Below are 61,639 nucleotides of genomic sequence, written 5' to 3' on the forward strand. Positions count from 1 at the left end.
TCTAGACGTCGCAAGGAAAGAAAGTAAAATAGAAGTGGGGGAGGAATAGAGTTGAAAACCCTACGAACCACTAGTGTCTAACGTCTCTAGCAAGACATTGGGCTTTTTTAGCCCAGATAAAAAATCTTGTTATGCATTCCCTCCTTGGCGGGGTGAATGGAATTTTGAATCCCACCCAACAAATTGTTCCCTAGAGAACTTGTTGGATTTGATTCAAAAGGAATTGACTGTCTTTGATCAAAGAAATTCTTGTGCTTCCATACCCTTACAAACTTAATTTGAAAACATTTTTCCTTGAAGTCTTTTTGGAAAGCAAACATTGGAATGTTCAACATCAAGCAAAGATTCAAATTTTTCAAATTCATTTTCAATACATTTTTCAACAACACAAACCTCTTCATGTTTGTCTAAAGAATTAGGGGTTGGATTAAATATGTTCAACTTCACCTTCCTATGCCTAAATGAAATTTTCATTATCCCCGTCCTACAATTTATGTTGGCATTAGCGGTTGCCAAGAAGGGACGGCTAAGGATAACCGGAATTTGGCTCTTAGGATTTGCAACTGGTTATTTGTCTATAACTGCGACCGGTTCTTTGTTTATGACTATTAAATCGACCGGAAAGAAGAATTTATCAATTTTGATCAACACATCCTCAATGATACCCTGGGGCTTTTTAATGGATCGGTCGGCTAGTTGCAAAACTACCGACGTCGGTTTTAAGTCCCCTAAGCCGAATTGAATATACACCGAGTATGGAAGAAGGTTCACACTTGCTCCCAAATCAAGAAGAGCCCGGTTAATGACATGGTCACCAATGATGCAAGAAGTAGTAGGTGAATCATGGTCCTTAAATTTTGGAAGAGTGTTGTGTTGCAAAATGGAGTTTACTTGCTCGGTCAAAATAACTTTCTTTGGTGCTTGGCTCTTGTTCTTCCTCTTTGGGTGCAAAGATCTTTCAAAAATTTGGCATACGCCGGAATTTGTCTAATTGCATCCAAGAGAGAAAGATTAATCTTCACTTTCCTAAACACTTCAATGATCTTATTCACTTTGTCTTGTTGTTTTTCAAGAGAATTGGATCCTTTTAAGGCATCAGCCTTTGGCTCAAAAACGTTTTCAAAATCTTTTCTTAACACATTGTCAACACAAGAATTTTTCAAATCATTTCTTAAATCTTTCTCAATAAAAGGTTCTTTCACATGCAATGAAGGAGGAATAGGATGTGAAACGGGACGGGTGTCAACTTTTGGTTGCACCAGTTCACTTTCTTCATTTTACATACCAACTTGATTATCTACAATTCTTCCACTTCTCAAGGTTATCACCGCATTGACATGCTTGATTGTGTGACCCTCTAATGAGGAATTGGTCTCCATAACAAATTGTTGCTTGGGTGGTGGATTCAATGGCATCTTCTCCTTTTCCCTAGCATTCAAGGTACTAGTTATTTGCCCAATTTGGGTTTCTAGCTTCGCAATGGATTTGGAATCGGAATGAAGTAATTGTGTGTTTGCTTCCAAAGTACCCAAAGCAGCCAACACTTTTTCCTCAAAAGCGGGACTCCTAGAATTTCCTTGAGAATAAGATTGATTTAGAAAGTAAGTATTTGCAAATTGGTTTATATGTGATGATTGATATGATGATCTATAACCTTGGGAACCTTGGCTTTGCATTGGGGGTGAAACATACTTGCCTTGAAAACCACTTTGGGGAAGGTTTGACCCTTCCCCTTGGCTTTTCCAAGAGAAGTTTGGATGGTTCCTCCACCTGGGATTGTAATGTGTGCCATAGGGATTATTCCCTTGGTTGACAAATGCGGCATTCACTTGTTCATGGTTCTCACTTTGCACATGTCCATGTGGACAATTAGAAGTAGAATGTAAGACACTAGAACAAATCATGCAAGTTTCATTAGAATTATGATGAGAATGGTTAGGGGAGGAAGACACTTGATTCACCGAATTTTGGTTGATCAAACCTTTGAGACAAAGACTTGACTTCAGCGGCTATGTCATTGGAATTGTCAACTTGATACAAGCTGACATTCTTCTGTCCACATATGTTTCTACCATTTTTGGAAGACAATGATCGATGCATTGAATTCTCGTTCATGCTCTCACAAAGATGACCTACATCGTCCTCGTGCCTATCAAGATATGAACCACCCGTGGAAGCATCTACCATTCCTTTAAAATTGTTTGACAAACTTTTAAAGAAAAATTGTACCAATTGCCATTTAGGAAAGTCGTGATGTAGACACTTCCTAAACAAATCATTAAGGCGCTCCCATGCCTCATGAAACAATTCCCCTTCCCCTTGAGAAAACTCTCTAATTGAGGTTCTCATTGCATTGGTCTTTGAAACCGGATAATACTTTTTCAAAAATTATTGTTACATTTTTGCCCAAGAAGTTATTGAAAAAGGTCTTAGATTATTGAACCAATATTTTGCCTTATCTTTAAGGGTGAAAGGGAAGAGTTTTAATCTCAAAACCTCTTCTGGCATGTCCGTGTATTTCACGATGGAACACACCTCAAGAAACTCATCAAGATGCTTGTAAGGCTCTTCACTTGGAAGTCCATGATAATTGGGAAGCATTTGAATAGTTTACGGTTTAATTTTATAGTGACGTGCTCTAAATGGGGGCAATTGAATACATGTAGGTGCATTGTACTCATTTGGCACATAATGATCACGCAAAGCAAGAGGAGGATTCATAACCGGTGGTGCTACACGAGCACCTTGATTGCCTTGAATAATGGGAGGTTGTGGTGGAACAAAATTTGGCCGAGGCATTCTCAATGGAACATGGCCTTGTTGTTGTTATAGAATGAAGGGCCTTGGCATGCCTAATAGTACTTGAATATGGTCATGATGGTGCACATTAGGGTGGAGGATACCGCGTTGGTCAATGTGACCAAGGTCCTCCACATGGTCCTCTTTAATGTTCTCATTAATGTTCTCCATTGATGAAATGGACTGATGAGAGCTATCCCTTACTCTAGGATTGCGAACAATGGATTCAAGATTCAAATTAAGTGGAATAAAAGTAGGATTTAATGACCTACGACTATGCATGCACTATCAAAGTAAACAAACAAACAACAACAAGCATATAACAAGCACTTCTCCTTCTCAACAAATCAATCAACAAACCTCCACAAAGATTTACCCCATACTCCCATGCTTTGAACAATATGCAAGAAAAGTAATTTGCCTCCATGCTTTTGCTTAGCTTAGCTTGCCTCTTTGCTTTTGAATTTCCCTTTGCTTCACTTCCCTTGGCTCAATGTACCTAGCCAATCAAGAACAAACACAATAAGTAACCAAAATAAAATAAAAAATAAAGACAAGATCAAAAAAGTATTAATTCCTAATTGATTTCCAAAATACGATGGTGCTAAATCCCCGGCAACGGCGCCAAAACTTGGTGTCGTTCTAAGCACTAGTTGCAAAAAGAGTGTAGTATGGCCAAGTTTAAATTTAGAGATTGCCACTACCACTTCTAACTATAAATATAGCTAAGGTGAGTAGGGATCGTCCCAAGGGAAACAGAGTGTATTTAGCTTGGAAATCAACGTTGGATTAGTAAGTCGACTGATCAAAGATGTTTTGATTAGTTAATTAAACTACAATGTAAACTAAATGGATGCAAGGTAAAACAATTGAAGTAGAATGGAATATAGAGAATATATGAGAAGGATCTTAGGATTTAGAGGTCACCACTAAGCACCACCTTCCTAGACACTCAATGTTTAATGGATAAGGGGGATTATATGTTGCAATACAAATGTGTGTCATTAATTGATTCAACAAGAATGGATGACTAAATAAGTATACATTGTCTTGCCAAACTAGTGAATAGCACAACATATCGAATTAAGTCATTATTCCTTCTTTTAAGTCCACAATCAATGCACATCATTAAATCAGAGAAATATACTACTTGTATTCATAAGTATGGAACATCAAACAACAAGTATAGATTGTCCACCTACCTAAGAAAGTAAGGCAACTACACTACAACTAAGCTAGTGACATGAAGATTAAACTAATTAAACTAAGGGTATGGTACAATCCATCAAAAAATAAGTATAAACCATCAAATAAACATCAAGAGTATTCTATTTAAGCACCATGCGTTGACCATCACTAGATTCATGATATCAACACACATAGACATGCATCAATGTCACAAAACCTAGAGATAAACACATGAACATCTATTCTAGCATACATAGACATATGAATAGAATGAAATAATCAATTGGAAGTATTAAACTACACAAATCATTGTAGAAACAAGATTCATATATATATATATATATATATATATATATATATATATATATCAAATGTCAAGACAAGAAATACAACACAAATCTCCACTAATTACAAAACATCAAAGTCTAGGAGACATGCTTAGGGCTATCTTTAGCCCCAAGATAATGGTTTAGCCACTCATTGATGTAGTCATCCAACCCTCAAGGGCTATCTCCATGGTAAGAATGATCTTATTCTCTTTGATGGAAACCCTAGATGAGTGGAAAAACTCTCTCAAATGGTGTGTATCTTTCTCTAATCTCTAGACTCCTCCAACCTCTGTTGTATATGGTTCCTCTCTAAAGTCTCTATGTTGTAAAATGACCCAAAATCTTTATATAGGTAGCTCAAATGTCACACCCAATAGTCAGACTTATGCACTAGGAGCTCTAAATGATTGCATCACGAGCACACCTTTTAATTGGTTGGAACTTTGTTTTTCTCACACTTGAGGAGGTTCGATCGATCACAAGGATGGTTCGATCGATCGAATTATGGCAGCGCCTTTTTGGAATAATGACAAAGCCGAGATATTTTTGGGATATTTTGGGAAAAGGACAAAAGTAGTAAGTGCGGATAAAATCAAAAATGTCCCATCGATCGAAGGAATGTTAGATCGATCAAAGAGGGAAATTTCCTGAGAATAAGGATAAGATACTCAATCCATCTTGGCATGGTTGGAACGATCACTGTGAGATCATTCGAAGCTTGGTTTGATCGATTGAAGAATGCTGTTTTCTACCAATTTGCTTCCACTTTGCTCCTTTCTTCCACTAAGCTTGAGATTGCATCTTTTATGTTCTAATTCAGCTGAATTGACTTATTTTAGGGATAAGTGCCTGAAAAGGGAAATAACATGAAATTAGACTAAAACGGAAAAATAAGATAGAATAAGGTTCTAAAACGTTCAAGCTTAAGGGGTTTAAATGCGCACTTTTCAGCGCTTATCATAAACTTTATAGCTCATCACTTTGTATCCATTGCTTGGAATAGACCTTATAGCTCATCATTGAGGTTTGAATATTGATCATCTATACATCGCTCAATGAAAATATTAGTACTTAAATATCATTAATGGTTTGTAATCATCAAAACATTAGATTGACCTTTAAATAAAATATTTAGGGCCAACAACATTAATATGATTTAAATGATACTTTTAATAGTGTTATCACTTGAATGGTAGCTTTTTTATATATATATTATTCTTTATTGTAGGCCCAATATAATGGACCCATCATTTTAGACAACAATAGATTGCAACAGATTTTATTTTTTAATGTAAGGAAAGAAAAAAAAAAAAAAAGAGGTAAACTGGCTTTAGACAATAATAGATTACAGGAAACAACTTTTGTTTTTTGGTGTTTCCTATTTTTTGGGTTTTGTTGAAATGTTTAGACATATCTTTACACATGTTTGGTGTAAGGACTTGTTGAACTTGGTTGCTGGTTGGTGAATGTGGATATTATGTTGTTGTTGAAGGGTTATAATGGTTATGGTGTAATGGCAGTTTATGTTTTGATGAAGTGACAGTTGGTATATAACTATTTATGTTGCTGTTGAAGGGTTATAATGATTGTAGTGTAATGGTAGTTTATGTTTTTGATGATGTGACTTGGTATATGAAAATTTATGTTGTTATTTAAGGCTTATAATGGTTATGGTAGTTATAATGCTATGCTATTAGGTTTTTAGTGCATTGTTTTTACTTACAATCCAAATTTGTTTCATGTATGAATACACAATCTTATGATAGCTAAGAAATAGGTAATTCCATTACATTAATTTACCATTACATTGGTTTAAATAACCACACAATCAACATTGCAACAACACATGAAAAAAAAATCCAACATGAATACAACAATGTAACTTGTTCCACCATTCATAGTCCTCATAGTTGCTACAGGTTATGCGCTAACATAGTCATCATTGTGCAAAAGTTCCAACTCTGCATTTCTTATAGTAACTTGAGCTCTCAAAGTTGAAATGGTCTGCATTGCCATCTCTCTCTCCATATGGTTCTAATGAAGTTCTCTTTGAACTTCATTGTGTTGGGGATCAATCTGTCTAAAAAATCCATAACATCCTATAGGATAACTTCCACATTCATAAAATTTGGGCCTTAGATTTTCATGTGTTGTTGTTGTTCTCAAAGGCAATTTCAATTCATAATAGCAATGCAAATTATTGTATAATCTACCATGATGTGATACATCAATAGAGTTTCTTGATGTCATTGAGGGCTCCATATTCCTACAACAACAATAGAGAGAGAGAAAAAATAGATATATGATAATAGTATGCACATGTCACACACTATATAAAATACTAATATGCCATAGTATGCACATGTCACACACTATATAAACATAGCAATATATATATATATATATATAAATAGCAATACAAATATATATACTGACCTGAGAGAGCGAGAGCAAAGAGAGAGAGAGAGTAGAGGGAAGAAATGGGCTTGATTTGGTATGGGGAGAGGCCAAGGTTTATATATAACATTAAAGGGCATAGTGGTCATCATGGAGGGCAGTTTTGGCATTTCTATAAAGTAATCAATCACGTGCATAACTTGCTCACTAGAAAGAGTAATACGGCGTCTGCTGGGTGGCAATATGCTCATGAGTATTTTGCTCATTTGTGTAAACCTCATGGTATTTTGCACTTTTGCCTAATAGGTATTATGATGTATAGGAATTTTCTTTATTTATTTAATATTATTATTTTTGTTTTTATTAAAGCACTAGTCAAGCTCGAACAAGAAGTTGAAAACGGGGCAAGTGAATCGGGTAAGATTTGACCCGTTTCAAGCAGGGTATGGATTCACTAAGATTCGACAACGTATGAGACAGGAGTGTTAAACAATGTGACCGACCTCAAAAACAGCAAAATCCATCTCAGATTAGAGTGTAGAGCTTCTTCTCATACGATCTCCATCTCCGGTGAACTTGAAGGTAATACGTATACATATATGTATATGAACACGTCTATACTATGTATAATTCTTGTTTTATCTGCCTTTGTTTCATGTCTTCCTCCAATCTCTATTAATATATACGGGACGATTGGGGCTTGTTTGTGTTAGAAAATTGGCGTATTGGAAAGGATTTTAGGTTTTTATTTTGGAGATTTATTCTAATTCATAAATCTGTGATCACCGCTACTTCTAATTACTTGTTTATATATATATATATGTATATATATATGTATTGATATATATGTGTGTGTATGTGTGTTCGCATATAAACATGTATACATCAATTACGTGTTATATCGTTTCTCCCTCTGCAACTTCTAGTTCCAGTGACAACCATTAGTCTATGCAAATCCATGGAACTCCCTTTTATTTTTTGGTAAACCAAAACCAGGAAACTCTCAACACTGCTTTCTTGAATTTCTCTCCCTTCTGGATAAAGCCCTAAAATCTGACCTATTTTTCTCTTGCGTGAAGAATCTCGTCACCAGATTCTTCTTGCCGGATGCCGGTATTCACAGCTTAGTGAATTAGTATTCGTTTGGAACACTTTAGGGATTAGTTTTGTGCTATATAGTTCTTTATAGGTTCAATATCTTTTAGAATAGGTTATTTTATGAACACTTTAAAGTTCCCCTCATAATCCATTGCATTTGGGAATTTGAATTGAACATTTGACTCATCATCGATGGTGTTCTCTTATTCCCCAAGGGGTTGGCCTAGTTGGCCCTTGTAATCCATTGCATTTGGGAATTTGAATTGAACATTTGGCTCATCATCGATGGTATTCTTTCATTCCCCAAGGGGTTGGCCTAGTTGGAAAAGTCTTGGGCCCTGGTGCCTCATGAAGCATTAGGTCTCAGGATCTATTCTTGTTAGGAAAAAAAAATTCTCTTATTGATTTAACTCTGATTGTTTGGTTCTGTGAATTAGTTACCATTTTTTGTAGTTAAGTGTTTTTATGAAAAATTCAATACAGGATGATGGCTTTTAATGAATTCACTTAACATTAATTTTTAGTCTTCATTACCATCAGATTTTTGCGTAAATTGCACAAGCAGAAGTTATGGCAGGTGGTGATTCAAGTGCATCTGAGAAGAAATCAAGTGAGGCCTCGGATGATGTACCGGCCTTCAATGCTGAGAATATGATAAACAACATGAAAATTGTCAATTACAGGTGCGTTTTTATTCCTCATTGGAGTTGGCCACTGTTCAGGCCAAACAATATCAAATGAATGAAGAAACTAAGCAGTGTTGCTAGCATTCTGTAAACAGATTAAAAAATTATTTTTATATTTAACACATTCAAATTGATTGATGTCATCTAGAGTCTAGATAACTCGCTATAAGCATTTCTTGATAGATATCTTTTAAAGGTCCTTTTAAGAATTTATAAATGTACATAATTTAATCCAGCTTCCCGTTTACTAGTATTTTTTGTGATATTCTTTTAGTCTTGTTTTATCAATGTGCTTGAATTGCTCTGCACTGTATTGTATACATTTTTTTGCATGCAATAATTTGATTACCAAATTTTATTAATTGCTATTGTTATGCAGGTAGTTTTTTTTTTTTTTTTTTTTTTTTTTTTTTTTTAGGCAAGCATGGTTATTATTATTATATTAAGATATGAGCATCCACTATGAGGCTCTCATTTGCAGTATCACAACAGTGGATGTATTATGGTATAACATGACGTGCCCACTTTTTGTCGAATTCTTGCCTTTCTACAGGCTAATGTGGTCTTGGCTGTTTGACAAGGCTGCTTCCTAGCAATATTTGTTGTGATAATGTCATGTATCTAATGACTGGATGAATATAGAGGTTTTCTGGTGTATGTACCCATTGCCCAATATTTATACTGCATGTTGATTGTACATGCTGCGCCAATGTATGTGTGATAATTTTGTATGCTAGATTAGTTGCTTCAAGATGTGGCAGATGAAAGTTAAATTATTAAAGATTGCAATTTGAATCTCCATGAGATGAGATTATTGCTACTTAACACGATTGGATATGGCTCATGTGGATTAAATTTCTATTAGAGATATGATTAAGGAACCTACATGGTAGTCTCTGAAGGATGAGGACCATAACCCTAGGCTCTGATAGAGAATTAGTGCATGGTTTGTGATGTAGACCTAGAGGGGGGTGAATTATTGTCGGTTGTTTTAACTATTTTAATCAAATTGCCAATAATCTAAAACTTAAGTTAGAATGATATGACAAAAACCTATAAATCCGTCATGCCTTGAACATCCCAATCATAAATATATGTAGACAACAGAAATCATGCACCAAGATTTTTACATTGTAAACCCCAAAGGAAAATCAAAGGGGATCTGGTCTAGTCAAAAACTCAGATCGAATCCATTATACGAAACAGATGTACGTCTAGGTTAACAGTTGAAAGCCGTTAAAACTCCTAATTACCTCATGACATAGACTATTCACCCAACTCACTCAAGTTTTCAGGGCCAGGCACAAAATCCACTCTGTCAACAGATTATGCTCCTCACACAATCTGCTTCTTCAATAGCACTTTGTTCTCCAGACTAGTTGTCCACCAAATCTCTGAAGGTTGAGTATTTAGTGTTTAACTTCAATTAAGCGCATCAGCAATATGTTGTCAATTCTGGTCCTAATCCAGACCAAGTTGCTAGAATGATTGTTTGAGATGTCTGTAATACTATGGGTTTTAAGCTTGCTGATATTCATACTTTCTCATCTAGCTGATACGGCATCTAAAGTGAATAGCTGCTGGATTAATCAGTTGTATAGGTGGTGGTTGATTTGGGATGCTGTATATGGGAGTCTTAGTATGGATTCCGTTGAGAACTTAGATTATGTTTGCTTCTTCAATGACGGCTTACTTAATGCTTGTTCCAGCCAAAGATATTGGTTACTAAAAAGTCGCTATTTGTTGTCTGGATGCTCTGTATTGTGGCCTACTCCAACAGTTGGTGGCCTTCTTTCTGGTTGACAAATTTTGTTCCTTCTAGGCTCTGTTCTTATAGGTTTGGTGTATCTTGGTTTTTGCTTTTTCTTTTTGCTGGTTTCTTTCTTATTAGTAAAAGTTTACCTAGGAAAAAATATATATATATATATATACATATATGTTGTCAACACATATATTACTCATCAATCTTTATGTAGGATAAGAAACTAAATTATATGCACTCAAAATAGCCTCACAGGATATTGCTCTCTATTGTATTTTCTGTGTAGGTTTTCTGAAGTAGTTGAGGATTTATAGAGAAAATAAAGCAGTAGAAGGATTGGGATTGTAGAGTTTAAAATAAAAAAGGAAATTGCTTTTCTGGATAGGTTGATCGAAGTTCCCATGTCAATTGATCCAAGTGTCCAATAGCCCTCAATTGATTTGTCAATCAGTCTAAATGCCCTGTCCAATTTATATGTAGATCTTTTTTTTTGTTGGTAAGTGATATATATGTGAAAATTTTGAAATGCAGTAGTTTTCAAAACTCTTAATGCATATAAAAAAGGATTTAAGAAAATATAATTTGTGAAGCCCCAATTGATAAATGCATGAATTATAATTTGGTGATTGCATATATTCATGTCAAATTATTTTTGTATCCTTGGATTTGCATATTACAGTTCTGGCCTTGGTTGTATCTACAGTTCCAACTCTGCTCTACAATAGGCAAGCTAACTTGAATCCAACTTTCAAAAATCTAACTAAAAACAAAAAATAAAGTACAGACCCTTGTTTTGATCACAAAAATTTTCAACTTCAGTTATATTGACCTAATAGCCTCTAGAACATTTTATTGCATGCTAGTTTTGACTGTTTTGTTTTTAGTGTCTTACTAGTCATGCTGCCAGTTCCAAGCCAAGCCAAAAAGTGGAGGGTTCTAGTGCCATAAAATATTTAAAAAGATCTTTATGAACATGAATCCTTGTTTAGGGCAATCTTGTGATGGGGCATATTTCTCCCTTTCTTTTTCTTGGGAGAAGGAAAAAAAAAAAAAAAAAAGAAGTACAGAGATTATGGATTAATACATTCATCATCATCCTTGCCTTTATCTAATACGAACACAGTCAACCACATGGATTCTCTTCTTCCACTCTTTTCTATCACAGGCCATATCTTCTAATAGATTTGGTTTTTTTAAATCATTTCCTATCACTTCATTCCATGTTAGTTTTGGTGTATCTCTTTGTCTCTTACCCTCTATGCAAATCAACCGTCCTCTCCTCACACGTGCATCTATAGGTCGGCGTTGAATATGCTCATACCATCTATAAGTCTGCTCTCTTATTTTCTCACCAATAGGTGTGGCGCCTAATTTCTCCTTAATCCTTTGATTAGTAATCTTATCTTTCCTAGTTATTCCTAACACCCATCTCTACGTTCGCATTTCCACCACAATATGGATTAATTCTTATCTTCCTGCCCTTTAGGATTGCTACGGTTATGCATGCCTTGATTTTTGACTGCTATCTACTTGTTTGCGGGAGATTGACTTGGGACATGCTCTTTTTGAGTCACTTTCAGGATTCGGAGTTGGAGGAGGCCATTGGGTTCTTGGAGCTTTTGTATCGTCAAGAGGTGGCGGGTGTTGTTCCTGATCATAGGGTGTGGATTCCCTCTTCCCAGGGTCGATTTGATGTCCGGTTTCTTTATACATGCCTTTCAAATGTTCCAAGGGCTCTTTTCATGTGGAAAGCAGTTTGGAGATCGAAGGCCCCTCTTAAGGTGGCTTTTTTTGTGTGGACAGTGTTGGGTAGCATGTTGACTTTGGGTTATCTGAGGAGGAGGAGACAAGTTGTCGTCAATTGGTGTTGCATGTGCAAAAGAGATGAGGAGACGGTGTATCATCTACTCCTGCATTGCCCTGTGTCTCGGGATAGTTGGGGGTTTACTTTTAGGGTTGTTTGGGATTCATTAGGTCATGCCAAGGTCCCTAGAGCTTTGGTGGAGGCTTGGAGAGGGTGTACATTGGGGGCCCAAGCTCGGGATTATTGGTGGGTTGCGTCCTTATGCATCTGGTGGTGCTTATGGTTAGAGAGGAATAGGAGATTTGAAGGAAAGGAGACTCCTATTGGGACTCTTAAGTTCTCTATTTTCAGCGCCATAGTTGTTAAAGGTTCAAGGCGTACAAAAGCGCAAATGCCTCCTGGAGCCTGAGGCGCAAGGTGAGGTGCGCGCCCGACTGAAGTAAAGCGCACGTTCAAAAAAAAAAAAAAACAAAACCCACCTAATAAAGTATCAAAGATGCAATAGTATATATAAAGATGCAAAAGCCAACTAAATGAATTACTTAAGTTCAATATTCAACATAAAGATGTCAAAGCCAACTAAATCAAATACTTAAGTTCAACAGTGAATAATCAAACATATTAACATAAAGATGCAAAAGTCAACTAAAGAGAATTATGAAATAAAACCAAAACAAACATAGACATCATTTCTTCCTAAGAAGACGACACCAACTAATCTAAATATCATCCTCGTCATCAATAAGCATAACATCATTTTGATCGTCACTTAATGATTCATAATTCTCAGGATCCTCTTCCATCTCATCTGAATCTGCCATACAGAGCTTCAAAGCAATATTAACATTTCAATTTAAAAAGGCAAAAAGCAGAATATTATTGCATGCAAAAAACACATGGATTCAGTGTTAAGTTTGATGTTAATTTGACTTCAATTTGGTGTTACAATTTTGAGATTGTCTTCTACAATTTAGAGTTCACTTAACTAATTATTTCATTTTAACAAAATTAGATAAAAATGCATTTCCTCAAACAGTCAAACCAATAACATTTTAAGAATGGAACAAATACAGGCATAGAATTTGGTTGCATGATTTCATGAGATCCGAAAAAATTTGATAATGTTTTTTTATATTTTTATTTTATTATTATTATTATTATTATTATTATTTTTTCAGGTGTTATTTGATAGACTGATAGTAGTAATTTAATTAAAGAGACAACAGAATTTTTTTAAAATATAACAGAATTTTTTTAAAATATATATTTTAGGTCTATCTCTGAGACTTATTAGTCAATGTATGACATATGATGTTGTTGCTGGTGGTTAATTGTTAGGATCATTAGATCTATTCCATAATCCATTTGTGGAAACTTGATTATTAAAAAAGTATTTTCAGACATCATTATTGTGTAGAATGTGATCACAATCGTAAAGGACTGAATTGCCAAATTAATTGTGCTTAAATAATTCCTAACATTTAATTTCACCCCAATTCACTTTTAAAGGTTTAGTTGCTGGGAAGACGAAGGGAAATTCAGCTACCATGTAAAGTGTCGTGGAATTTAAAATCATTGCAGGGATGAATGGTAAAAAAAAATAAAATAAAAATACCAACTGTTATTTTAAGATTAAAATAAAATAGCACATTAGCAACAATGCAACATAATAAATCTATCACAGTGACTCCAGAGTCTCCAGACTCGAGAAAAAAATAAATAAATAAAAATAAATAAATAAATAAATAATAAAAATAATAAAAATAAAAATAAAAATAAAAATAAAAAAAAATCTGCCCAACTCAACTCAGCGGAGAGAAGAACAGAGGAAAAAAAAAAAAAAACGCAGAAGAGAAGGAGGAGAGAAGAAGAAGAGAGAGAAAGAGAAGTTGGAGAACTTACCGGCAAAGTCGCCGACGCAGATCCGGCAGATCTGAGGCAGATCCGAGAGCCAAGTCGCTGGCTCGCTGCCTGTCTTCTTTGCTTTACTTCTGGGTCCTCTGTTGTCCAAGTCTTTGCTTCACTTTTTTGCTTTACTTTTTGCTTTACTTTGACCTTTTTAACTAATAAAATAATAATATAATACAAACAATAATAATATAACAAATAAATGAATAAACAAACAAAATCAATGCAACAAAATAATTTAAAATTGAGCAATTCCTACAGGCGCACCTTTATAGCGCCTGTAGCCTGGCGCCTGTGGAGTAAAGGCGCACGCCTTCTCTAACCCATGTGACTTAAGACAATACAAGCGATGGGATGGCGCCTGGAGGCGCCTTGCGCCTCAGGCGCGCGCCTTCGGCACCTTTGACAACTATGTTTAGCGCTCTTTTTTGTTGGGTTCTAGGGAGAAATTGTAAATCTGTGGAGGAAATTGTTGATATTTTGGGCTCTTTGAGTGTTTAGAGGCCCCATTTCGCCTTGTGTTTCTTTTGTGGGATGCTTCCCCCTTTTGGGCTCTTTAATGCAATCTTACTTATCAAAAAAAGAAAAAGAAAAAAGGATATGAACCTGCGTTCAACTGAATGGGGAAAAATGATTTGCCTAGCTGGCTCCAAGTAGTTGAGGATTTACTTTTTGTTGATTCGTTCCGTTTGATTTGTCTCTACATTACATGTTTTATTGTGTAAGTTGATTTCATTGTCATCTTATTAGTCCTTGTTTCCTGTTTTCAGCTAAAATCTGAGGTTTGCTTGTTTGTGCAGCCGAACATTTATGTCTATCATTGGTGGAGTCATTGCTGGAATTTTGGGATTTACTGGCTTGAATGGATTTATCTTCTATTTTCTTGCCATGGCAATTACTTCAGTAGGACTTGCAGCCAAGGCTGGGTTTTCCACTCATTCATACTTCGATTGCTGGAACCGCATTATACTTGATGGCTTTTTGGGCGGGCTTATGGTACACTTCTCTATTATTTATCAATTTTATTTGTTTCAAGTTATTTCTTGTTAGGGTTTTTGATCTACATTCACTCAAATGTTACCGCATGTGTAGCATGCTGATTTGTTCCAAGTGGTCAATTTTTATTAATTTATTTTTTTTGGCCTGAATTTTTTCATCTTCCTTAACATTATTGTCACTGGCATTTTAAAAGAAGGTTGTGCTGCTTGTTCCCTAAGAAAAGGCTATTCAATGACATTTCTTTCCTCCTCTTATTATTATCATCATATATTCATGAACTATGGGCCAATCTATATAATCATGGCACTAAACAAAAAATAAAAGAACCTTATGTTGTGGTTGTAAGAAGCTTCAGTATTTGCAAGTTGGAACCAAGAAAAGAATTACTATGATTCTTTGCAGAAAATGTCTCTCCAGTCCTGTCAAAATACATATACTTTGCAGGCTCAAATAAGGAAAGGGCTCTGGTTGTATGTAAATTTATCATCCTGGCAATCACATAGACTCATTAGTTGTGCCTGTTAAAGACTGGTATTCCAAAGATGCTAAAACAAGTTTAAGTGAAATATTTTCTAAAGTGTTTTTCTACACAAGAAAAAGGTTCTTCATAGTTACAAATTTGATAATACACCAGGATATGTTGCCCTTTCCCCCCTCATATCTCCACTTGCTTTAAATAGATTACTCCTATAAATGAATGTATCATGCTCGTATGCAATCTGACCTAATTTAACTTGGGTTGATAATGCACCAGTGCAATTTTAGAGACAATTCTATTTTCCAACCCAAGGCAGTGATGTTTGAGGCTATGTTACATGGACTTTTCAAAAGTAGGTGAAGTACCCGTCACACAATACTCAGACATGGGTATGGGATCTGTGTTTGACACTTTTGGATTGACATACACCTAAAAACCACATCAAGTAATTCAATTTATTGTATTTTTGCTTCAGAATGAATGAAATGCTTATACTAGACACCATGTTACATAAAGACTTTATTTTACTATAAGAAATAAAATAAAATAATTAGATAATATGAATATTTAGCAATATCCATGTGTCCTATTTGGGGACTTCCCGTACCTGACACATGGATGCATACCCCGTACCTGACACAGGTACCCGATTTCAGGTAGCATAGGTTCTGAGAAATGAGAAATATTTTGGAAGATGATTAAAATGCTTTCAATTTATTGACAACCTTATGGTTTGGATAGAGGAGGGGAAATGTGTAAGAAAGGAGATCTGATAGATTGTGCTCAGATGATAGCCCAAGCAGTATGAATTACCAAAAGATGACTAAGAGCTTAGAGACTAGTGCATCAGCCCAAGGTGTCCAGGAGCACTGGTAAGTTCAAGCTCTATTCTTAGCCCATTGAATGGGCTGCCTAACCTTTCATAGGACCCCCAGGAATGTAGAGGACTACTGGGTTACAATCGCATAACCAGTTACACTACCAGTGGACTGTCAAGCGACAGGACCTGCATCATTCAGCCTCCAGGTTTGGGCCAGTGAAGCCTATTCTTCTTTAAAATCATGTTAGTATCTGCTTTTGCCATGTGTCATATTTGTGATGTCAGCTTTCTCCTTGTTTGCTGGTCTGGTCTGATTGCAAATGGTATTTTAGAGGTTGGACCACCTCAATTTGCCTCAAAACACTAGCAGCGATCTAACAGCTTCAGAAATCTCTAAGTCATCCTCACGATCCCGGAGCCCTGTCTCCAACTTGGGCCTGGTTATGGCATCAAGGTGGCTTAGGAGGGTTTGGACAGGCTTGCGGGGACTATTTAAGGTTTTATACAACAAAATAATTAGAATGCCCATAAAGTGCATTTTCAACACTGCTAAACGGTCTGGTACTTGCTCATATCCTTACTCGAGAGGCCAGAGGCGAGCGTAGTGTCTGCATTGGAAAAAGAGTGTTGGTTGTGTGTGCGTGGGTAGGTGGGTGGGTGGGTGCAACTTCTCTCAGTACAACGTGGATCCCTAAATAATGCCAATATGTGTCCGAGTCCCAATAATAGTTCCCATTCTGAACAAGTGGGAAGTACTTTCTTTTGTATTGGGCCAACCTTTAGACCGAGTGCATGCATCCTAACTTTTTATTTTCCCATCCTTGAATGGAATCAGTCTTAAAAGAGCAAAATGAAAATCGTGCTTCCCAATTTATCCAAAAAATTGTCCAAAAAAGACTAGCATTCTGACTATTTTATGCAAATTCGTACTTCCTAATAAATCACTATTCCTGGTTGGAAATTACAATTTTACCTAAATCTGGCCCACTTTGGGATCCAAGCACCATAATATATAGATTCAGAGGGTTGAAAGGGCCTCTAGTAAAGTTAGTCTAGGAGAAATGGGGTGCCTGCCAAAGTTGTTTTTACAATGACACATATCTTTGCCACCAGCATTGATTCACTACTATGTTCCATTTTCCTTCAATATGTTTACCGACTGACATTCTCTTATTCTTTTTGCAGTCATTCGTGCTGTTCTGGACGTATCCTTATTTTTTCTTTTCCCGGTGAATTCTATACATTATTTATATTGTTTTTCCGTATCTTGTGTACACAAAGAACATGGAAAAATTATCTACTCCTGGACCAGTGATCTTCCTGTGGTGGAACTCCATAACATGTGCTTCCATCAAAATAAGTCAATTTTGTGTGGTTTGAGTTTCACCGACCGCACCAAGGTGCATCAAGAGCAAACAATTATTCCTCAAACTGTGGTTTTTAAATGTTTAGTGGTATTAGAAAGTTCTAAATTCTTCTTTTTACCGATTTTATGATTTAGCAACTTTCCTTGACATATGAAAGATTTGCTTATGACATTGTGCATATATTCTGAGGAGACGCCTGCTACCTGCTGCCGGGAAGGATGACGGCTGCTGCTGCTGCTGCTGCTTGTGGTAAATTTGGTAAACCTAATATCTGGGCTGGTAAAAGCCCATGATCCAGACACTTCCAGTTTTTGGTAGTTCGAATTCCATGTTAAAACAATTGGGGTGCTGAATTTTTGTCCACCTGAAATTTTTTTTTAGTCTTAAAGTGATTGTTATCTTTGTATCATCGTGCAAATTCATTCCAGCAATTTGAATTTCTTTGGCAATGAATATTGGACTGATTGGCTCTAGTAATATCTCCTCGTCTTTGCCTATGGGAGGTTAAGGGTTCAAGTACCCATTGGGGGGATAGTTCTTACTTTTTGGGTCGACGATGGTGGTGTGGTGTCAGGCCTCTTAGAGCACCCCATGATCCACCATTGGGCACATGTAATTATCCCGTCTCACATGCATTGGGCAATTACCGGGAAATTCCCTGGGGGTGGCCCTAGAGAAATTCAAACCCTCGAATTTGAGGGTATAAACGTATAAAGTGGGGAGGGTATGCCCTCTTATATATGTATGCATATGTTGGACCCTGAGTCTTAAACGATGCCCGATGTTGAATTTATAATTTCTAATATGTTTTCATAGCTGTTATTGTTTTTATTCAAATTCTGTTCAACATTTTCAAATGTTTGGTGGTCTATATGTATTACAGATTTTTTTACAAAATGGGATGTAGTTTCAAAACCTAAAAATGACTTTTCCAATGACTTTTTTGAATTACTATCAAATTCATGTCCAAACAAATCTTGTGCATAAACTATAAACTTCTGTAAACAAGTATATGCACATACATGAAATTGATGTATATATGCACCTATACATGTAATATATATTATGAATACACTATTTTTTTCATATATATTTCAACTTGCATGTAATGTAATTTTTTTTAGTTAAGTACTTGCATGTAATGTTTATCTATGTATATAAACATAAAAAAGCATATACATGAACTTAATGCACGTATACACCTATACATGGATGAATGCAAAATTATATGCATGTAGTTATAAAATGTATATCCATCACATTCACGTGTACTTTTTCAACGCCTAATATAAAATGCATTACTTACAAGTTCAGGTTGGACTAACATTGGTTGCTGAGTTAATCAGGCCAGATTCGGGTTACTAATATTTCAATAAGAATATTATTTTGCAAAATTGTGCCCCAAGTTTTACTATATCACCAAGTAATTACTATTAGGCTATCAGGTACGGAATTGGAACTTTAGAATTAGAGAAAAGTAACTCATAAAATTGAACTAAAGTTTTTTCTTCCAATTTCATCAATTTCAAGGATTTATTTCCATGTCGCCAAACACAGCCTTAAACCTGTAGTAGAATATTTCAAAAAACATGATAGTAACTCAATTAGAGGTTGAATAATTTGATCACTACAGTGGTTCAAAATTAATGAAATATAAAAAATTCCAAAGATCATGATAGTACCTCAATTAGAGGTTGAATCGTTTTAATCACTACAGTGGTACAAAATTAATGACAACACATGGTACAAAATTAATGACAACACATGGTACAAACCTCACAATCAGAGGTTAAAAGTTCATCACGTTGGAAACTAAGTTTATATTAAGCATACTTTGGGATAAAACTAAAGTGAGTTTCGTTAAGCATTTGTTATTGAGTCCATAGTTGAACGCATTCTTCTCCAGAGATATATCTATTTTTTAAAAATCCGTTTAAGGGTAAACTTAAAAGGAAGCAAAATGATTGTATAAGGCTTGTCTTGTATTGAGTCCATAATTAAACGTGTTCCTCTCCGAAAAGTAAATGAACATGATATATTTATTTTCTCAAATCCGTTTATGGATAAACTAAAAAGGAAATAAAATGGTTGTATAAGGCTTGTCCTCGAAATTTCAAATATCACTATCCAGTAATGGATTTTAGTCCAAATTTTTTTTATTAGAGATTAGGCCTAACATGTGTTTGGACTACTACCCAAAAATCTTCAGAATTAAAGTGTATTTCGGATTTGACTTGGGTTAAGCTCAGAATTGAGAAGTCCCCAATGCCTATTCAGGACCCAAATCAGGGTGAGCAGGGTTGGTTCAACCCAGCTTGAAAAGGCACCATGGGTCTATAAATATCTCACTCCCTTTTAAGGCAGGGCTGGGCGAGGCGGGGTGGGGATCTCATTCCCCATCCCCATCCACGCTGAATTTTTCAACCCCCATCCTTGCTTCCATCCCCGCTTAAAATTTCACCACCGCCCCCATACCCACCCCCGCCCCAGCCCCCACCCCCGCCCCCGCCCCCGACCTCTTATCCCCATCCCTGCCCCATCCCCGGCCCCAGCCCCAGCTCCGGCCCTAATTAACATATATTATTTATATAAAAAAAATACAATTTTTCTTATTTTCATATATATAATAAATCTAATTTAGTAATAAATTATTAAATGTAAGGGTATATTAATAATTTAATACTTAATCGGGATGGGATAGGGTGGGTTTACCCCATCCCCGCTCCTGCTCCAGCCCCCGCCGGGTTTTCAAAATTTACCCTCATCCCCATCCCCATTTACATAAAAGGGTCCCTATCCCCGCTATAAACGGGGCGGGGCGGGGACCCTGCGGGGATGGGGAATTTGCTATCCCTACTCCCTCTTTCCCACTCTCTACTTTATTCAGATGGAAGGTTCTTTTATTTAATACGAGTAATATTTACTCCAATTACTTTACACTAAATGTAAAGGATGGCACAATGTAGTGCGCTTGTACTATCGAGCTGGCATTGCCATCAGCAAACTGCAAACAAAAAATAAAAGGATAACAAGTGATACCCTTTCCCAACTTCATACTCTCCGGTGTATAGAAATATTCATACTTGCATCCATTGATATTTTCACCACTTTCTTTAGTGTAAATTAAAAATTTAGTGTAAATTAAAAAATTCAAAGAATAAATTATGTTGGTGTGTTAATTATCATGTCAAAATAATGAAATCAATCGATATACATATACATAAATTTTTTTTCTTTTCTTATTTATTCACTTTTAGATAAAAAAAATAATAAAAATGTAATTTTCATATATTCTATGGTAAGAATTTTTGAACCTATAAAAAGTGAAATTTTATGAATAATATAAAGTTCTACATCAAACTGACATAAACAGTGACTTTTATATTATTTGAAACGTTTTTTCAGTTATATTATGAATTTTTAAATAAACCTTATTAAAAATTAGAAGGCATAATATAATAAGATGTGTGATATGATGAAATTCTAAATTTATATATTGTGAATAAAAAATTGTCTTCCCATCTTTCTTCCATTTATTTTCTCTATTGTTTACAATTTTTTCATCCCTCATAATCTTTTTTTACCTCCCCTTTCTTACCCTCAAAACAAAACTAGCATTAGAGAGATACGGGCGAATAATGGTATGGTGGTCGCATGGTTAGTGTCCTTGAATTGAATGGAATATGTGATTATAGGTGTGTGTGGGACGCTTTCGAACTGCCCACTGCAAGTGACAACTGGGAAAAGCTGTAGCCGTCAACGTGTGGAACAACCATTGGTAAGGATCCTTTTCCCCTCACCAAAACAAAAATATATTTCTAGGGCAAATCATTTCAGCCTCCCAAATCGCCTCCATCTCTATTCTCGTTCTCAACTCTGAACTTGCCCCTTCTCTCTTTCTCTGCTATTGCAACCTACAAAATCTACAAGAATCAGAAGTTCAAAACCCATATATTTCAGTTTATCTATCTATCTGCAATAATCAAAACCTATTACCTATATCAAAACCCATATCTTTCAGTTCCCCGTTGTTCCAGTTCGGGTTCGCCGTTCGCAAACTTCAGCCGCTGGCCCACTGTCTCTCAACTCTCAAGCTTGCCCCCCCTTCTCTCTCTGCAACTGCAAACTTGTATGTATGGGTTTTGTTTTTATTTTTATTTTTCTAAATCAACTAATCAAGGTCTGTGATTCTTGTTTTGCAGACTAAATCCTATTTCGTGAAATTTTTTATGATCTTTTTAAAATAATTTTTTTTTTTTACAATATAAAGTAACAAAATTTGTGTTGCATTTTGAGATGACCGTAATCTACATTTTATTTCAGCAAGACAATTATTTATTTATTTATTTCTATAACTTCTATTTCTGGTTTTTTTTTTTTTTTTTTTTGAGTGAATTCCATAATGTTGGAAGGGGCTTGCCATGAACTACTTCACGCCCTGCTTCCACTAGGAGATTCTCAAATAGGATTAGTAAATTGGTCAAAAGAATAGATAGGGTACGGAGTGGTGACTTGTTCAGAAATAAATTGGTAATTTTTTTTATTAATTACCCAAATAGGATTTTCTATGCCTTAATCAGTCAATTGTCTTAAGAAACATTGTTAGTTAACTAAAATTGAATTAAACAACAGTTGATTTTGGTTGATATATTTTGATTTAGCCCACAACATTGAGAAATCTTGGATGTTTTGTTTCACATAGAAATAAATCTTGGATGTTTTGTTTCACATAGAAATACAATGTGTAATCCACGAAGGATATATTCAATCTTTCTGCCATATTTTTATTTTCAAATTTTGGTTTTTGATTTTCTTTTCTTATTAGAATGCAGAATATCAGGATATTGATTTGTTAATTTTGAAGATTATTCTTAAATTGATGCATTGTACTTTGTTATTGGATTAATTTAATATAAGAGCTGAGTATAATATGTGCTAATCACACCTCTTTCTATGGATAGGTGTCCAACATTTTGATTGAAAGCATAATTGGGTTGTGTTGATACATGATATAGATAGTACTTAGATGGTGGTGTTTTAATTGTTATGAGTGAGATTGTGAAACATCTTTCTCATAACTTGAGTGTTTTCTTATTATTAGGGTTAGCATTGGGCCTTAACATTTAGCAAAAATAAGGTTCAAGAAACATGCCTCCTCAGTCATCGGGTAACAAACTCTTATTTTTTTCTAAAATTTTAATTGGCATTTTTAGCTATTGGTTACGTTTATTTATTCATGTTTTACATACTGATTTTTTGTTTTTGGTTTTGTTTCTACATACATATATATAATATTGTTATGATTTGATGCTTGAACAATTTATTAATGGGAATTAAAGACTTGGAAGTTAGTTTTCAATTTCAGAATATATGTTTTACAAGTTTGTTAATGCTTTTAAAACTTTTCCTCTTTTGTCTAATAATATAGGTTTCTTTTCTGAAAGAAGAGAGTTGATAGGAATGGGTGGAGTGGGTAAAAAGAAAATAGGTATGTTTTTTTTGCCTAACTAATTGATTTATATAAATCCCCTTACCGTTGTAGCAGTGATGTTGGTTTTAAAATGACCAATTATGATAGAAAGTCTCTTTTCAATTTATCTTAATCAAATGTATATCTATACAAGAGGATTATGTGATTTTAGATGACAATTCTAGATGAATTAATGTTAACGATATAAGGATGTTGATGTCAACGTTGACTTTAGTGATGACGACTGATGATGTTGATAATATGTTAATGCATTCAAAACACTTAGAATTGAAGGAAATTTAGAGTTGAAGACATACTATTGAGCATAGTGTCTAATTCTTTTAGTTACAAGAATTTTTGGTCAATTCACACACGATTTTTCAGTTACTGAAATTTTGAAACAATGGTATGTAATATGATTCATCTACTTGGGCTCTCTTCTTTTTCATCTCTCTAAACTCTAATTTTATCTATGAAAAAAGAAAAAGAAGACTATCCAATTTTAATTTAACTTTATTAGTTTGAGCATTGACATAGCTTCTGAAATGTTGAAACTGAAACAACAAAGACACATATATATATGTTTGTAACTTTATAATTAGACTTGGATATATTTTGATTTAGCCCACCCCATTGAGAAAATCCTGGATCCGCCCTTGGGCGGTGGCCATGGTGGGAGGAGGCAGCGTGCAGTGATTGGATATTCTAATTTTTGGAGTTTTTTTTTTTTTTTTTTTTTGATAAATAATGCTACAGTAGAGAAAGTATTTCTTGTAAACAGTGTAGAAAGTAGAGAAAGTAACAAATCCTCACTTTCTCTTTCTTTCATTAAATCTGAAAGTACTTTCTAAAAGGTGAAAATTAAAATTATATTAGTAAACATAATTTTCACTTTTACTTCACAATTTTAGGAATTGACAGTAAAAATTAGAAAGTAGAACCGTTAGTAAACAAGCCCTATGTGATATGTACTTTCGAATTTTCATGTGTAGATTGGTCAGGCTCACATCTGAAGACCTGAGAATATCAAAATAATTTACTAGTAATATTTAAACAAACACATATTACAAAAACAAAAAATAAAAAATAAAGAGAATAAATAATTCGTTGAAATAATTCTATTAATTAAATAAATCATTCCTTACAAATAAAATACAACTCGGGAATCCTGTAAGTAAAAGACCCCTAAACAATAAATTACTAATTATGAAGTTTTTAAATAAATAAACTAACAATAAACAACATATACTAGTCCTACTTTGAAGTAGATATGAAGAGTAGTTGAAAGACAAGTCTCCAAACTGCGGATCTTCAACCTTGAGACTGGAACCTCTAATAACCTGAAAAATAAAGTGTGGGTTAGACCCTCGAGCAAGTTCCTTTTACCAAGTCTCTGAAAACCGATAAATAAAACATCTTTAAGCAAAATCATCCTAATTAAAGTTTTAACCTTTAATATAAGATGACACACACACACACATATATGTAAAGATCGAGTTCATTAAATACATTCCTTCTGTTCTAAGACTATGAATGATATAAACACATCCATATCCGAAACCAAACTCCAAGTACCATTCTCTTTTAAGAGAAAATTAATCAAACCACCATTTTATTTATAAATGGCTAATTAACCATTAAAAAATAAATTATTAATAAGGAGTGTGTTCCTCTAAATTCCAATTCAAAATATCCTCAATTTTATACTTTATTCATACAATTTATATAGTAATTATTTTATACTTTGACAAATCGTGCATGCCTCCACTTCCAACTTACAAACACAACAACATAGATGTATATTTATTCATCTAACTTAAATAGCAGTTTATTTATGCTTTGAAAAATCGTCCATGCCTCCATAAGTATATTTTTGTTCATACAAATTTAATAGCATATGAACCATGCTTCCTATGTAGGTATTTTGTTCCCACAATTCACATAAGGCAATATTATGTTTATGTCTTGGCAAATCGTCCATGCCTCCAAATCAACCACATAGCAAAATAAAATAAATATAAAAAATATTATTAATTAAACATGAATAAAATCATAGAAATCTTCCTACCAAGATTTCCATTCACATATAACACGTATACACATGATAAATAATAATGAACAACTTATTAATTAATTTAGTTTTATTTATTTAGTAATGTCCACATGTGATAGTATATAACAGGTATGTTACACAATTAACCGATTATAGTTCTCGGTTCAAATCCCACCAATTCCAACAAAGTGGTAAAAGTGACCAACCACTACCATTTGCCCAAAGTGGTAATAACCAATTCCAAATTGCATAAATATCACATACGTTATATAATTATTTAGCCAAGACATTCATTACCAACCACCTCCATTACACATACACGTTATATAAATATTCAAGATTATTTGGCTTGGTTTTAAACAATTATGGAGTAAACTATATACATATATAATGTATGATATAGCTTAACCAACATATACGCAGTTGTCCAAAGCCCGCTTAAAAGTGGTAACACAATTTGGACATAAATAAATCCAGATAACAAAACAGTCTGTTAAGTGTAACCCCGATCGGTCAACCAAATTGCCCAAACCAGTCGAGCAATACACTTAAATCGGTTTGCCCTATAATATATGCACTTTTTATTCTTATTTTGTTGTTAAACAAACCCAAATGAAACAAGCCCTGGCCCACCCTGCAGAAAATTGAAATAAAATTAAATTATAATACAGATCAAGTTACAAACCCTAATTCTCTGTGTCTAGCTGCTAAAGGCATTTCTCTCTCTAAGGAGGCGACGACTCTCTCTAAGGAGGAGGACAACGACGAGTGTATAACTACTGATTTCACATATATTCTATTTCATTATATATCTTGATTTGTATTTTTTTTTAATGAATTTTGGATCAGTTTCAACGTCGCCTGAGATTCGATTTTTTCCTTGTTGGATCTATATTTTCTTTAATCTATTGTATATGTTGAATTTTTCTTTCGTTGTTGTGTATGAATTTTGGAACCTAGAAGAGGCATTGTGTGTGCGTCAGCCTTACAATTTTGTGAGATTTGATTTTCTGGAATTATTTTAGGTTTTAGAATTTTCTTTGGTGGTTTTGTATGAATTCTGGAACCCTAGAAGAGGCATTGGGTGTCCGTCGCTGTGGTGTTTTGGCGGGTCGAGGTGTCTCAGGTATGCTTTACAGTGCTTTGAATTTATTTTTATTTTGGCTTAGTCGGGTGTTAGTATCTCGGTGATTGGTCAATTCTTTAATTAATAGATTGGTCAGCGAATATACTAGTTGCATATTTCAGTATTTTGCCGAAGTTTTTTAGTCAGTATAGAGTTGCAATAAAATAACAAAATAAGTGGTAACTTTCATGGTTGATCTTTTTGCAATTAAATGAATTGCAACCTTATCTTTAGTTTTTTATTGAATTTTTTTTGTCTGGATTTTCTTATGAATTTGGAACCCTAGCCCGGCTTCAAATGGACATAGCCTAAATCAGTGTCGAAAATATTCTATCATTCTTTTTTTTTATATTTTATTTCCATCCCTATGACTGTCTTGAATGCTATTTGTGCAAAGTGTTGCAGCTATGCACCCACAATTGGATATACATCATATTTCAATTTCAGATATTGTTTTCACCTTCTTTTTCATCTCAATTTCACGTTTAACCATCCACATTTCTGGCTTTGACTGAATATGCAGCTAATTGTTTATTTTATTATGCATGTTGATTTCGTTCATGCTGCAGCAACGTCTTATAAGTCATATGTAAATAGCAAATTAACATATTATATTTGGGAGCATGATCTTAGAGGAATTTGTATTGTGACAAGTAATGTGTGTGTACTTGTGTGTATCTGTATATATATATTATACTGTGACAACTAATGTGTTTTATTGAAGGAAGAGGAATTTGATTGATGAAAGGGAGTTTGGACAGATACAAAAAGCAGCAATAATGTCTAACCATCCTTTACTAGCTGCTATATAAATAGTTGTTCTGCGGTCTTATCCTCGAGGATATGACCATCTATTGCCTAATCATGCTGTGAATGGTTCTTTGGTGTATGTTGTGAATGGTAATCTTGAACCCCATTCATCCAACAGGATGGTTAGACATTATTGAAGACCTTCTACGTTACTGTCCAGAATACTGGGATTGCAGGAACAACAAACGACAGAATATCTTGCATGTTGCATTGGAAAATGAGCAAATGAAGGTAGTCCAGTATCTCTCGAAAAACAAACTCTTTAGTAGCATTATATATCACAAGGACAATGACGGAAATACACCTCCATCTGGCTGCTTAAAATCCAAAATCCAACCTCTTCGATCATGTAGATATACGGAGGCAAAGGTCTTCAACCATAATAATGTCACACCGAAAGAAATTTTCTATTGGGCCAAGTTGGTAAGAAATTTTTTACATTAAAAAGTCTTCTCTAATTGCCAAGATTATGAATCCTTTATATGTCTTTTGTAGACTTTATGGGTAAATAGAGTGGGTTTTTTTTTTTAATTTTTTTTTTTTATTTTTTTTATTTTTATCAAATTCAGAATGTTTATATGAATTGAGTTTATACACGCAAGAAAATTGTGGCTGAGACCAGAGAGAGAGAGAGCTATGACAGTGAAGGCACTGCTTTTATTATTATATTTTTTTTAACATATTAGAAGTATATATATGTAATGATTTCTGCATCATTATATTAATCTAATGCATTTGACACTGTTGGACAAGGTACAAGAGCTTATGATGAAGCCGCTTGCTGCGCTTGCGGTTCAAATACCCGAACCAAGTTTTAAGTTTTAGGGTTTTTATTTTTAGGTTTGAGAAGGATTCCTCATTGTTAGTGGTCTCAATTTTGCAATTATTAATAATTCCAGCATAAGATGTTTCCAGTTGATTATTTGATTGTATGACTTAATTCGAGAACTAATCGAGAAATTGATTTAGTTTAATTATGATGCCTTGTATGAAACAAATTGAATTTGTGGTGATCCAAATTGTTGCATGCATTTCATCTGCATCATCTTTACTCTTTCATTGCGGGTGTTCACCTCTAGTGGAAGTTTAAATTGCTTCTTTAGTAGTTGTGTTTTCATTTGGAATTTGGTGACATTGTTCATAAATATATAGGAAGTTTAAATTGCCATATATGTAGTTGTGTTTTCATGTGGAATTCTCCTTTTTAAGTTCTCAATCAATGTCCTTTCTATTCTGGCAGGGGGATAAGTTGAGTCGGTTGAGGCCACCTTTAAGAGTATATAATTAACCAATGCACACAATGATGTAAGTTCTTTTCACTTCATAATACTGGTTTTATCACTTTATATGACAATCAACATTTATCTAATCAATTTCTTGATACAATACCGTAGGCATTTCTTAAAGAGTCCTTTGTGGTGTCCTCTGTTTGCATTTGTGGTTGCTAAGTCCTTTCACTTCTCTGTGTGATACGTACTTTCGAATTTTCACGTGTACATTGGTCAGGCTCACACCCGAAGACCCGAGAATATCAAAATAATTTAGTATTTAAACAAACACATATTATAAAAAGAAATAAAGAGAATAAATAATTTGCTGAAATAAATCTATTAATTAAATATATCATTCCTTACAAATAAAATACAACTCGGGAATCCTGTAAGTAAAGGATCCCTAAACCATAAATTACTAATTATTAAGTTTTTAAATAAATAAACTAACAATAAACAACATATACTAGTCATACTTTGAAGTAGATATGAAGAGTAGTTGAAAGACAAGTCTCCAAATTGCGGATCCTCAACTTCGAGATTGGAACCTCTAATAACTTGAAAAATAAAGTGTGGGTTAGACCCATGAGCAAGTTCCTTCTACCAAGCCTCTGAAAACCGATAAATAAAATATCTTTAAGCAAAATCATCCTAATTAAATTTTTAACCTTTAATATAAGATGATACATAAATATATATAAAGATCGAGTTCATTAAATACATTCCTTTTGTTCTAAGACTATGAATGATATAAACACATCCATATCCGAAACCAAACTTCAAGTACCATTCTCTTTTAAGAGAAAATTAATCAAACTGTTATGTATATATATATATATATATATATATAAAGGAAGTGGGGCCCACAATATATGTATGTCATTCATGACATCACCGTATATAGCTTACATGGGAAGATTTCATTTGTGGCTTCTTTGGGAAGCCAAGTGCAGCACCTATATATATGGCATACATATGTATTACGTGGGTGTGTGTTTGTGAATAAAAGCATTCTGCAATCTCTCTCTCTCTCTCTCTCTCTTCGCCATTCTCTCTCTCTCTCTTTCTCTCTCTCTATATATATATATATATATATACACACTCTCACACATATTTATTATACGTTATCAGCACGAGCTATCCATCTAAGAGTTGAAGAAGAAAGCTTTCTCTCACTCTTTCTATCCCAACTATATATCTATTTTGTGATATTAGTTTTGATAAATTGTTGGGTTGGTTTGCTTCATCGGAGAAAATAATATTTCTAACTCCAAAGGGTAAGAAAATTTTAATTATGGATTATTATTAGTAAAATAAAGTTGTTCACTTAAATGATATATATGCTTACACTATGGTCGGTTCTACTACCTCTATTATTTAATAATTTACTAATTATGATCGGTCTTACCACCTTTATTATTTAATATTTTATGGCTGGTTTTACCGCCTTTATTGTTTAATAATTTATTTATAATGACCGGATTGACCATTATTGTTGTTTAAATAATTTATATTATATTATTATTTCATTTTAATTCCATTTTATTTATATGTTAAATTATATTTTTATATTGTTGTCACATCTAGTTATTCTGAAAATGTCAAATTTGACAAAGCTGAAATTCGTGGCCCTGGATATTTTTGGCAAAAATTATTTATCTTGGATTCTAGATGTTCAGATTCATTTGGATGCCATGGGCTTTGGTGACACAATTAAAGAAAACAATGAGGCATCATTGCAAGATAAAGCAAAGGCCATGATTTTCTCCGATGCCATATTAGTGAGGAACTGAAAACTGAATACCTCACTGAAAGAGATCCACTTTGTTTGTGGAATAATTTGAAAGAAAGATATGATCATCAAAAAACAGTCATCCTCCCAAAGGCCAGGGCTGATTGGCTGCAACTGAGGTTGCAAGATTTTAAAACTGTGGCTGAATATAACTCTGATCTATTCAAAATCAGCTCTATATTGAAATTATGTGGTGATACTGTTACTGATGAACTTTTGTTAGAAAACACATTCACCACATTTCACGCCTCGAAGAAACCACCAGTCCTGTCCAACTGGATCGACACTGATCCCTGAAACATATGTTGCCTCATAAAGTGGTCGTGGTGGTAGAAATGAATATGGTCGTGGCAAAAATAACTATCATAATAATGAATATGGTCGTGGTAGAAATCATTTTTATTATCGTGAAGGATATCAATCCTTACATTTTCGCAATCAGAGATCCACACCATATCCTCAAAGGAAAGATCATAATGAAATGAGACAAGTAAAAAGGAAGGATGTGGCTCAACCTTCCAATGCACACGATAATACTTGTTATTGGTGTGGCATGACAGGGCATTGGCAAAATATATGTCGTACAACTAAGTATCTAGCTGAACTTTACCAAGCCTCAATGAAAGAAAAAGGAAAACAAAAGGAAATGAATTTCCTTGATCATGATGAGCCAGTTGACACCACAAATCTGGAAATGAATTTCATTAATCATGATGAGCCAATTAACATTACAAATCTGGATGTTTCAGATTTTTTTGAGGACCATGATGAAAGGATAAACTTTCTGATTAGTGATGGAAATGTCCACACCAATTAATCTTATTTTCTTTTCATATTCTGTCTACTATATTTTTATTTTCCTTGTATTTTCCTTGTATTAAAGTTTTTATCCTCTAGTTTGTATTAAAGTTTATTTTGTTATAAAAGTTTCTTTTCTAATAAAGAAATTTGCATGAATAGGAATAGATCTGATTAGTTCAAATATAAATGGAGAAGACATATGTCTTGCAGTTAGTGGAATAACACATACAATACTTCGAGATCAAAAATATTTTTCCCATTTAATTCTGTCAGATGCCAGTGTCAGTACCATATCAGGTCCCATCGACTTGATTGAAGGTTTTGGACGAGCCAACATCATTTTACCACATAGAACAAGATTACAAATCAATGATGCCTTATATTCTATAAGATCTCAGAGAAATCTGTTGAGTTTTAAAGACTTGCGTCGTAATGGGAATCATATTGAGACTGCAAATGAAAGAAATGTGGAATACTTCTATGTTACTTCCATTACCTCAGGCAAAAAGCTGATATTAGAAAAACTCCATGTTTTCTCTTCTCGGTTATACTATACAACTATTAGAACATTTGAGTCAAATGTTGTGATCCATAAAAAATCTTGTGACCCAAATTTTTTTATGCTTTGGCATGATCGACTTGGTCACCTAGGGAGTACAATGATGCGTCGAATTATTAAAAATTCACATGGTCACCCACTAAAGGATCAGAAAATCATCTTACCAAATAATCATCTATGCACCGCCTGTTCACAAGGTAAGTTGATTATCAGACCATCCCCTTCAAAAGTCATTGTTGAGTCTCCTCCATTTTTACAATGAATTCATGGGGATATATGTGGGCCAATTCATCCACCCTCTGGACCATTTCGTTATTTTATGGTCTTAATTGATGCATCAACACGATGGTCACATGTTACCCGTAATGTTGCATTTGCTAGACTCCTTGCTCAAATTATCAAATTACGGGCACATTTTCCTGATTACTCAATTAAGACAATTCGTCTTGATAATGCCGCTGAATTTTCTTCTCAAGCTTTTGATGATTATTGCATGTCAGTTGGAATTAATGTTGAACATTCTGTTGCACACACTCATATTCAAAATGGTATGGCTGAATCTTTTATTAAAAGACTTCAGCTAATTGATCGTCCTTTACTTATATGAACAAAATTACCTGTTTCTGCCTAGGGTCATGCCATATTACATGCTGCATTATTAGTTCGTATACGACCAACTGCTTATCATAAGTACTCACCATTGCAACTTGTTTTTTGTTAACAACCGAATATCTCCCACATACGAGTTTTTGGTTGTGCTGTATATGTTCCAATTGCATCACTCCAACGCACTAAAATGGGTCCTCAACGTAGACTTGGAATTTATGTTGGTTTTGATTCTCCATTTATTATTAGATATCTTGAACTCCTGACAAGTGATGTCTTTAAAGCACGATTTGCTGACTGTCATTTTGATGAGACTGTTTTTCCACCATTAGGGTGAGAAAAGGCACAACAGCAATGTGATCTTACTTGGAATGCCCTGGAATTGTCTCATTTTGATCCTCATACAAATCAATGTGAGCGAGAAGTTCAAAGGATCATTCACTTGCAAAATGTTGCAAATCAATTATCTGATGCATTTATTGATACAAAGAAAGTGATAAAATCACATATACCAGCTGCAAATGTGCCAGCACGAATTGCTGTCCCTGAGGGACCTTCTGTCAGTAATGCAGCAAATGCATTTAAAACATGCCTGAAGCGTGGTAGACCAGTTGGTGCAAAAGATATTATTTCTCGTAAGAGGAAATCACAAAAAAAGTTGGCACTCCTGAAGAGGCCACAAAAAGAGCAACAGATATTATTGATCAATCTGAGATAATAACTTTTGATAACGCAGAGGCTCTTGATGAGTCTCAAGTACCTAAAAATGATGAAATCATAAATATTGATGAGGCAAAAGTAACAAATGATGATATGGCCCTTGATGAGACAAACGTACCTGAAAATGATGAGATCTCATTAAATTATGAAACGAGATGGAATAGAAATGAAATTGTTGTCGACAACATATTCTCATATCTGGTTGCTCTTGATATTGAAAATGAGGATCCAGAACCTCAAAACATCGAAGAATGTCGACGAAGAAATGATTGGCCAAAATGGAAAGAAGCGATACAAGCAGAGCTAAATTCATTAGCTAAACGTGAAGTATTTGGACCAGTAGTCCAGATACCTGAGGGTGTTAAACCTGTTGGGTACAAATGGGTGTTTGTACTAAGGCGTAATGAGAAAAATGAAATCGTGAGATACAAAGCCCGACTTGTAGCTCAAGGTTTCTCACAAAGACCTGGTATTGATTTTGAGGAAACATACTCCTCTGTGATTGATGCAACTACTTTTAGATTCATAATATACTTGGCAGTCACAGAAAGATTGCATATGCATCTAATGGACGTGGTTACAACATATTTATATGGATCACTAGATAGTGATATTTATATGAAAATCCCAGAAGGATTTAAAATGCCTGAAACAAAACTACGTAATATGCACTCAATAAAATTACAACGATCCTTATATGGATTGAAGCAATCTGGACGAATGTGGTATAATCGCCTTAGCAATTACTTACTCAAAGAAGGGTATGTGAACAGTCATATTTGTCCATGCATTTTTATTAACAAATCAGAATCTGGTTTTGTTATTGTTGCAGTATATGTTGATGATCTGAACCTTGTGGGAACATTGGACGAGATCGAAAAGACGGCCAATTATTTAAAGAAAGAATTTGAAATGAAAGATTTCGGAAAGACAAAATTCTGCCTTGGGCTGCAGGTTGAACATTTTTCAAATGGTATTTTTATCCATCAATCAACATATACAGAAAAGATTCTAAAACGTTTTCATATGGATAAAACCTATCCATTGAGCTCCCCAATGGTTGTCCGATCACTTGACATCAAGAAAGATCATTTTCGTCCTCGAGAAGATGATGAAGAACTCCTTGGTCCTAAAGTGCCCTATCTCAGTGCGATTGGTGCTCTTTTGTATTTTGCAAATTGCACAAGACCTGATATAATTTTTCCAGTCAATTTATTAGCACGGTACAGTTCTGCACCAACTCGCAGACATTGGAATGGAATCAAGCACATACTATGATATCTTTGTGGCACAACTGATATGTGCTTGTTTTATTCGAAAGCACCAATTTCTCCATTAGTTGGATATGCAGATGCCGGCTATCTTTCTGATCCACATAAAGCTTATTTACAAACAGGATATGTGTTTACCTGTGGCGGCACTGCTATATCATGGCGATCAATGAAACAGACAATGATTGCAACTTCTTCAAATCATTCTGAGATACTCGCAATTCATGAGGCAAGCAGGGAATGCATTTGGTTGAGATCAATGATCCAACATATTCGAACAACATGTGGTCTCTCATCAATAAAAGATAGCTCAACAGTATTATATGAAGATAATGAGGCATGCATTTCATAGATGAAAGAAGGATATATTAAAAGTGACAGGACCAAGCACATTTCACCAAAAAAAATTTATGCACATGAACTCCAAAAAAATGGTAATATTGATATTCAGAAGATACGTTCATATGAAAATCTAGCAGATCTATTCACTAAAACGCTTCGAACTACAACCTTCAAGAAGTTGGTGCACAACATTGGAATGCGTCAACTAAAGGATCTTCAGGGTTGATCTAATGAGGGGGAGCAATTGATCAAAGAGGTATTGACATGTTGTACTCTTTTTCCTTCGTCCAGGTTTTGTCCCACTGGGTTTTCCTGACAAGGTTTTAATGAGGCAGTTTTACTTTATGCAATACCATTTTCAGATACATAAGAATACTGTACTCTTTTTCCTTCGCTAGGGTTTTGTCCCATTGAATTTTCCTTAGTAAGGTTTTAACGAGGCATATTCTTAATGTAATATTGTGAACCTCAAGGGGGAGTGTTATGTATATATATATAATGGAAGTGGGGCCAACAATATATGTATGTCATCTATGACATCACCATATATAGCTTACATGGGAAGATTTCATTTGTGGCTTCTTTGGGAAGCCAAGTGCAGCACCTATATATATGGCATACATATGTACTGCGTGGGTGTGTGTTTGTGAATAAAAACATTCTGCAATCTCTCTCTCTCTCTATATATATATATATACACTCTCACACATATTTATTATACAAACCACCAATTTATTTATAAATGGCTAATTAACCATTAAATAATAAATTATTAATAAGGAGTGTGTTCCTGTAAATTCCAATGCAAAATATCCTCAATTTTATACTTTGACAATTCGTGCATGCCTCCACTTCCAACTTACAGACATAACAACATAGATGTATATTTATTCATCCAACTTAAATAACAGTTTATTTATGCTTTGGAAAATCGTCCATGCCTTCATAAGTATGTTTTTGGTCATACAAATTTAATAGCATATGAACTATGCTTCCTATGTAGGTATTTTGTTCCCACAATTCATAAGGCAATATTCTGTTTATGCCTTGGCAAATCATCCATGCCTCCGAATCAACCATATAGCAAAATAAAATAAATATAAAAAATATCATTAATTAAACATGAATAAAATCATAAAAATCTTTCTACCAAGATTTCCATTCACATATAACACGTATACACATGATAAATAACAATGAACAACTTATTAATTAATTTAGTTTTATTTATTTAGTAATGTCCACGTGTGATAGTATATAATAGGTATATTACACAATTAACCGATTATAGTTCTCTGTTCAAATCCCACCAATTCCCACAAAGTGGTAAAAGTGACCAACCACTACCATTTTCCCAAAGTGGTAATAACCAATTCCAAATTGCATAAAATATCACGTGATACGTTATATAATTATTTAGCCAATATAATATGACATTTATTACAAACTACATCCATTACACGTACACGTTATATAAATATTCAGGATTATTTGGCTTGGTTAAAAACAATTATGGAATAAACTATATATATATATATATAATGTATAATATAGCTTAACCAACATATACGCAATACAACGTTGTCCAAAACCCACTTAAAAGTGGTAACACAATTTGGACACAAATAAATCCAGACAACAAAACAGCTTGTTAAAGTGTAAACCCTATCAGTCGACTGAATTGCCCAAACCAGTCGAGCGATACACTTAAATCGGTTTGCCCTATAATATATGCACTTTATTTTATTCTTATTTTGTTGTTAAACAAACCCAAATGAAACAAGCCTTGGCCCACCCCACAGAAAATCGAAATAAAATTAAATTATAATACATATCACGTTACAAACCCTAATTCTCTGTGTCTAGCTGCTAAAGGCATCTCTCTCTCTCTAAGGAGGAGGACAACTCTCTCTAAGGAGGAGGCTGACGACGAGTGAATAACTACTAATTTCACATATGTTCTGTTTCATTATAGATCTTTGATTTGTAATTTTTTTTTTTATGAATTTTGGACCGGTTGCAACGTCGCCTGAGATTCGATTTTTTCCTTATTGGATCTATATTTTCTTTAATCTATTGTATATGTTGAATTTTTCTTTCAATGTTTTGTATGAATTCTGGAACCCTAGAAGAGGCATTGTGTGTGCGTCAGCCTTACATTGTGTCTGTAAAGGAAAACATGGCATTTTACTCAATCCATAATTGATACAAGTTATACAACAAGTGAAATTTTAGTCCAATTACCATTCTATATTCTTATTTGTTAAATGCAGTGGCCAGAGCTAAAATTCCTATCGATTGATTCGAGTTTGTTATATTTTATATTCCCAGTTTAAAATTTTCACTCATTTTTATTGATTTTTTCCTTTCTTATCTTATATTGAAACATCAAAAACAGGCATGAAGAAGAGTTTATCAAGAAAATTGTTGAAAAGATTTCGAGTGTACTGAATCACACGTACTTACATGTGGCCATCCATCCAGTAGGAATAGATTCTCCTATGGAGTACATGAATTCTCTGTTACGTGCTAGAACTAATGATGTCCGCATGGTGGTGATATGTGGGATTGGTGGAAAAGGCAAGACAACTATTGCCAAAGCTGTTTTTAAACATCTGTTCCATAGTTTTGAAAGCAAAAGTTTTCTGGCAAATGTTAGAGAGAATTCAAAGCACCATAAAACACAAATTTGTTTGCAAAAGCAGCTTCTTTATGATATACTAAAGATAGAAGTCAGAGAGGTGGGCAGTGTTGATCAATGTATCGAGGTGATAAAAAATAGGCTATGCAATAAAAGGGTCCTTATTCTTGATGATGTGGATCAACCAGACCAACTAACTGCGTTTATTTTCCACTTAGACAAAGCCAGAAAAGATTTTTTTGGTTCGGGAAGTAGAATTATCATAACAACTAGGAACCAGCATCTGCTAAAGCATACCGGAGTAAATGATACTTATATGGTTGATGATTTGATTGACAATGAATCTCTTGAGCTCTTTAGTTGGCATACCTTTGACAGGAGTGACCCTGGAAGAGGTTATGTTCAGCTCTCAAAAGATGTAATAGGTTACTCCCAAGGATTGCCCTTAGCCCTTGAAGTTTTGGGTTCGTTTATGAGAGAGTTCAAAAGCATAGCGGAATGGGAAAGCGAATTGGAGAAATTAAAAAAAAAAAACTCCTCATGGTAAAATTCAAGAGCAACTTAGAATAAGCTTCGATGCATTGGATCGTTATGAAAAAAAAAACATTCCTTGATATTGCATGTTTCTTTATTGGAATGGATAAAGATTACGCCACAAAAATACTAGATGGCTGTGGTTTTTCCGCAACAAGTGGTATTGGTGTTCTCACTCGTAGGTGCCTTTTAACAATAAACAAAGGTAACCTTATGATGCATAATCTGCTTAGAGATATGGGAAGGGAAATTGTTTGCCAAGAGCCTGTTAACTACCCTGGACAACGTAGCAGATTGTGGCATTGTGAGGATATTATTAATGTTGTAAAAAATTGCATGGTAATACTTCAACCAAATGAATATGTTTTCAAGAATTCATGTTAAAGTGAAGAAACCAATGCATTTCTAATCATATAAACATTAATACTTATGCTTATATCGATTACCTTTCACTTACACAAGTATAAATGCTTGTACTTTTATCAGGAAACAGACCAAATTGAAGGCCTAGCTATTGGACCAATGAACGAAGTCATGAAAGATGAAGCATTTAAGAGATTACAAAATCTAAGATTGCTACAACTCAATTTTGTGAACATTGCTGGAAACTGTGAACATCTTTCTAAAGAATTAAGATGGCTATACTGGCATGGATTCCCTCTGAATTCAATACCAAAGAATTTCTATCAAGAGAAGCTAGTTGCTCTTGACATGTAATATAGCAACCTAAAACAAGTTTGGAAAGACAAGAAGGTATAATAAGCACTTTGAATTAACTACTTATTGTCTAATATTTCCTTTTTCTTTCTGCATTGTATATTTCACTTTGAACTAATTCTGTGGTCAATCTTTATTTCAACAGGTTCTTGAAAACTTGAAAATCCCTGATCTAAGTCATTCCCATTTATTGACTAGAATCAACACTAACTTCTCAACACTCCCAAACCTTGAGAACTTAACACTTGAAGATTGTAGAAGTTTGAAAATGATTGACGAATCCATTGGAAGTCTAGAAAAACTGGTATTACTGAATTTGAAAGGATGTGCAATTCTTAGGAATCTCCCAAGGAGCATCTGTATGTTGAAATCTCTTAAAATTCTTGTGCTCGAAGGCTTGAATTTTGACAAATCTCTTAAAATTCTTGCGAGATCAAATTATCAACTCTGCTTTTTGATGACAAGACAGGTTGTAAGAGGTCACCATCAAAATCATGGCTTTCTAATCTTAAAATCCTCAAGTTGCATAGATGTACAAAGCTTGCATCACTTCCAGAGCTTCCATCAAGTTTGGGCTTGTTATATGCTCCAAATACATCATTGGAAAAATTGCCGGATCTGTCACACTTCCCCCCCCCCCCCCCCCCCCCCCCCCCCCCCCCGGCGATGATAGTTCTACTTGATTGCAGCAAACTAACCGAGTTCCCTTTCTCGGAAAATCTCCTACAGGTCTCTCTCCCTTTATATATATATATATATATATATATATATATATATATTTTGTCTATACGAGTGCATGTGTATGCAAGTGTCTAGCTCACACATTATCTTTCCAATTGTACAGAGATGGAATGGAAGATGGATTAATGAATTCGATTATGTATCAGTTCCCTGGTCTGAAGTTCCTGATTGGTTCAAATATCAAAGGATAGGTGAAGTATTGTCATTTCAGGTGCCTCCACATATGAGTATGATGGAAGGCTTCATTTTATGTTTTGTATATGAATCACATTATTTGTATATCAAAATCCCAGGATCATTAGAATATAATGTCTTTGTTGCTAATGTAACCAAGGATTTTTGTGTTCCCTTTGATCGTAAAATGTTTTGTCGTGCCACCCCACATGACCAACTTTCACTGGGCTCTGTACCCCTGCAAGAATTTGAGGTGGATAGTGGAGACGAAGTGGAAATTGTAATAGAAACAGGTTACGGGTTGACTGTGAAGAAGTGTGGAGTCTTCTCGGTGTATATTGAAGCTAAGAAACATACCAAAATGGACATTGAAGAACAACTGAATGAGTTCAATTTTTTGTCTGGTAATGAGAGTGTCATGGTTATCCATGATGAAGGATGCCGACATGAGGAGGAGGCAGGAGCAAGCCATGCGCGGGGGAAAGGTAAAACAAAATGCAGTGATGAAGCAGCAGGACCGAGCCATGCATATATTACTGGTTTTATGAAGCTGAATAGGAGATTTCAGTGGTTAAGAGATCTTGTAGTAGATGAGGGAGATAACAATGATGGTGATGAGATCATGTGTGATGAAGACAATGACTGCAAGGATGATCCTATTGGTGTATGAATGAATTGGATGGTGAAAATCATGGATATTATGTTTTGGAGTACTGAATTGACACCTTAGATTTATTTCAAAATAAATCAGAGGAAATTTGTTTTTTTTTTTTTTTTTTTTTTTAGTTAAAAGGTAAGCTTGTATATAGAAATAAAGTTTAGAATGTACATGGAGTGCTACAATAAGCACCAAAACAAATACAATGAGTGCCACACTGGGCAACAAAACAAATACAACTGGCCATAACCTACAGGCCTACACAACATTTAGACATATAAACAGCCACTTAGGAACTAAGTTTAGAAGCAACAAGGTTGAATGTTAGAATTTACAACCGCACAAAGAAGTCAGCACCAGTAACATCCACTGAGAGTAACCACCAGTGGTAGAACAACAACAATCACGAGGAGTGTCCACAATAAGTGAAGCATTAACAGCCACCAAGCACCAGATATTAGGAGATCAACCAAGAGTGTCCACCAGTGATAATACTTCCTTTGTAGTAGAGGTTTTGCAGCTCACTGTGAGACACTACTTGACTGAGGTCTTAGCTATGTCTTAAAGTGACAGAAGCAAGTCTAGCTTGCACACATGATTTTATCTGTGAAGTTATAGTCTGTGGAGAGCAAGATTTATTTCTGAAGGCCCTGGAATTCCTCTCCATCCAAAGGAAGTAAACTGCAGCAGAGAGAAGAAGCTTGTGAACAAGGAAATTCTTTGATATCTAATAAGTAGAGCACCAAGCAATCAGGTCAGTTCGTGATTAAGGCTGGAATGTAAATCTTACAACCTCTTAGATAAACCTCCAAATGTGAGAACTGTAAGCACAACTGAAGAAAAGATGGTCTAAAGACTCATAATCTGACTTACACAGGAAACAAGCATTAGTGTAGTGCTTGTTCAGCATAGGTTTAGAGTCCAAAGTGTAACACCTGTTCCTAACTGCTAACCAAGTAATGATACCATGTTTAGGGATATGATGCTTGAATAAGAAAAGATGGTGCCAAGGGAAGATTATTGAAGGGTGGGGGGTGGTAGGGTAATGCTGTTCAGCTGGGATAAGAATTTAGGTGACTGGAAGAATGCAGTGAACTAAATTGTCTATGGAATAACCCACTGAGAGTTAGGAATTAGGCTATCAACTGAGGCATAGGTGTCCAGTTAAAGAATTTCCACGTCAGTAAGCTCAAGTTGAATGACAATTAGGCTATTTGGAAGCTAGAAATCCAACCACATCATTGTATCTGTACCAGCTCCCACCCTATATCTTATAAGACCGTTAGCCAAACCCTTTAGCTTCAACAGTCTCCTCCAAAAACCAGAACTCAGTGTAGTTGACCTAATGGTCCAAATACTCCTTGCTTTAATTAAGTACCTATATGCCTAAGCAACCCACAAGCTATCTTTCTTGATACAAAGTTTCCAGATGTGCCTGAGGTTTACAAGAATGTTAGCAAGTTCCAGGTCAGGAAATCCCAATCCACCATGAATCTTTGGCCTACATATGGCTAACCAAGCAACTTTAGCTCCCTTCTTCCTCATCGCAACCCCAGACCAAAAGAATGACCTCAAAACCTGATTAATCTGCTCAAACACACATCTTGGCAAAACAAAAGACTGGACCAATATGCTTGAATAGAGCAAAGTATAGATTTTATTAGAACTGCCCTACCTGCATAAGAGAGAAACCTAGAAGTCCAGCTCCCAATTCTTGAGGTGATCCTTTCAACTAAGGTTATACAATCCCTAGACTTAATAGCAGATGAAGGGAGTGGCACTCCAAGGTAAGTTATAGGCAAAGAGCCAGCCTCAAACTGAAGAAGTTGTAGTATAACACCCTTAGTAAAATTGTCCACTCCAGCAAAGAAGGCTAAGCATTTAGAATTGTTGATAGCTAGACCAGAGCAAGAAAGAAATTGGTTGAGAGAATTCAAAAGTGTTTGAAATGAGGCTAAGTTGGCATGAGAGAACATCATAATGTCATCAACAAAAGTAATGTGAGAGATTACCAATTTGTTGCATCTCTAGTGGAATTTAAACTCTATACTAAGGTTAATATGGGATGAAATGGACAATGAGAGCACTTCCATAGCCAAAATAGAAAGCAAAGATGAAATTGAATCACCTTGCCTAACCCCTCTTCTCCCTTTAAAGAATCCAAACATTTCACCATTAAGAGAGATGGAATAAGAAGCTGTTGTGATGCATTGTGTGATCCAACCAACAAACTGATCTGGAAATCCAAACACAACTAGGAGGTCAATGATAAACTGCCAATGAACTGTATCAAATGCCTTCTTGATGTCAATTTTAAGAGTGCAATTAGAATGATGCCTGGACTTGTGATATCCATTAAGCAACTCTTGGGCTAAGACAGTGTTATTAGTGATCTGTCTTCCTTTGATAAATGCAGTTTGTGTTGGACTAATGAGAGAGGGAAGAATGGGAGTAAGCTTGTTAGCTAATAACTTGGAAATAGTTTTATAAATCAAATTACAGCAGGAAATTGGCCTGAAATCATTAACTGTGGTAGGATTAGGATTTTCAGGGACTAGGGCTATATATAAGCAATTGATCTGAGTGAGTAGCTTCCCTGAAATGAAGAAGTCCCTAATGGCTACAGTAATATCATGTCCTATAATTGGCCAAGAATGTGAGAAGAAACAAGAATTAAACCCATCAGGACCAGGACTCTTGTAGGGGTGAAAAGATAATATGGCTGTTTGGATTTCTAAGTCAGTGGGAATGGCAATGAGTGAAGGGAGGAGGTGAGCAGGGACTGTCTTAGAGATAAGGTTTGAGAAGGAAGACATACTTGAGTACTGATAGTAACTTTGGCCAAGAATGGATTGGAAGTGACTAAGGATCTCCTTTTGTAGGTCTTTGCCATAAACTTGATCACCATTCTGGTCCTCAAGAGCCATAACTTTCCTTCTATTTGCTTTGGAAGTGAAACTCCTCATGAAAAATGCTGTGTTATGATCTCCTTCCTTGAGCCAATGAATTTTTTATTTTTTCTTGTAGAACATTTCCTCAGCTAGGGTCATTTATGAGGATACAAAGGCTAGTTCTTTCTCTTTGAGTCTCAAATTATCACCTGATAGGTTCCTGTCCAAACTAAGTTGGCATTGTAAGAGATTATTCCTGCATGCTTCAACTCTTGAGGAGATAGCACAAAATTTATCCCTATTGAGCTGTCTCAGAGGCTGCTTAAGGGCTTTATGTTTCTACACAAGGATAAATATTCTTGATCCATGGACTTCCATATTCTAAGCTTGAGCAACCAGAGGTAGAAAATCAGTGTGAAGAGCTTAGAAATTGAAAAATCTAAATGGAATATTCCTCTTATGAGCAACTGAGCCAATGCTAACCAACATTGGAGAATGATCCGAGATGCCTTGAGGTAAGAAAGAGCATGCTGCTTGTGGGAAGTTTGTCATCCAAGAATGATTAACCAAAACCCTATCCAATTTCCTTGAGATATTAGCACAGCCTAAACTTTGATTAGACCATGAGTGGAAAATGCCAGAGAACCTCATATCTTCTAGCCCATTTTTCTCCAAAAATGCCTTGAACTCAAGCATACCATTAGTCCATCTGAGAGCACCTCCAAAAGATTCATTAACATGTAAGAGGACATTAAAATCACCCATCAATATCCAGGGCTCACTAAAAGGATAGTGCTGAGACAAGCTTCTCTAAATAGGCCTCTTCTCCACTGCTGTGTTAGCAGCATACACAAATGAGGCTAAACACTTAACCTTTGAATCAATGAGTAGCACTGAACAATTAAGAGCTTGAGAGCATTCTGAAATAGAGATCATTGAAATTATGGAAGGATTCCACAAAAGCCAAACCTTCCCCCAAAACAGAAGTCTGGTAATTACACCTTATATGCCAAGTGGGAGCAATTGACTTGTGTATGGCATCCATATTTGAACTACAAACCTTGGTTTCAAGAACTGCAATCAAGCATAAACCAGAATCCTTAATCAATTTCCTTACCTCTACTTGTTTAAGGGGAGAGTTCAGCCCTCTAATGTTCCAAGCAACCCAGTTCATTTGGAAGAGGAAGTGGTGAGACTGCACAAACCCCTAAACCCCTTGAGGGTTGGTACCTGGTTCTTCTTCCTTACTCTCAAATTCTTTTTTAAGTGTTTGGAGTGGGCAAGTTTCTTTGGTTTAATGTTGTAATACCCCTAATTTTAAAAGGATAGTCTCGGCATTTATTTATTATTTTTATTGTATTTTTGCGTGATTATTTGGTTTAATTATTTTATGTAATTGTTTACCTATGTGACATGTATTTAATTGGCATTTATTGTTGAAGTGTTTAATTGTTTAATTATGAATTTTAATTGTTTAATTATGAATTTTATTTTGTTTCTTGTTTTTTTAATGGGTTGTTTTAAATTGACTTATTTAATTTATTTAACTTAATTGGTTTAATTTAAATGTTTAATTTTTCACGGTGTAATTATTTTATTTATTTAAATTTAGGGTTTTAGGATTTATCGTTGGCCGACTTATAGTCAGAGTTGGAATAGGGTTTGGTAAATTAAAGCCTATATATATATGTACATACTGGGGTTTAGGGTTTTAGAAAATATAAAGCTACGTCTGTATCACCAAGGGCTGCTAAAAAACAGAGCGTGAAACTGGGGAATTGGCAGAGCAGTTCAGGGAAGACTACAGAAACTGGGAATTTAGAACTTCAAGTCTGTAACTCAAAGGCAAGTTCTTATCTTCCTCCTTCCCTTGGCTCGTGTTCTGTGCACTTAGATTATCTCTAGGGATGAACTAATTAATAATTGAAACTTACGTGTTTATTATATGCTCTGTTGATGGTCTGGTTGCTTGAAAATCAAATATGTTTACAGGTTGTGCGTGTTTGTTTCAGTTCTATTCAGTAAAACATGTTAAACTCTGTTGTAGTTTTAATTATCATACTTGTTTTTATCTTCTGTAAACGGATCATGGAGATGTTATTGGGATGATATAAGACTCCTAGGTGCAGGGGTGAAGAGAAACAGATGGGTTGGATCATAACTGATATTGCAAATTGTTTACAGTGCTACTCTTCAAGCATGCTAGTTCAATAGTTTAGTTTAAACTCTGTAACGGTTTCCAATATTGTAAACAAATCTGGGAGATGATTCTAGGCTTAATTAAGGCTTCTTGATTTGTTCTAAAAACCCACAGAGTGGTAGGAGTAACCCAGTGAAGAAGCACAAAAGCTAAAACGAAGCACCGAGGACTGAAGGCTCTCAAAAGAGGTAAGAGCCGGCTCCATAGAAGTGGGAGCCGGCTCCCACAACAAGTAGAGCCGGCTCTAAGGAGTCCTAGAGCCGGCTCTAGGCTGAAAGAGCCTGCTCCAAAATTTGGAGCAGGCTCCCTTTTTATTTTATGATTTGTTTTAATTTTCTACGTACTGTGCTTACTATTGGAGCATGGGTTTTAAATCTGTTGGGTCTGGGGTTCCACAGAGAGTTTAGAAGGCTGAATTTGGGTGTTATTAGGACCTTAAATTGATTAGGGTTTAACTCTAAATTGTCGGGACAAACAGTGTAAAAATTAAGACACTCCCTGTGTTGTTAACAAATGGAAGATAAATTAATTGTTGAATTAAATTTCAGCAATTTGATGGAATATAATGTGTTTATAAAACTTGTTTTAGAATGCATTCAAGTGCATGATAAGGTCATTTAATTATTAATTTTGATCTATGCATGCTTAGGAGGCTAGTTGCTGAATTATTAAATCGTTTCCTGCAACTATATGGTTAATACTTGGATTTAAATTGCTGAAATATTAAACAATCTTCTGAAATTGTTTTAGCAATTTATTGGATAATAATAGGATTATTTAACCTATTCACATGCATGATGGAGTCCCTGACATATTAAATTTGGTCTATGCATGCTCTGGATGTTAGTTGTTGATTTATTAAATTGTCTCCTGCAACTATATAGTTAAATGCTTGGATTTAAATTGCTGAAGCTTTAAATATTTTTCTGCAATTATTTGAATGGTGGTTTTTAGGTCTGTAAATTATTGAACTGTTATATATGTTATAATTTACATGGATATGGAGGATTATATGTACCGGTATGGGACGGTAACATACTAGGGACGATTTAGCTCAAAACGCATAAACCTAACCTAATGGATTAATGGAATGGATTGAAAGATATCGAATCCTAATTGTGACTAAGTCAGATCAGCTGTAACCAAGTTGGATGACTTCCTAGATTAACGGATGGTAGTTAAGTCATATCAACTGAATAAGTTGAGTGACTAACTAGTTGGTTTATTGTATGTCAGTTTAATAAATAGTTGAACTGCATACCCTGGATTTGGACGGACTTTATATATATGTTTATGGTACCACGAGTTGAGCTTGAGTCTCAGACTCGTTGGTTAGGGTGCGTATATGCAGTGGATGCATAGCTCGTTATAATAGGTTGAGGTGTACCCTGTTAGGTCTAGGTACTCATGCCCACCTCTGAGTGCGTATTCGCATGTTGCCTTCTATTCAGGTTGAGACCCCTATTATAGACTAGTGAATGTCCCTTAGTGTGGATATATTTATACGTATGGACTAGATAGATATTGTGAGGTGTCTACGGTGTATCTGCGTATCGGGTCACTGTATGGATTGCAGTTAGATTAGAACTTGCTCGTGGGTTTGACCTACTCCTTCATTATTCTTTTCAGGTACAGGACGGTTCCATCCTTAGAGCTTGATCGTGCTTGTCGAGGACAGTCTCACATCCATCTGACTACGTAGGACTTCTCTCGATGTTTCTAGCATTATCTATTTCCAGTTTTCAGTTTCAGTTGAATCTTTTGGTTAGGGGTCCACCAATGGATTCCCAAGTTGTAACCTTGGAGTTTTGGAGGATTGGAGTTTTATTTTTCAGTTATGCATGGAGGGTTTTATAATTAAATGTTCTTTCAGTTTTATTTCCATCTTTATTATTTCATTTTGTCATCTGTGTTCGTTTTAAAATACTTTAATTGTTTGATATTCCCTCGGGTTTGGGTCTGGGCCTGATCAACCCGTGTCTCGGATCCGAGGGGTATCACAAATGTCCTGTAATTTCTCCATCATTGGGGAATAGGAAGGATCATTACAACAGGATAGGCTTTCATCCTGAGGCTAATTCCACTGAGTAATCTTTATCTTCTTCTATGTGAAGACATTCAAATCTGTTTGAAACATTAGTAGGAGCAGAAGTTGGTAAAAGGCCTGGCTGAGCTCTCATGTGTGGAGACAGATCAATAATGAAGTTAATAGCCTTAATTCCATCACTATGTGTTGCAGTTAAATCTCCATTAATATCAGTATCCCTAACCTTATTACCAAACTCTACAGGGGAATTATGTGAGGAAGGATCACCCACTGTGGAAACCAAAGCTGCGTCAGGAATAACTTTAGAGGTGGTGGCCACATCAGAGCTAAATTTAGATGGATTAGATGAGAAAGGGTTGGGAATTAGGTGACATGTAGAACCATTGTTCTTCTTAGTGACCAATTGCCAATTCTGTGGGCTGGAGCAAGAATCATGGTTAGTCCTTTTCTTATTGGCTTTCTCACATTTTGAAGTGGAGTGACCAAATGTAGAGCAAACTGTGCAACACAACAACTTCCATGGATAGTGAGCTCTGATTTTGACAAGTCTGTTACCCTTAGCTCGAACCAGGAAGGAGGCTGGTAAGGAGGATTGGGGGGTGATCTCTACACAAACTTTTACAAAATCAATTCTACTTCTATCTTGAGTTTTGCTATCAACAAACTTGGGTTTACCAATCGCACTGGCCACATAGCTAAGCCCCTTGGGGGACCACAAAGACAAAGGAACATTGTAGAATTTTATCCATAGGGAAAGTGTAGATGGTGGAGCATGGGTGTGTGCAGTATCCTGTTGCCAAGGAGAGAGAGAAATTGGTTTACCTGTCAAAAACCATTACCCTCCAGACAGCACCCTTCTACAACTTTCCTCACTATCAAACCTGAAAAAGAAGTAACCCTCTGTATTCACAATAACATTCTGTAGGCCTCTATCCTTCCAAAACTTATCGGCAGACTTGGAAACTTCCCTGAATGGCATTTTTCTCCCAAATCGTCCTACCAGACATTTCATCCAATACAATGCTCCAGAATCCTCAACCTCTTATGGTGGCTCAACAATAAGGTTGTTGTCAATACAAAAAGGCTCAAAGAACTCTAACTGCCAACCTGTATCAGCTGATTGTGCCACAGATGACCACGTTTTTGGAACTTGGGTAGAGCCCTCATTATTAGATCTGTCCAAAGTACTAGTAACATGTGAATTATGAGAGTTGGTTGCTTCCGAAGTTGGTATTTCTCCTTGGCTTTGGTCAATGAGGGAAGAGAAACAGTCTTGTTGAAATGTAACCGGATGCTGATCAACGTGGTTGGTTTGGAAGGAGAAAGATGTAGCTGGTTGAGCACTTTCAGTTGGAGAATTTTGGAGATTGTGTAACTGGACTTGAGTAGTGGTTGGGATTAAAGCCATAATATCTAGAAAAGGTGATATCAAATCCAAGTTCAAATTTGAAACCTGTGAGACCTTTGACTGAGACAGTGATGGGTCAGATGGTGAAACCACATGTGAATCAGGTGGCGCGTGAGATGTACTCTGAGCTTGAATCTCCGGTGAAGTGGAAGAAGTTAAAAGATGGCCGGAATCTCTGAGGGAGGAATAGATATGGCCAGAATCTCAACGTGGTTGGTTTTGTGTTAGATTGCTTGATGTATTTATATGAGAAATAGATATGCCAAATTTTTACAGCAACTTCAAAATTTCTCTAAGGATAATGTAACTGTAGAAAAGAAAAAAAATAAAGCAAGCCTTATTCGATTTCCTTGATGATTTCAAAAATATTAAACCTTGCCAACATTCCCTTGAATCTGACTTGAATGAAGCATCAAAATTCAGCAACAGACCTATGGACATCATTGGAATCACTTGTATTAATTCTAAGAGGGCTTAACCTCCATACCAGTTAGAGCCACTAGGAAATCACTTTGAATGTACTAACATCTGAGTAATGAAGAATTTTGAAGAGGCTCGGACCAGTGTTGACTATTATACTATTCTATCTTAAGCAAATCATTCATTCAATGTTAATATATATATATATATATATATATATATATATATATATATATATATATTTGATTTTTTGTTTGACTTTTGCCTTAGGCATTCAATCAATTTAGCTTCTACTTTGTCACAAATCACAAACAAAGTAAAATCAATTTTTAATTCCAACTTTCAAACACTCTGAAATGACATTTTTAACTAGCCATTTAATTTTTCAAACTTGCAACACTTCTTTTACCAAATATGTTTTCATGTTTTTGTTTCTAAAGAACTTGCAACAAATATACGTTATAAAACCGGCTTTTAAATAGTATCGAACACACTTCGAAGTAGAAATACTGCTTTTGTTTCGGATCAAAGCAAAATCACAAAGTAACTGTGGTTGCCAAACGGGACCTTAAATAGTTGACTTAGACGACCAATTTAGCATTGAAATTACTAGTTTATAAAGTAGTAGTACTCATTTCTCTTTCTCATCAATCTGGTCTTTCTATTATCTCTCATACACAGCTTGTGTTATTTGGAACCTTTAGGTGTGTGTGTCTCTCTCTAAAGTACTTTCCCATGGCAATGTCCATATTAAGCAGAAATATTGAAGCTTCTTCCTCCGCTGCACCAGTTTAAAAATGGACGTATGACGTGTTTGTAAGCTGTAGAGGCAAAGACACCGGCAAAAACTTCACCAACCCCCCCAAAAAAAAAAAAAAAAAAAATTCGAGACGCTAGTGGGGGCGGCAAGCAATACTATGCGAATGTTATCCTCGAGCCATGCGGTAGCACCTGGGCTCTACTTGCGTGGATCTCGAGCAGGTGTGAAACTTGCTAGGGCATGCAAGTGTTAGGACGTAGCACATGGAACCGAGGGATACATCCTCTATAACTTGCTAAGGCAAGTGTTAAGGTGTGCCACGTGGAACAGTGGGATACATCCCTTACAGCCATAAAACTTTAACTTTCAAACACTCGATTTGTATTCACACAAAAGAGCCTAGATACACTTTATTTTTTATTATTATTTATTTTGTATAACTATAATTTCATCTATTTTACAAGACAGTTTTAGTATATACTCTATATTTATCTTTGTGTTTTATTAGATAAGAATTCATTTAAATAGGTCTTACAATTTGAAGCGATCTAATGATCAAATCAAAGAAATCGTTCAAAAATCAAGCTAGCTTTATGTCATCATGAAATGTGTGTAATGGAACCATACGTAAGTTTTGAATAATTCTTCCTTCCTATTTAAGATGAGAAGGGATAATCTAAAATATAGCGAAATGAAACCAAGTATTCAAGAAACAATAGTAGTTTTCCTACTTGAAGTTATCCAAGTGTTCACTTAGGAGGAGAGATTATGGATTCAATCAACACAAGAAAGAAAAACACAAGGTACATTACAAGATAAAATGTCCCAACGACCAAAACTGAGAAGATCGAAAAAGAACTAAGAATGCCTACTAGCTCGCTAGGGAACAAGAGAAAACAACAAAAACAAACCATACATCTTCACTAGAACATTAATGTCATATGCACGGTAAAAACGGAAACACACATCATGAAACCTTAGTTGCATTGCAATTTGATCTTATCCAGTTTAGCCACCACTTCTTTTATGTCAATCCTTTCTTCGGGTAGTTCTCTAGAACACTCCAAACCTAGTTCAATAATAGTTACAAAAATGTCTTGTGTGGAACTCATTTCATCTTCTCCTGCTATCAACAAACCTCTATCAATGACTTCTATTATTTTGTGGGGAAGTGATGCACTCACCCATTGCCTCAGACTTAATTCTTCAGTGAATATTTCATTTTTAGGGTTTTTTCTTGTGAATGTCTCTAACAACATTATTCCATAGCTATAGATATCACCTTTAGTGGACACTCTTCCTTCTGAACCGTACTCTGTCAAACATTCATTTTATTCAAGCATGATCAAAATTCATATTGTCATTGTTTATCATATACTCCTAATCATTAATTAAACAAAAAGGAAAATACATAGAACAAATAATTTGTAAGATCATTTGATTGCAATTCATACCAAGGATAATTTTTTTCAAAAATATTGAATAATAATAATAATAATGTAGCAAGGGTATGAGTTTCCATACATATAAAATTGGATATGCTAACCATTTTGAATAAATAAAAATGAAAAAGGAAGTTATGCACAAAAAGTATAGCGAATAAGGTCAAAAAAATTTACCTGGTGCAATGTAGCCTACTGTACCTAAAGTCTCTGTTTGTGTTGCAGCCTTATTTTCAGCTAATATCTTTGCAATGCCAAAATCACCCACATGCGCGACCATGTCTTCATCTAAAAGGACATTGCTAGGCTTCAAATCACAGTGGACAACAGGCTCTAATTGACCTTGATGGAGATACTCCAAAGCTAAAGCCACATCAAGCATAATGTCCACTCTTTGAAGGAGATTCAAGCAGTAGTTGTGAGAATATAACCACTTCTCTAGACTTCCATTAGGCATGTATTGCAAAACCAATGCTCTTAACTCCATGTTAGAACATGTACTTATGACCTTAACAAGATTCCGATGCCTAACAGTTCGCAGTACTTTGCATTCTGCTTCAAAACTTTTGAAAGCTTCCTCAAGTTGCAAGTTTAGAATTTTCACAGCAATATTTGTTCCGTTAGAGAGTATTCCTTTGTACACCGCACCAAAACCTCCAACGCCAATCAAGTTTGCTTCACAAAAGTTATTTGTAGCATTACAAAGCTCTTGATATGAAAACAACCTATGCCCCATTCCGACTAACAGATTATAGGTAGAACTTTGAGCTTGTACTTTATTTCCATTATATTTTTTGAGCACCATATACAATAGAGCACTGCAGATTGCCACTGATGCAACAATGGTTGGAAGAATATATTTGTGAGGAAAATGTTTAGTTCTTGACCTTGAGCATGGCGGAAGCTGTAAAGATGGTTTCCCACAAAGTGCTTCATTCTTCATAAAAGATTCTGCTGTAAAATTTTTGAAAGGACCTCCACTTGGGATCTCCCCAGATAGCTCATTGTAAGAGAGATTCAAATATTTGAGATGTGAAAGTGTCTCTAGAGACTTGGGTATAGAACCAGATAGGTTGTTGTGGGAGAGGTCCATGGAATCTAGTGCTTTCAGGTTACCGAATGACTCAGGTATTGGTCCCGAAAATGAATTCCCGGACAAGTTGATAGAACTTAGACTCTGAAATTGTCCCAAAGTGCTTGGAATATTACCTGAGATTTTGTTCCAAGACAAATCTATGGCTTCAAGTGATTGTAGTGCTCTAATGTTTGGATCTAGGGTTAACGAATTGAATGACAAATTCAAGAACAAGAGACTATCCAAGCTCCATAAACTCAACGGAATTGATGAGTTCAATGAATTAGAATACAAGAACAACTTTTGCAACCTACTAACATTTCCGATGCATGGAGGAATTGCTCCGGAGAGGTTATTGTAATGAAGATTAATATCTCCCAAGTTGCGCAGACTGCAAATCTCTTGTGGAATGGGTCCTTCAAGCCTGTTATTATCAAAGTACAACCTTTGCAGCGCTTTCATACCCTTGATTGTAGACGGAATGGATCCGTTGAAATTGTTGCCACCCAATACAAGATAATTCAGTTTTGTAAAGGAACCAATTCCCTCAGGAATTCGGCCCATTAGTTGGCAAAGAGATGCATCAAATATGAGAAGGGAACTAGAAAGATTTCCAATAGAATCTGGTAGCATGCCATGAAATGGATTACCAGGTATAAGCAACCTTTCCAAGGATTTCAAGCTTGACAAAGAAGTGAGAAAACCAAGTTCCTGGCTTCCCGGTTCTATAGTTAACTGATTTGCCTGCAGATTAAGCACCCTGAGTAATTCCAAGTGGCCTAGACTTGCTGGTACTGTTCCAGTGAATTGGTTGGCGTTTAGCAATAAATGAGTGAGCATAGAAAAATTGGACAGACAAGAAGGAATGTTTCCACTGAGTTGATTTATTCCGACACTGAGAAGTTCAAGATTAGAAAGCCTAGTAGTACAGCTCAAGGGAAGATTTTCAGAAAGGTCATTACGTTCTAACCAAACTTCTCGTAAAGAGGAGATGTTGAACATAAATGGAGGAATTGAGCCAGTGAGATCATTTCTTGCGAAATTAATGGCTTCCAGACTTGGAACAATATTACGTATCTCATTAGGAATATTGCCATGAAACTTGTTTCGTTCCAAACCAAGCCGCTTTAAGCTTGACATGTTAGCAAAAAAGAAAGATGGAATTGTACCTGTGAGGTTGTTTCCTCCGAGATAAAGCTCACTGAGACTGGACAAGGTACTCAATTCTCTGGGTATGCTGCCAGTAAATTCATTCCTCGCCATAGATACGACTTGAAGCTGTTGGCAGTGGTGTAAACTTGGAGGGATCACCCCTTCTAAATAGTTATACGCCAAACTGAGTACTTTCAAGCGACGCAAATGACTGATCTGGTGAATAAGTTGACCATGAAAATTATTACGACTAAGATTTAGCATCATGAGAAAGGAGAGGTTACCCACATGAGGGGAGATGGTGCCATTGAGTCGAATCTGAGGAAGCTGCAAAGCTGTGACTCTCTGCCTGTGTCGGCGGCTACATGAGACACCAACCCATTGGCAAAAGTTGGTTTTTTCAGTCCAGTTACTCCCCAAAAAGTTGTTGGGGTCGGCAGTGATTGCGGACTTGAACGCAAGAAGAGCAGATTCATCGGTGTAGTTTGGGGAAAACATGGCATGACAAAACGTGCATGACTGCAGTAACTGAACCACTAATAGCAGCAAGGCAATGCAAAACCTGCCCATCTTCACTCAAGGAGGTTTCAAGCACACTGAGTGCTTTAGAGAGAGAGCTACACAGTGCTTCAGTATATATTTTGAACTGCACTACAACAGCCGCTTATATATATATATATACACACACATCCTGCATAAATGAACTCATAAATGCATGAATGGTGCTTGACCAATTAAGCCTTACCTGCCCTCTACGTCCGAGTCTTCTTTGATCAAGATGACCATACCATACGCTGAAAAGTCTTCTTTGATCAAGATGACCATACCATACGCTGAAAAAAATAAATAAATAAATAAACAGAAAAAAAGAAGAAGATGATCTTAGGATAATAAGCTAATAATTTTTTTACGTCCAGGTCTTCTTTGATCAAGATGACTGACTATACCATATGCTGAAAATAATAATAATAAGAAAAAAAAAAAATGACCATAGGATAATAAGCTAATAATATTTTTTTTTCCTAGGTAAACTTCATTAAAGCTATGGTTGTTCAATTTGAAATTGGAGAAAATCTAGTTTCCAATTTAAATTGAATTTTCACTACTTTCAAATCCAAGACAACAATTAGATGCTCCCAAATGCTAGTTAACAACCAATAACAAACAGTATTGCCGTGGCTTAATAATTATTAAAATGAAATCTACAAAAACCTTTTATTCTTTTTTTTTTTTTTAATTAAGTATTTTTTTAAAAGGAAATAATGGATAGAAGTTACTATAATTTGTATTTATTTTATTATTTATTATTTATTAATTTTAATTTTTGTGTTACTGTGATGCAACAATACAACAAATTAATAAATAAATGACAGAAAGTTTTTATTTAAAAAAGCAAAAAAACAAAAAAAAACCAAACAATAACAATGGGTCGGAAGACCATATGCTGCGTTTTACTTGACAAACCAAAACGAACGGCTGCTGCAGAAAGTATCAGTGTCAAGATAATATAAATATTCTAATTCTATAATACAAGATATAATGTCAAAGTCAAGTCTTTAAAGAAAGAAAAGGTACAAGACTTCAAAACACGCATTCACACCCATTGGACTAAAAAAACCAACAAGCTTCCTTCCTTCCTTCCTTCATTCATATATATATATATATATATATATATATATATATATATATATATTTTAATTACATGTATCTGCCTCACAATAAATGCATCATTAAAGTTAGGAGTATAATTCGAAAGCAAAATCTCAAGGACTAGTCTCCCGAATTCTTGTCAATGCCACTATACCCCTAAGGAGCTTCACATTCACGAATTAGAATCCAAGTAAAAAGGTCTTTGAAATATTTTCACACTTCACATGTTAAAAGGTATTGAATGTTATTTACAACCCTCTCCCCAGCCAAAAAAAAAATAATACTATATAATCAGTGTCAACACTTCTTTATCCAACAAATATTAATTATTTTGTAATTGTTTGAGTCATAAAAAAACTTTGAACATTGAACATAATCAAATTTATCAAAGTAGTGATCACAATGGTAAAAGGAATGGAGGAAGAGGGTGGAACAATATTAATTAATTGGTTGAAGTTGTGGGGGAGCGCGAAATTTTGATTTGGGGAACCAAAATAGAACTTGCAATTAAAATTTGATAAATTAATATATTAATTGTAATATTTTTTTTTGATATTAGTCTTAATATATTTATTAAGAAAAACATAATCCAAAAAATGAGAAAAATGCAACCGACAAAAATAGGGATGGAAAATTTGTGAGGTATTATTTTGTAATTGGCAATTATAGGAAACAAAACAAGTCCTTGTCGAGTTGTAATTCAAGTTATTATATTGGGATCGACAGCGACTGCAGAATTGGAAAGTTGTTCAAAGTTACCATGACTAAGATCATTCGAAAAAGGTAACAACAACACTTTAGGAAGGAATTTAATAAGGTTAGGGCACATTCTATACTTGGTATAATTTTCAGACTAACCAAAAATAGTGTTTCAGCATTTCAGAACCAAAAATTCAAGTGTGCCACACTTGAATTGGTTCAGCATCCTTGAACCAGTTCAAGGCCTCAAGTTGGCTTCGAAATTAAATACTGGCATTCTTGAATCGATTCAGCATCCTTGAACCGATTTAAGAAGTCCTGTTCAGGTGATGATTTAAGTTTCCTTTTTCAGATTTCTTTCCTAGGTTGTTTAGAAGTATACCAAGTCCTATGCACGAAATTCTTCATATTTTCAGAGGAACTAGAACATTCTAAACTCTATATAAACCTTGTTAGTCATCTAGGTTTATTCATGACTTTAGCACTACAACTTCATTATTCTTAAAAGCCTTAGGAAGATTATTTTTTCAGAAAATCCAAGAGATTTATTTGTCGTATGTCTTTCTAGAACATACACATAAACACATAGTGAGTTTAGAGTTGTGTTGTTCAAAATCCTAATCGTGATTATACAATTGGATCTACGTCGATCAGAGAAAAACAGATCTACTTATACATCGAATTCAAATATTGAAGACCATAAGTAAAAGCGATCACACTTTGAAAGGGTCAAAGCATTCGTGGAGTGTTGTTTGATCTACCTACTACTTTTCTACAAAGATCAAGCATAAGCTTGAGGTCAAGTTGCTGTTGGACGGAATGTCGCAAAGCCAGAGGATTGTAGCTATTGGTGTTTGGTTGAATGATAGAGAATGAGCCAAAGTCAAAATTCAGTGTACTTTGTTTCAAATATAGTGGAACAGTTTACTTTGGACTGCACACTCCACGAGGTTTTCTCGCGCAAACAGTTGACGTATTTTATCTATTGAGGTTTCCTTGCTAAAAATCCTGGTGTCATCTCTAACTCTTTACATTGCTTTATTTTATGTTGCATGATATTAATTTATTAATTGCTAAAATTAGGAAAGTTAGAAAGACACAGATTTGTTTCTAAAAATGTAATGACCCGTTTATTTTCCCTCCTTTCCTTTTTCTCAAAAATTTATGAATAAATTTTTTCCGTTTAATTTTCTTTTCCGAGTTCTGTTTCTCATCACTGGGTGTCGTCTCGAGTGCTTGGAAATGGTTTCCGAGACTCTTTTGTTTGGATTGACAACTTCCTTTAAGGACCTAGTTATTTCCACAATTTCATTTTTTCGACATTATTCACTTTTCGTCCTTTTCCCTATTTTGTTTTTTCCCCATTTGTCACTTTTTGGCATAACCTCACTTTTCGTGCTCGGAGTTGATTTTTGACTTCACGTATCTTCATTCTAAGTGGTTTTCATGAAATACATATATTTACTTTTATAGAAAGTACTCTGGTTGCTCCCGGTGTCCATAGGGGTATAGATGCATAATTCTTTAAAAATATTTTCTTTTCTTGGGATGTTTTTTGTAAATATCTTTTGAAGATATTTTATTTCAGTAATTTATAAGAAAATATTTTTAGAAGATATTTTCTTTCTGGGCAGTTTTGTAGTTAACCCTTTTTGTAGGGAAATTAACGAAAGTTATTGTAAAATATCTCGTTTTAAGCCTGGATCCTCGTACGGTATTTATTTTCATTTTTCGTCGACTCGTGAACTCTTAGAATTTCCTCCCGATCGTCTTCCCCAATTTTAGGGATTTCTGACACCGGTTGCTGCTGAACTTGTTCGGGGCATATCTCTCTGATCGGGACTCAGTTTTCGATGCCATTTCTTCCGTTATTCATCTTTTCTCATTTCAGTTCTTTTTTGTTCATGGAGTTTTGCCATTTGAGCGCATCTGCGCAAATTCCACTTTTCCGGACCCTGCGGGACCCGTTCGTGGCACTTTTTGGGATTTCTATAAATAGGTTGCCCTAATTTTAAAAGACAACTTTTCAGCGCTTCTTCCTCCTCTTGGCTGGTAACCATGGCAGCCCAAGGGGCTGCCACCTTCCTTTCTTCTGCTCCACTAGCATGCCTTTGTATTTTGTCTTCCGCCTTAGCGTTTATCGTAGGCCTTGCCTTACTCTACATTTTCCCCTTATTAGAACCCATTTTCGACCACTTTTGAGTTCGGGTTTGAATTTTCATGGAACCTCAAACGTTAAAATTGTTCCTCTCATTGTCCCCGAAATAACCCCGCGGTATCGTCGGATTCAGAGCACTTTTCTTTCGGTGGGGATTTGAGATTTCATCTCAAATTGAGATAGGAGATGTTATAGTTTGTATTCTTGATGTATTGCATGCTATTGATGCTTATACAACTCATTTACATGTCTTTGTATTAAATTTAGAGATTTTATTATTTATTTTTCTTGTGTGAGATTTGATTTTCCCAGTTGGTTATAACTTGGTTTAAACGTGTGGCATGATATTAAATTACCCCTTGATATGGTCATTGACATATATTAAATTGAGAGCATTTGGACAAGTATTGACGTTTTTATTTAATATTTTTCTTGAATAAAAATTTAATTCATGTATCCTTATCTAACTTGAAATCAATATGTATTATCATATTATATTAGGCCCTAGCATACTCTTCAACATATGTGAATTTGAGAGTAATTGGAGATGTTTTAAAATTTAGAGATAATTAATTTATTTGATTAATTAATTTATTCTAAGTGTACTATTCACTCCATTGGATTTCCTTGTGACGACCTTGGATTTTTCAATCCAGCGTGTCCTGTGATGACCCGAACCGGATCCAAGATGCAAAAGCAAAAGAATTGGAATGGCCTCAAGAGATGTACGTCATCCTTAAGGCACTGAAGTGACTCCCTATAAAGCCACTAAACTCACATGTGCCAAACAAATGAAGCAAGAATGCCTAATCCGAAAAGAAATGAACTAAGGGCAAAATGGTAATTTCTAAATTGAAATGGGTGCCACTGAGCACACCATTGGAAAGACAACGAAAAATGAACAAGGTTAGACCCAAGAATTGCCTGATTCTAAGTTCGAACGGACAAGATATGAATTTAAAACAAAGTAGCCTTCGCCGTTTAAGGATTACCATGAACCTATCTTACTAAAACTGGAATAACTCTCATTATAGATGGAGTTATGATGTGTGGTTGGTACCATTGGATAGCTAACTCCGAGCTCTTGAACTTAGAATTGAGAATGACCAGATTTGGATTAAAAACAAACAAGATATGACCTTCTGAAGTCAATGCAACAAAGCTAACCAAGGAAAAACTGAAATGGGAAGTTCCAGGGAGGATTGGTCGACCGAAATGTAACCATCAACCAACCGAAACTCAACCGTCGGTCGGCCGAACCCCAATCATCAGCCGACCGAAACAAGGTTTTTCCTAAAAAGGCTATTGGAATGGTCTCGAGGGAATCGTCGGTCGACCGGTGGAGCTTCATTAGCCGGCCGACACATCTGCTACAGCTTAGAAAAGCTGCTACAATGTGTGTGTGTGTGATGCATGGTCCGTCTCTAAGGCTATCTAAGCTTTCTACATGATCCGGACATGTTTCAAAACACTTTCTAGGCCCGTTCAAACATCTAAAACAAGCCAAAACAAGGAGGAGCTCAAATGACACTCTCATGCATGAATTTTCATGAAAATTCATGAAAATTGCCTAAAAATAGGTTAAAAGTTGAAACTTAAGGGTTTTGTGAAATATGAACATGCACGCGAACGTAAAAAGGCATTTAAGATGCGTCCCAATGGTCTATGACCTCAAAATGTCAAAAATGCAAAATATGACCTCCCACCAGCTAAAAATGCCTAAAAATGGAATAAATGAAACTACTATACAAGACCTAAAGTGAAATGGTGTTTGGCCCTTGGCCACACCTCGTACATGATCATAGAAACCCTGTGAAAAAGAAATAATGCAATTCCCATGCTCGATGCAAAAGTTATGAAACAAAGATTATTGATTTTTTAAGGTTTTCACAATGACTTTAAAAGTAAAAGTGTATAAAATACATAATACATGATATTGGCCTCCGGTCTCATCTTATACATGTTGAATACAATGAAAAAAGTGTGCTTATGCACACTTTACATATATGGAATCAAGGAATACAAGTTTTGTCATGAGAAGCTACAAATCATCCAAGGCAATGAAATCTTCAAATCTTGAGTCCTGTACCTGAAATATGCCCCAGTAACGTAAGGGTGAGCAACTTAAAGTTACTCGTAGAAGATGAGCATGCATCAACCTAGCATTTTACAGTTATATCACCTTATGGTGAAGCATGTCAAAGGGCTCATGCCACCTAACGTTTATATCAAGATGAGACTCAAAGAGCATCCTAAGCTACCCTAGAGTATAAGCAACAAGAATCATGATACATAAACATGTATGAAATAAATCAAGATTGAGATAATCCAATGAATATAACCAGTAAGATACATACAACATGATAAGAAAACAATGGAATATAAGGATCACATTATTAATGCAGTTTACATGATTGGGACATACCGATTTAACACAATGAGAATTATAAATGGAATCAAGAATAAGGCATAATACCTATGCAAGTATACAACGATGGAACATTCCATATAACATGACAATAAGTATGCTCGAACATATGTTAACAAGAATTACATTATCGATGCAATTAACAGACAAGGAGTATACTTGAAATCACGAATGAGGCATAATATCTATGCAATGAAACAAGATTGGAGCATTTCACATAACACGACAAGTTTAAATCTTCAAGGAATAGCAACTTGAAATTTAAAGAGCGAAATCAACCAATGTGGAAACTCGGATATCGTCCAGATTAAAACCGTACTCTTGAGATGACTTTAGGGCTACTAACCCATGAGTACCTTTCCCCTAATGCGCACTATAGTTGTAGGAGGACATTCCCCCGTACTAGAACCAAGTCCTAGCCATGTCAATTCTTGATTGATATCTCAAATCCCAAAATCAACGAGTTGTACAAGTCAAGATTGTATCAAATACAATAAATACATTAACCACGTTTCATGCACAACCAAGATTTTGGAACACACAAGTCATGCCCCTAGTTCATCAACTATCATGGCATGTGAGATGAGAAGAAATCATAGTATGTAACTATATAGACAACATCCAAGATATATAGCACATGAAGTTCATTGAAGTAAATATACCACAAGTATAAGATACATAATTCAATTACTTTCTAAGCAACATATGAGTAATTAAATCATTCCAAGACATGTGAGCATGTTCATTAAGTACATTAATGAAACCTAGATACAAGGGGTCATGATTAAACCGATGGAAGCATAAAAAGGAAAATTTAATCAACCTAAGGGATTAAATTATCATGATTACAAGGCAAGTCCAAATGTTCTATGAACAAGGTGTGTCAAGGATCATATCAAGGTCAAGTTCAATGTCAAGTTACAAGTCCATTTCATGCAAAACATAACCATGTGAATTAAGCTCCATACAAAGGAAGTAAATGAATATAAGTTTCAAACTTATTTGATTATTCTCAATTTGATACATGTGAAGGAATTTGTCACAAAAAGTATGAATTCTAAATTAGAAACTTAATCAAGACCAATGAGCTATTGAATGGATTTTAATTATTACACTTAATTAAAATCTCTAAGTTTTGAAATTCATCCAAATGATCTCAAATTTAAATATGTTATACAACATACCATGACATAATTTAAAAACACGACACAAGTGAATTCCATGCAATGAATGGCCATGAGCATTAAACTTTAATACTAGAAAAATAATAAATGATAGATTTCAAAATCTAACCAAATATTCTAGATTTAATATATGTGAAACCATATAGCATGCATATCAAGAATGTCAAGTCGAAATTCCAATGGGGTGAATAGTACACCCAGAAT

The 61,639-nt window shown here is 35.2% G+C and overlaps 2 protein-coding genes across 3 annotated transcripts; both read left to right on the forward strand.

Moving 5' to 3' along the window:
* The first annotated feature begins 7,179 nt into the window (after nucleotides 1-7,179).
* LOC132286880 (uncharacterized) lies at nucleotides 7,180-18,108 on the forward strand. 2 transcript variants are annotated; one of them, XM_059789329.1, is made up of 5 exons: nucleotides 7,180-7,295; nucleotides 8,352-8,494; nucleotides 14,772-14,967; nucleotides 17,454-17,473; nucleotides 17,793-18,108. In XM_059789329.1, exons 2-5 carry the CDS (start codon nucleotides 8,382-8,384, stop codon nucleotides 17,821-17,823), a joined length of 360 nt encoding a protein of 119 aa, XP_059645312.1. In that variant the 5' UTR covers nucleotides 7,180-7,295; nucleotides 8,352-8,381; the 3' UTR covers nucleotides 17,824-18,108. The 2 variants fall into 2 exon arrangements, with proteins under 2 accessions (XP_059645312.1, XP_059645384.1); XM_059789401.1 differs by having other exon boundaries at nucleotides 7,205-7,295; nucleotides 8,336-8,494.
* A 16,034-nt stretch (nucleotides 18,109-34,142) lies between these two features.
* Nucleotides 34,143-38,348, forward strand: LOC132269193 (disease resistance protein RUN1-like). The gene is made up of 4 exons (XM_059770289.1): nucleotides 34,143-34,363; nucleotides 36,855-37,561; nucleotides 37,744-37,970; nucleotides 38,118-38,348. The coding sequence occupies exons 1-4, from the start codon at nucleotides 34,143-34,145 to the stop codon at nucleotides 38,346-38,348; spliced, it is 1,386 nt and encodes a 461-aa protein (XP_059626272.1).
* Nucleotides 38,349-61,639: the final 23,291 nt, after the last annotated feature.

Source organism: Cornus florida, unplaced genomic scaffold (assembly GCF_030987335.1).
Source record: "Cornus florida cultivar Cherokee Brave unplaced genomic scaffold, ASM3098733v1 CherokeeBrave_3.0.0_Hap2_Chr01, whole genome shotgun sequence".
NCBI classification, from domain to species: Eukaryota; Viridiplantae; Streptophyta; class Magnoliopsida; order Cornales; family Cornaceae; genus Cornus; species Cornus florida.

Bases quoted from the DNA above. Each gene is read 5' to 3' on its own strand.
- LOC132286880 (XM_059789329.1), top strand. From the start codon at position 8,382: ATGGCAGGTGGTGATTCAAGTGCATCTGAGAAGAAATCAAGTGAGGCC. The intron at 8,495-14,771 runs GTGCGTTTTTAT...TTGTTTGTGCAG, and splicing joins ATGAAAATTGTCAATTACAG to CCGAACATTTATGTCTATCA. The intron at 14,968-17,453 runs GTACACTTCTCT...TTCTTTTTGCAG, and splicing joins GCTTTTTGGGCGGGCTTATG to TCATTCGTGCTGTTCTGGAC.
- LOC132269193 (XM_059770289.1), top strand. From the start codon at position 34,143: ATGTGCTTGTTTTATTCGAAAGCACCAATTTCTCCATTAGTTGGATAT. The intron at 34,364-36,854 runs GTTGAGATCAAT...CATCAAAAACAG, and splicing joins GCAAGCAGGGAATGCATTTG to GCATGAAGAAGAGTTTATCA. The intron at 37,562-37,743 runs GTTCGTTTATGA...GAATGGATAAAG, and splicing joins CTTAGCCCTTGAAGTTTTGG to ATTACGCCACAAAAATACTA.